A 72,089-nucleotide genomic window follows, 5' to 3' on the forward strand; every position below is an offset into this window, starting at 1 on the left:
CATAGATTTATAACTACAAGATATTTACAGAACATTTAGTTCAAACAGTGAGGGGTAGAGAAGCAAAATAAAATAACTTATAATCAGTCACACCGATTATAAGGGACAGATCTGGGATTCAAAGGTCATATGACTTCTAATCTAGAAGTCTTTCCACTCTACCTTCCTGCCTATGCATAGCACAGTAGACAGACGACATGCTTTGGAAATAGGAAGACTTGGGTACCAAATACTGCTTCTGACCTGTGTTACTTTGGGCAAGTCACTTAACCTCTTGGTGTTGTAGCCAACTCTCTATGGCTCCAAATAATAATAGCTGTATTGTCAATCTGCATTGGTAGAGGGAGTTTCCACACAGGGAGTTCTTTACAAAGATAAAATCATAGGTTTAGACCAAAACAAAATAACAATAACAATGTTAGATTCAAATCTTATTTATTCATTAAAAGAAGATATTCCAAGGACTTTAGTTCAGCAATACTTTGTTATACTACTTTATATGTCTGTAAGTAGTGAAACTGAATGTCATATTTAACATTAGTCTATAAATCATACTGGCCTTTCCCTAATTAACTGGAAATATTGAGGTTCTACTTTTTTCCTCTTAGACCTTCATATAACTAATATCATTGAGCACAGGATTATTTGGGTTATGCAAATACCAGTTTATTACCAGAAGTGAACTAAACTTGAATTATTTTGAGTCATATTTGAATTTTTATGTTCATTCACTCATTGTGTAGCTCTTCTGATATAGTTGCTTTAAAGACCACTTAGGAAGGAAGGAAACAGGCATTTATTAAGTGCCTACTATGTGACAGGTACTGCACTAAGTCAATATCTCATTTGATCCTTACAGCAATACTTGGAAGTACGTGCTATTATTATCCCCACTTTACAGATGAGGAAATTGAGGCAGACAGTGGTTAATTCAGTTGCCCAGGGACACACAACTACTAAGGGGTAGAAGTTGTCTTTGAGCTTAGCTCTTCCTGACTCTCAGTCCAGGGCTCCATCCACCACCCCACCCAGCTGCCTCTACTTAGAAGCTGTTATTCACTTTTTAAGTTGCCTATTCTTCACTTTGCCAAATGTTTTAGTGTTTCTTGTATTCCTGAGTGCACTTGATACACCTATAATTAGACAATTTACATACTTTTCAAGAACACTTTTATTACCTAAAAGTAGGTAGCTATATTTGTTCTGCTGCTGTAAACTTAAATTTGGTATCACAAGAAGGAAGATCTCATATTTTTACCTTAGTATAAAGATATCATTTTATACGATAAATGTGATATTACAAAGACTCTAAGAATAACATAAATTTGAATACATTTTAGGAGTATTAGGAATCTTGTTTAAATATTCACTGACTAGTATATAATACATTTTACATTTTTTGCTCTTATTTGTTTATTGCTTCATAAAGTTGACTCTGTGTGTGTGTGTGTGTGTGTGTGTTTATGTATGGGTGTCCCTTCACTTGTACCAAAAGCACCTGGAAGGAGAGTATTTGCATTTTATTTTTATTTTTTGGATCTCTTCTACAATATTTAGCATACCACTGTAATAAGATCAAGTGCTCAGTAGTTTTGCTGAATAACTTTAGAATCATATATTAATATTAGGTAGAATTTATATTATACTTTTAGGTTTGAAAAGAACTTGTTATTTCATATCATATTACATGATATTATACCATAATATTATCTAATTTTATCTTTCCAACAATTCTGAGAGGCAGGTGATATTAATGCCCTCATTTTACTGATGAGGAAACTGAAACAGAGGGAGTTGTGACCTGCCCAAAGTCACACAGCTACTATGGGGCTGAGCTAGGATTTAAACACAAGTCTTCCTGACTTTAAGTCCATTTCTCTACCTTCTGAACTCTATATGGATGAAAATAGTTCAATTCTAATATACTTATCAGATTCAAACATCTTATTTGTAAAAGTCAATGATTATAAAAGATCTAATTTCAAATAAATGAATGACAAAAGTTGAAATAGAAGCATCCGATCATTCATTGAACAATGCTAGGTACTAAGAAAAATATAACATAAGACAGAGCTCCTTCTCCAGTATAAGTTCTTGTCTAATTATCAGACTCTAGTCTACTAGATTCTAGTTATAGGGATTCTTAATGGGGGCTCAATGAACTTGGTTTTTAATAATATTTTGAAAGTGGTACCAGTAGTCCCAAAAGTCTTAGTGCTGTTAGATAATAGCTTAAATGACTAAATAAAAGCATTAAATAATCACTTCAAACTGTACTAAGACTTTTGGGACAACCTGTATTTTATCAAAATTTTGGTTTCCTTTTTAATACTATGTATTTTATGTATTTTAAAACATTATTCTGAGAAGGGATTCATAGGCTTCACCAGAATGTCCAAGGGGCTCATTACACAAAAAAGTTAAGAACCCCTGTGTCTCATACAATGCACTTTGGCTATTATGTATATTTTGTATTGTATTTGTTTACTTATAGTTATGTCTCTCCTATTGGACTTGAAGTTTCTTGGAGGTAGAAGCCATGATTTTTTTGGCTTTGCCTAGCACGGTGCTCCACATATTTGACATGTGTAGTGTGTTTCTTATTCATTAATGAATTTAGTAATTATCTTTCCTGATTTCTGCCATTAATCCTTATTTAACATTAGCTGTTACTTTGGATGTTTTTAGTTATCCAAAGTGTATTTTATTTCCTATCTTTGCCCTCTTTTTTTCTCTTATGCATTTCTTGCTGATTGGCCAGTTTACTCCTCATTAGCACTTCCAGAAAAATGCACACACACATTTCCTGGTATGGTAAGCTTTTCTATAGCCAATTTTGCAGAGCTCATTTAAGAAAGCTATTAAATTCAATGGGACTGTCAAGCACAGGGGCTGTTGAGAACCTTGGATAGTCTCATGTTTGGCTTAGGAATATTCTTTTGTTTTTCACTTTTTGGTCAATAAATCTATTGACTTGAACCTCAAGGGTCTAATTTACCTTCTTTCCATTACAGACCATTGCAGGAAACACAAATTTTTGTTTTGAGAATTCTCCTCTTCTGGCTCCTTGTCAGTTAGAGTCCAAGTCTTCTGAGACAACATTGTCCTTTTCACAGAATACACTACTGTGATATCTCATGGTAAGGGTCCATGTGAACAATGGCAGCTGACAACACGGAGGGACTTTTTTTTTTTATACTTTTTTTTTTTTTTTAGTGAGGCAATTGGGGTTAAGTGACTTGCCCAGGGTCACACAGCTAGTAAGTGTTAAGTGTCTGAGGCCAGATTTGAACTCAGGTACTCCTGACTCCAGGGCCAGTGCTTTATCCACTGCGCCACCTAGCTGCCCCACTGTACCACCTAGCTGCCCCAGGGAGGGACTTTTATCCAGCCAGTTTCCTAAAAGCCTGTTTTTAAAAATAGGGATAGAGGATAGGCTTGAACCAGTGATTTATTGATATGGGGAATTCATGGTTGAGGAAACTCCCTTTACTAATGCAACTTTTTACCTTTGCACGTTGTCTTAGAGAGTTGCCTCTAGTCTTGAGAAGCTCAGTGACTTACTTAGACCACACAGTTAAAATGTATCAGGTCTTCCTGGCACCCAGCTCAGTCTAGCTCTTTAACCACTGTCCTTATTTCTCTCTCTGTCTCTGTCTTTGTCTCTGTTTCTCTCTCCTTCTCCCTCCTTCCCACTTCTCTGTCTCTATCACACTCTCTGTTTCTCTCATTGTTTTTCTGTCTCTCTTTTTGTATTTAAAAACACAGTTATCCCTTCCACATCACAACCTTCCCCATTGAGGTTTTGATTTATCATGGTCGGCATAGGATATTAATAGGAATTTTTGGGGAGTTTTGCAGAAGCCAGGGATGGTACATGAAGGGAAGCAGATGACACAGAGCACATGACCAAATACTTAACCCAAATTTTACAATAAGGTACTTAGAACACCTTATAAAAGAAAAAGAAAAAAAAACAGACCTCCTCTGGTACAAAGGGAGTGCCAAAATTTTTACTTGGATTTTTCTAAATCGAGGGGGTGCTGTGCCTGTAACACTTGAGATATGGATGGGATAATTGTATACATACTTGGTTGCATATGGTTTCACATCTCAGTGCCCCCCTCCCCATTTTAAGGGCATAAATAAAGTGGAAGAACTATCAGAAAGATTTTTCTTCATGTACGTGGGGAATTGTGTCGAGCTGTCATTTTTCCTTGGACAAACAGACTAAGCTCAGAAAGGCAGCCAGTAATGAGGGAGACAGAAAATCTATGGTATCATAAGGAGAATTGGTTGAAATTCTTGTGACTATTTGGTGTCATACCTTCAGATCTTTACATCAATATTTTGTTACAAGGAAACTTGCTATATGGACTGCAGAATCAATAGATCTAGAGCTCAAAGGGGCTCTAGAAGCCATATAGTCTAACCTCCTCATTTTGCAGGTGAGAAAACTAAGGTTCACCAGAGGATAAGCCACTTGACCAGTCACAAGACAGAGGTAAGACTTGAATCCAGATGTTTCTGGCTCCCAGAGGCTCTCTCTTTCCTCTACTCCACATTGTCTCTCAGGGAACACTAAATACCCAAATTGTCTCTAATGGGAGTAACAAATATTTATTAAATGCCATCTGCTTGCAGATGGTCATTCAAAGTTTACATCTGTTCCTTGACCTCAAGGACCTTAAAATCTTTTGGGAGGATGACATATGTAAGGATGAATTGGAGTATGACGCCATTATACATGAAAGGGGGCAAAGCAAAGTAATAAGTAAGGTCCAAGGTCGTTATTCAACTAGTAGGCATCCAATACCACGAGCAGAGTACGTGGCTACCTATGTCTTTGGATTTTAAGAGAACTAGGTAGGGTCCCCTAGCAAAGAATGTTTCTTTCATTCATGGCCATACTTAGTAGAACATGGGATCAATTTATACTAGCTGGGCAAATTTATACTGTCTGCTTAGTTCCCCTTTCCCCAGTACCATTTTTAGAATCTGGGTGAAATCAGTTAAAATGAACATTGAAGATGGCTTCTGAGGGTAAGAGAAGTTACCAGATGGCTCTAATACAGCCTGAGGGTTACACTTGGGAGAGGGTGGGGTGAGAAGATGAACAACATTTACTTGTTTCTTGGTGATATAAATGGTGTATGGTAGGGGCTGGGAGTAGCTTACTGTGTAGCAAAGAGCCTGCCAACTTTTGGAGTACCACCTAAAACTTTCTTCTCCCCCCCCACCTCTTTCCCAGAGTTATTATTTTAATTGTCCAGTCCCATTGTGAGGCACCCCTAAAACAAATACTCAGAGGTAATGTTGTTTCTTTGCATCAAGTATCTTTTGCCCCACACCTCCCTATCCAGGTGTTGTAAGTTCTATGATCAGACTTTGAGTCTCAGACTTAGACTAAATTCCCCTAAAAGGTTGTAGGATATGGAAAACTATCTATCACCCAGTCAACCAGTCAAAAAGTATTTATTAAGGACCTACTGCATGCCAGGCTGCAAGATGGGCAGGTGTCAAAGTGTCAAAGTGGATAGAGTGTGGGGCCTGGAGTTAGGAAGACTCATCTTCCTGAATTCAAATCTGGCTTCAGACATTCACTAGTTTGTGACTGGGCAAAGCACTTAGCTCTGCTTCCATTTCTTCATCTGTAAAATGAGCTGGTAAAGAAAATGGTAACAGCAAACCACTCTAGTATCTTTGTCAAGAAAATCCCAAATGAGGTCACAAAAAGTTGGACATAACTGAAAACGACTGAACAACAAAAATATGCTGAGCCCTGGGGATATAAGAACAATGCATATTCCTATGCCCAAGGAACTCACATCTGAATGAGAAAGAAAAACATATGTATATATATATATACATATTATATTATTATATCATACATATAATATTCATATTATAAAGTGAAAATACAAATAAATACAAAGCAATTAAATATAAAATAGTTCGGGAGGGAGGGCACTAGCTATCGGAGGTAGCAGGAAAGGCTTCATGTCATGGGACTTCATGTGCTGTAAGTCAGGAAGTCATGAGTTCAAATTCTGTTTCAGATACCTACTAGTTGTGTGACCCTGGGCAAGTTACTTAACCCCTGTTTGCGTCAGTTTCCTTATTTACAAAACAGGCATAATAATTACACCTATCTTCCAGGGTTGTTATAAAGATCAAATGAGTTGATAATTATAAAGCACTTAGCATAGTGCCAGGTACATAGTATGGACCATATGAATGTTAGCTATTATTATTATTATTGATCTCAGGCTCAATTTCCTCATATGTAAATGGATATAATAACAGCACCTACTTCCCAGGGTTGTTGTGGGGATCAAATCAGATAGCTTAGGTACTGGTTTTGCAAACTTTAAAGTACTATGCAAATACTATTAATAGGATACAGTCTCTTTCTAGGTCCAGATCTCTCCTCCTTATCTATCACACACTCTTAGAAGAAGTGCTGCTTCTCTTAGATTCCCATCATTCCTGCTTTAACAATTACCTCTTTCAGAGGCATTTATTGTGTCTTTTCCTTTAGACTTTAAAGTTTAGCGGCTTTAATCTATTGTGTAGGCTCAAAAGGATTCCAGGAAGAAAGTCGGAGCACTAGAGCACTAGTTGAATGGGTCAGAATAAGATTTTGAAGAGTAGCATCCCTCAACATTTTCTTCATCTTTTTAAGTATGAAGTGATCATTAAGGTAGCATTCATATTCAGGGTTTGGTTAAAGTATCAGGATAATTGCTGGTAAAATTCTAATGTTGCAAGTTTCAAGGAAAACAATAGAACCAAAAATCTAAGGCATTACAGGCTGGGGAATGGAAACAAATCCTTTAATAGCATATATTCTTTTAAAAATTTAATATTTTATTTTTCCCCAATTACTTATAAAAACAATTTTAACATTTGTTTTAAAATTTTTTTGAGTTTCAAGTTCTCCCTCCCTACCCCTTTATTGAGAAGGCAAGTCGTTTGATATATATTTGATATATATATATATATTTGATATATATGTGCAGTCATGAAAAACATAATAAATGTTAGTAATGTGAAAGAAAACATAAAAAAAAATCCCAAAAAAGATAAAGTAAAGAAAAAGTGTGCTTCGCTGTGCATTCAGACTTCATCAGTTCTTTCTCTGGAGATGGACAGCATTTTTCATCATACACTTTCAGAATTGTCTTGGATCATTGTATTGCTGAGAATAGTTAAGTCATTCACAGTTGATCATCATACCATATTGCTGTTACTGTACACAATGTTCTGCTCATTTCACTTTGTATCAGTTAATGTAAATCTTTCCAGGTTTGAAAGCAAATATTCTTGCTGGATTTGGAGTCAGAGGACCTGAATTTGAATACCTACTCTGTTGGTGTAACCACCAGCAAGTCACTTCACCTAACTCTCTGAACCTCTGTTTCCTCATCTTTAAAATGAGAGATGTGGTTTACCTAGGAATTCAAAATTTATATTCATATGATTTTTAAGAATTTCCTTATATAAGTATAAATCTTCAGGAAGAGATAAAATGTTAAGACTTATTAGTTGGTCACAGAATCATAGCATTTTGAGCTAGATGGAACCTCCCAGATCATCTATAACAGTCCCTTTAATCTACTGGCTCAGAGATGCTAATGACTTATCCAAGGTCACATAGGTAGTAAGAGTTAGAGGAAGGATATGAACCCAGAAACTCTGACTCCAAAGCCAGTATTTTTTTCATTGTTCCACGCTGTCTGGAAACAGAAGGGAGAAGTCTATTTTGCTAACATTAACCTCTCCTCCTCCTACCTTCACTGCCTTGCGGCTATACCCATATATGGGAAAGGCTTTGGGAGTTAACCCTGAGGAAAAATCAGGAGTCGGAGTCCCTTAGGCAGTTGGATGTTGGACATCGCATCCCTCTGGCAACTCCTTCGGTGGCACTGGGGCCAAACTGTGTTGGCTCTGCCTCCCCTTTGGATCCACCAATGTCGCGGAGAGGGAAAACCTGCTGCATGGGCAACAGCTTGTTTTCCAATTGATCCACCCAGTCCAGCGCCCTGGAGAGGACACTCCAGCTACTCCTCATGGGGTAGATACAACACAGGATACCGCAGTTACCGGTTATAAGTCACTCAGGAGCTGCAGCTCCTGTATCGTATCAGACTGCACAGCCACACTGTGGCCTGTGGCTCTTCAAGGCGCTGATCCATGGTTGTCCGCAACTGGTGGAGGCCTACTACTACTACTAACCTCTCCTCCTGGACTTTCATACAGCAAGTCCAGCCTGTCTTAGCAGGGAGTACAAGAAAATGTGTGTGTGTGTGTGTGTGTGTGTGTAGGTTGGGGAAGAAGAGATTGTACAAAGCTAAGTCTATGACCATGAATTCACCAACTATTGTTTATTCTAGTAAACATGCCCTTCCCTTATTGCTAAAGTTACTGTTACCTCTTCCCTTTAGTCTAGATTAAGTGTTCTTAACCTGGGGTTTATGAATTTGTTATTTTAAAAAATATTTAATAGCATTTGTAGCTGGGAGGCTCAAAGGATCATGAGGAAAGTTTGAATCACTGCGTAGTGCTAGCTATTATTACCATAATAACCTGGGGCAGGAGGGCAGAATTTTGGTGAAAGAGTTTGGAGGAAGCTGAGTGACTTCAGGCCTGTTTGTTCTACTCAGTTAAGCCTTTAGCTTTTATTGTGGCCTTTCCTTATTATAATTGGAATTCTAAAACATTTCAAAGAAAAGGAAGAACAAGAAAGCAACATGGCTGTCTAATGAGACTTTACAAATAGCTGAGGAAAGGAAGAAAGAAAGCAAAAGGTAAAGAAGGGGACAGATATACCCAACTGAATGCAGAATTCCAGAGAATAGCAAGGAAAGATAAGAAGGTTTCCTTAGATGGGTTTTGCAAAGAAAAAGAAGAAAACAACAGAATGAGAAAGACAAGAGATCTCTTTAAGGGAAATTGGAGAAATCAAGGGAAAGTTTCATACAAAAATGGGCATCACAGAAGACAAAAATGGCAGGGATTTAACAGAAGCAGAAAAGATAAAGGAGAAGTGCCTAGAATACACAAAAGAACCATACAAGAAAGATCTTAACATCATAGATGGTGTGGTTATTGCTCTAGAGCCAGACATCCTGGAGAATGAAGTCAAGTGGGCCTTAGGAAGCATTGCTAACAATAAGGTCAGTGGAGGTGATGGAGTTCTAACTAAGCTATTTCAAACTCTAAAAGATGATGCTCTTAACTGTAGCACTCAATATGCCAGCAAATTTGGAAAACACAACATTGGCCACTGGATTTGAAAAGACCAGTTTATATTCAAATCCTAAAGAAGGGCAATGCCAAGGAATGTTCAAATTACTAAATAATTGTGCTCAACTCACACACAAGCAAGGTTGTTTCTGCAAGTGAGGCTTCAGCGGTATGTGAACTAAGAATTACCAGAAGAGCAGGCTGGTTTTTGAAGAGGCAGAGGAACTAGAGACCAAATTGCCAATATTTGCTGGATTATGGAGAAAGCAAGGGAGTTCTAGGAAAAAAAAAATCTACTTTTGGCCTTTGACTGTGTGGATCACAATAAAATGTGACAAGTCCTTAAAGAGTACCAGATCATCTTCTCTGTCTCCCGTGGAAACAGTATGTAGGCCAAAAAGCAACAATTAGAATAGAACATGTAACAACTGATTGGTTTAAGATTGGACAAGGCTGTATACAATTACCTTATTTATTTAACTTATATGTAGAGCATATCTTGTGAAGTGCCAGGGTGTATGGATCTAAAGCTGGAATTAAGGTAGCTAGGAGAAATATCAACAACCTCAGAAATGCCTAAGATACTTCTCTGATGGCAGAAAATGAAGAAGAATTAAGGAATTCATTAATTATGGAAACCTCTTGATGAGAGTGAAAGAGGAGAGCGTAAAAGCTGGCTTGAAGCTTTATATATATATATATATATATATATATATATATATACACACACACACACACACAAAACCTCTAAGATCCTGGCAACTAGTCTCATCACTTCCTGACAAATAGAGGGAGAAGAAATCGAAGCAGTGTCAGCTTTTTCTGCTCTTGGGCTCAAAGATCACTGTAGATGATGGTGACACTTGCTCCTTGAAAGGAAAGCCATGGCAAATCTGGACAGTACACTAAAAAGTAGAGACATCACCCTGCTGACAAAGGTCCAAAAAAGATCCAGAGCTATTTGTTTTTCCAGTAGCTATGAATGGCTATGAGAATTGAACTATAAGGAATGCTGAGCATTGCAGCATCAACATTTTGAATTGTGGTGCTAGAAAAGACTTTTGAGAGTCTCTTGGACAGCAAAGAGGTCAAATCAGTCAATATTATTCAAATTAGTTCAGGCTGTTCACTGGAAGGTCAAATACTAAAGCTGAAGCTTAAATACTTTGGTCACATAATGAGAAGACGGGATTCATTGGAAAAGACACTGATATTGGGAAAGATTCTAGGCAAAAGGAGAAGTGAATGGCAGAGGATAAGATGGATAGATAGTATCATGGAAACAATGAACATCAACTTGGACAGACTTCAAGAGATAGTGGTGGATAGAAGGGGCCTGGTGTGCTATTTATGGCTCCTGGGGTCACGAAGAGTCGGACATGACTGAACAAGTGAACGACAACAATATGGACTTTATTTATGCACTAAAAATATTTTGAGAAAAGGTCCATAGGCTTAACCCAACTACCAAAGGGGGCCATGACAAATACAAAGGTTAAGAATCCCTGGTCTAGATCAGTCTGTGGTGATTTGGTTTTTTTTCCCCTTCTAAAAACTAGGAGCTTCTGGGTTATTTCAACAAACAGATCAGAGTTCTATAGGAGGATAATAGCATTTGTAGCAGGACTGTTGTGAGGCTCAAAGGAACATGAAGAAAGTTTAAATTGCTGCATAGTGCCAGCTATTATTACCATAATAACTTGGGGCAGAAGGGCAGAATTTTGGTGAAAGAATTTGGAGGATGCTAGGTGACTTCAGGCCAGTTTGTCCCCCTCAGTTAACCCTTTATTCCTGTAGGGCTTTAAGCTATTGTACCAAAGCAAAAAAAAAAAAAAAAAGCCCAGATAATTTGCATATGTAGGCTGAAATTTATTTCAAGTATAATAGCATTTTATTAGAGAATTACCATTCTGTCTTTACATAATTTTAAGAGGCTTCTGTATTTTTATTTTTTTGCAGGGCAATGAGTGTTCAGTGACTTGCTCAGCTAATAAGTGTCAAGTGTCTGAGGCCAGATTTGAACTCAAGTCCTCCTGAATCCATGGCCAGTTCTTTTTCCACTGCACCGCCTAACTGCCCCAAGGCTTCTGTATTTTTAGTGTGATTTTAGTGTGATTTTGTATGTGGGGTGGGGTAATTCTCTGCCCCCCCCAAATAGGATCATCCATAGTTCTAGAGCTGAAAGAGACAAGAGAATATCTAATCCTCATTTTACAAATGTGGAAACTGATGTCCAGAGACGTTGTGTGTCACCCAGGGTGATAATGTTAAGTATCTGACAAAATCCGGGTTTTCTTGACTCCAGGCCAGCACTAGCCACTATATCAGGTTAATTCTTCCTCCAGAAATAGTGTTACTGTTTAATAATGCCAGTTACCAGGGGGAAAAAGAGGTTCTGAACAAAGAAATTCACCTTATTGGCAGCTTTCTGAAGGAGACACGCCTATTTCATAAAGCAAGGTGCACCTGCGTTGACAAAGCTGCTCTTGTGCCTTTTAGGGGAATTCAAGTGTTGGGGTCGAGGCACACCTCATCTAGCCCAAATCTCTTGCGTCAGCCTCAGCTTCAGCTCCCCTATCCTCCTCCTTTCCTGTGACTCTTTCTTCTGCCTCTGATGGGATTTTTTCTGTCACCACCACTTCCTCTGGAATGGTCTGGTCCCCTTGGCTCCAACTCCTGTCAAAGAGCCAGTCTTTGAATGTTGCCGAGAGAATGTCACCTTGTGTGTGTGTGTTTTTCTCCCTCCTTAAACTCCCCATGTATATTTAGCAATCCAAGGCGATTTATGGCAGTGATTCATTTCCTGCAGCCCTGGGGACCGATTGGCTCCTACATGAGAGTGAGCTGAATGGGCCAGACCCCTCGAATTCAACCACCTCTTAGCCTGAAGCGGTTTGGAATTCTGTATTCCAGTAACACGATCTTTTTCAAGCATTTTCCTCGGCGTGTGAGTGCGGGAGTGTGTGAGGATGTGTGGGTGGATGTATTGTAGGTGTCATAGGCTAGCAAATGCCATGAAATAATGTTCAGCTGCTTCTGCATGAGGCTTCTGACAATGAAGTTGATTTGTGCCTGCAGTTGTATGTCTGCACTGCTGTATTAACTGTGTGTTTATCTAATTATACAATCTCTCTGAGGCTCAGGCCCATCCTGGGCTTTTAAATTTGGTCAGCCCAAAAAATAACATCTAGCAAAATAGATTTTACTATTTTTAAACAGGAAGGCAAGACTGAGGATTGTTCAACTTTGCCAGCTGTGTAATGTATGGAGTGAAGGTCCACAGATAAGAGCAGAAGGGAGGATGTTAGGGAGACCTGGATGGTATGGGGAAGGTTAGGGCTTGATTTCCTGTCTTTTGAGGCAAATAAGTTGCTAGCAGGTAGATTTTTCTCTCTGGCCGTACACTGTTAACTAGAAATTATGCAAATGGGAGGATTTTTCCATTATTTGATCAGAGAAGTGAGGAAAGAAAATGTGTGTTGACAGGAATGGAGAAAGAAAATTTAACTAAGAAACTATCAAGAATACAGTGGTTTAGGATTATGCTGGAGGGGTGGGGTAGGGAAATCACTAGAGAAGCAGAACCCATATTCTTGTTGCTGCATCTTGCTATAGATTTATTAACCACAAAAGAGATTTGCCACAAAACCAGATCCAAAAAGGTTCTTCATGAGAGGAAGGAATCCTTTGCCAAATAAAATATCACTTTGTCCCTTAGATATTTGCAAGGATATTTCCTTTTGAGGTTGAGACATATGAGACAAAAGAGCCAAATGAAATAAATATGAAATGGTGCATTGTGCCATCACGCTCTTTGCCTGTTTATATGTCTGTTTCAAATTAAGGGTTTGGTGTCATGGAAACAGCTTGTTCATTTGGAAAGCTGCTACGGCTCTGTGGGAAGCCAAAGGACTGGTATGTATATGTGTGTCTATGTGTTTAACATCCCCATCAGCCTTCAGAAAAAAAAACAAATCCCTATTCCTGCCACCTAGTATAGAGCAATATGGAAGGACTGTACTTTCGCTCTGCTTTGGGTTTAAGACTTGAAGAGCATAGCTTTCCTATCAGCCTTGCTGTGTGCCACCTGTGAATTTAAACAGACATTTTCTGTTATCAGGAAAGACAGTGTCTCTGTTTAATTGACACCTCCCCCCCTTTTTTCTGATTGAGAATCATGATGTTTTGAGATTTTTTTTTATCCAGGGTATGTTCCTAAAGAAATCAAAATCATACTTAATATGCTCCTTAGAATTAGACTACTAAATTATAATACATTAGAGTTTAGAAGAACTGGAGGGAAAAAAAAAAACAACAAAATTCTGGGTTTGAGGGGATAGCTTACAGTTTAAGTGTCTGGTGTAGGGAGAAAGATGTGGTGATGACAGGGCATGTACACAACAATGATGGTCCAGGGGCTGGGATAAGTTGACAGTCTGAGAGCCTAGGAAATATTGAGTGGGACGGCCAAACTAGACAAAAGGGGGGGTGAAATCAAACCTGATTTCATTCTGTAGTAGAATCAAATATACTCTTTGTGAGCATAATGTTCCTTGTTGAGGAAAAGTACTTATTTCTTAGTCTATGTTCAGGCTTTTCTGAGAAAGTAGGGCTCATACTTAGTTGTATGGTTTCTCCCCTTGCACAGTAGCAATAACTTATGTATATAATGCTTAATCTTTTTTTTTTTTTTTTGCGGGGCAATGGGGGTTAAGTGACTTGCCCAGGGTCACACAGCTAGTAAGTGTCAAGTGTCCGAGGCTGGATTTGAACTCAGGTACTCCTGAATCCAGGGCTGGTGCTTTATCCACTGTGCTATCTAGCCGCCCCGATAATGCTTAATCTTTTAAAAATATTCTTTTATTTTTCTCAATTACATGTAAAAACAAATTTAAACATTTGGTTTTAAGATTTTGAGTTCCAGATTCCCTCCCTTCCTCCCCACCCCCTTCCTTGAGAAGGCAAGCACTTTGATAAAGATTATACATGTAGTATTTATTCCTTATACAATGCTTTCCTCATAGCCATCCTGTGAGGAAGGGAGTGTGCATGCTGTTATCTGTATGTTTCTGATAAGGAAACTGACTCAGAGGAGTGAGCTAACTTGCCCACATGTAACTAGCTAGTAAGTGTTGGAACTGGAACCCGTTTCCTCAGTTTCCACATTTGTAAATAACAGGACTCTTTTTGTTCTACTAGGCAGTGCTTTATGGTGGGTGTGATTTACCTTTTAAAGAGTAATGCTATTATGCCCTAACTTTATTGTCCTGTTTTCTTTGGCATTAAGGTTAGACTCAGTTAATTTACATTGCTCATGATCTCTCTCCTTTTTATTCAGTTTTTTTCTCAGTCCTTTCCCCTGTCCTCCTTCACTTTCTCCATTTCCCCTCTCATGTATTCCTGTTGAAATCTTATCCATCCTTCAAGGACCAGTTCAAATTTCACTTCATGAAGCTTTCTGTGATACTAGTTGTGACCTCTTCCTTTGCCGGACCTCCATAGATCATTGTTTAAAACTGCTTTTTGGGGGTGTGGGGATTGGATTTATGATTTCACCAGGACATATACAAAGAACTAACCAGTGAAGAAACTGCTTCTGTCAGATGGGTACCAGTTCTACTTTTCATAGAATGCTGCCTGGAGCCATTGTGAGGTTGTGACTTACTCAGAAGCACACAATTAGGATATGTGAGATTTAATTCAGGTCTTCCTAAATTCTAAGGCTAGCTGCTTACCAAAAAAGTCTCACTGCCTCTTCATGCCTAATTTATGACCCCTTAATATAGTCTTCCATGTATTATAGGGTTTTTTTTTTGTTAACATGTCTTTTTCTTTCTACTAGATTGTTAGCTCCATGGGGACAAAGGCTATATTTGATTCATTTCTGCATTCACTGTAGCTCCAAACACAGTCTCTTGCTTCGCAAATAATGTGTTTACTAAGTGACCAAAAGGGCAGCTTGGTGGCTCAGTGGACAGAGCCCGAGTCCCAGAGTCAGAAAGACTGAGCTCAAACATGACTTCAGATACTTTATTAACTCCGTGACTTTGGGCAAGTTACCTAACCCCATTTGCCTCAGTTTCTTCATCTAGAAAATGAGTTGGAGAAGGAAATGGCAAACCACTCCACTATCTCTGCCAAGAAAACCCCAAATGGGGTCATGAAGAGTCAGGCAAGACTGAAACCACTGAACAACAACAAAAATGACCAAATGAATGAATGCTGTTATTTTTTTTTTATGGCATTAACTAAGTTGGTGAGAAATGACACAAGACCAAGACCGTGAATTTTAACTCTTGTAGGACAGATAACACTATTTCTTTGCCATAGTCTGAACTCTTAACTTCTGGCCAAATGTTTTGAATATGTTTGTCAAAAGGAGAAGTAATCCATAGAATAAGGATGGAGCAGGGCAAATTCAGCCCTTCTAGTAAGAAAAAAAACTATCATTGATCATGGCCCATTGATGGTGGATTCTGTGTATACAAAGGGTAACATCATTACGACCATGATTTGGATGCCATTTAACCTCATTTTGATCCATGGACCTCAGGACCCAGCCACTCTCTACTAGATCATAGTTTGCAAAATTAAATTGTGCCATGGGCTTGATTTCAACCTTAAGATCTGAAGCTACAATTAAACTAACTTTGAAACTTATCAATTAATTAGTAAACAAGAAACTTTGATTTTTAAACATGAAATTAATTCCATGGAGTTTTTTGTTGCTTCAGATGTAGCTCTGAGAGTTAGAGACCATGATAACATCATCTATAGGCTCCATCTAATCTCTTAGAATCCTTTCCCAAAACTGACAGCTTTGTTTTGGGTCATGAGATAATCCTGGCCTGGACATCTTAATTTATGAAGTGTTTATGTCAGTGTGCATTAATGCTAGAATTTACATGCCATTAAATAGCTTTTTAAAACCAAACCAAACCAAACCAAACTCTGGGATCCATTTCCTTTAAGAGTAGGTACTGCTCCTTGAACTAGAAGGTTTTGTCATGTTTCCCATATTCTAAAAGCATACAGGCAAACTCCAGGTAGCCAATTCAGTGCTGTCCAGTTAAGAACAGTTAGGGAAAAGTCTGAGATCCCTAGGTGGCTCGGTGGATGGAGTCAGGAAGAACTGAGTTCAAATCTGGCTTCAGACACTTACTTGCTATGTGATCCTAGAAAAGTCACATAACCTTTGTTTCCCTTAGTTTCCTCAACTTTAAAATGGGGATAGTAACAGTACCTACCCCTCAGAGTTGTGAATATAAAGTGACATCATATTTATAAAGTGCTTAGGTCAGTACCCACCCATAACAATGCTCGTTCCCTTCCCATCTCTGGATGCCACTTGTGTGGCTATGAGCACAAATGGGAAGAAGTATAGAGCAAGAAGACGGAATCCAGTTTGGTTTGCCTGTTTGAGGAAGGAATGTGCCTAAGGAAGATTTTAATTTTGGAAGATAGGTGAAGAAAAAGAGATTGAATGAAATGGTTTGTTGGTATATAAGAGCATTAGGGACTTGGGAAGTGGCAAAGAATTTGCTCGTTCATAATGCAGCATTTTACAGTAGCTTAGAGGTTAAATAAAGCTGCTGCAGGTTTAGTCAGAAAGAACAGGAATTTGGCTGGATACCAACCGATTACAATAACAAGATGTCTCTTCTCTCTGGATGCCCAGCATGGTTTATTCAGTGTCACTTATTTTAGGGGAGAATGAGTACCTTGGCCATCTTTACTATTTGCATACTTCCCTTCCATTAGAAAAGCCCAGGAAGTTTAGACAGAAGCTGAGTCACTATCACTGTTGTGATGGTTTTCATGAGTCCCTTTGGAATTTTAATCAGGAGGGAGAGAGAAAAGAAGGTAGAAATTTCTTTAAAGAAAATTTCTCTGGCAGAGGGGTACATGTCAGGCTTTGCATATACATGAGGTCTTTGACCATAAAGAGCAAGAGGGGAAAATTTGGAGGTGAGACCTTGTAATTGTTGAGTGTGTAGCATACAAAAGCCATAGATTAACTCCTTGCCAAGGTCCTTTTAAAAATATTTTATTTTTTTAGATAAACAAAAATCAATTTTCTCTTCTCACCCCTCCATTAGGGGAAAAAAGGGGAAAAAACCCTATTGTGACAAATTTGTGCATAGATAAACAAAACAAAATTTGCATTGGCTATATTACAAAAGATGTGTCCTCCTTTACACCCTGGGTCCCTCACCTGTCTGTGAGGAGGTGGGTAGAATGTATCATCACTGATCCTCTGGAATTGTGTTTGGTCATTTCCATTAAGTTTAAAGGAACCAGAGAATCCTTGATGACAATCTGTCCTCTTGTAAGACTACTCATGAGGTTAAACGTCTAGTTGTTTGATTTGGGGTGGGGGGAGCCTGTCTCTGTTCTAAATTATTGGGGAATTTAGCTGGGGTTTCTAATATATTGCTACTTATAAATTAGAGGCTATTGCACTAGTTTTGGCAGCAAGCATTTGTTATTAATTCATATTAAATGTTAGTAAAGAGTTGACTGCATTTAAGCCAAGCTCCAAACCCCCAGTATCATAGAGATGGAGGACATAGCTCCAGAGTTCAGAGGTCCTACATTACCTAAAGCTAGAAAGAGAAGGGGGAGGAGGGGTGATGCATGGCTGCCTCCTTCAGTGTCCAGCCCAAGAAAGTGTCAGCCTCCTGCTGCCCAGAGGAGAGGTGGCTCTTACACACTGCTCAAAGCTAATTGGCTAGTCTCATTCAATTCTATTGGTTGATGGGACCTGAGGGTGGTCTGTATCAAAATGAGAAGTACTGGGCTGAGCTCAAGGTCTGAGCTTTGCTTTGAGGGCAAAGGCTTTCAGGTAGGTGTGGTTTCTATTGTCTACTGAGTTAACCTGATCTCTAATGTACCTTTGGGGTTGGCTCTCAGAAACCAGCCAGAGTTCCTGAGTGGGGATAGGGTCACTGGGTCTCCTCCAAAACTCATTTTATATATATGTATATATATGTATGTATTTATATATATGTATGTGTATATATATGTATATGTATGTATGTATGTGTATATATATATTTGGTGAGGCAATTGGGGTTAAGTGACTTGCCCAGGGTCACATAGCTAGTAAGTGTCAAGTGTCTGAGGCCAGATTTGAACTCATGTCCTCCTGACTCCAGGGCTGGTCCTCTATCCACTGTGCCACCTAGCTGCCCCCCCAAAACTAATTATTAATAATTATTTTGTCATATAACAAATCACATAGTAGCTGCTTTCAGAGATAAATGAAATCTATAGACTCCACAATATGGACTGTGACCCTACATCCATGCACAGAAAGGCAGTTAGTAGTAAGGATGCCCCAGGGCTGGCATTTGTTTCCATCTTGTTTTAGTCTGGCTCCAGCCTGTGTTTCTGCAGCACTGCTGACAGTGGCCTACCTGAGGAAGGTTCCAATCACACTGTAGAGATGGTTTCATTCCCACTGCAGAGCTGTCCAGGCAAAGAGCTATTGTATAATAGAGACTGCAGTAAGTTCATGGGTGGTTCTGCCTACTCAGATACCCCATGGTGATCTGGAATTTAATTTAGGTTCTCAAAGGTTATGCCAATCAGGCACAAGCTCTTATGGGACCCATCAACCTGAAAGTCCTTTTGATGCACAGTATGCCTGTTAGTCAAAGACTAGCCTAACCAAGTTTGGAGATACTTACTACCAGGCCAATAGATGATTAAAAAAATTGTTTTTGGCTGCATCAATTCACAAAGGACATTTACCAAGGTGCAGAGGACCTGAGATCTGCCTGAGAGGGAATCTTCCTCTTCCCCCCACATCCCCCATCAGGAAAGCATGGGCCATTGTGGGGTTCCTTGTGCAAATGCATAAAGCCTCCACTCACTGAAGAAAAATCATACTTTCTGCCAGGTGAGTAAAAGCAATAACGGGCACAGATATATATCAGTGTTTGTATGTAGTCTAGTATTTACATATACAATCTCCATTGAGCCTCATAATTGCCCTTTGACATAGATAGATAGCACAATTGTATTCTTTTTACAGATGAAGGAACTGAGGCACCCAGAAGTTAAGAGACATGCTGAAAGTTATATAGCTAGCAAGTAGCAGATTCAAGATTCAAACCCAGGTCCCTAGGCTGCAAAATCAGACTGGTTTTGCCTCTCAGTTAACTGTCTTGGCCTGAGAGCCCCCACATGAGTTGCTAGTGGACTAGCACAGTAAAGGGAAATTGGAAATTTTGTTGTTGTTGAGTTGTATCTGACTTTTCATGATTCTATTTGAAAATTTCTTTTCTTTTTTAATGGGGCAATGAGGATAAAGTGACTTGCCCAGGGTCATACAGCTAGTAAGTGTCAAGTGTCTGAGGCTAGATTTGAATTCAGGTCCTCTTGAATCCAGGGCTGGCACTATATTCATTGCACCACTTAGCTGCTCCCTGAAGTTTTCTTGACAAAGATATTGGAGTAGTTTGCCGTTTCCTTCGCCAGCTCATTGTACAGATGAGGAAAGTGAGGCAAGCGAGGTTAAGTGACTTACCTAGGGCTAGTAAGTGTCTGAGGCCATATTTGAACACAGGGAGATGAGCCTTCCTGACTCCAGGCTCTATCCACTGTGTCACCTAGATGCCCCATTGCAAATTTAGGTTCACTGTAAGGAAACATTTCCCAACAATTAGAGCTATCCCAAAATGCCTTGGGAGGTAGTGGGATCCCCCAATTGGAAATCTTCAAAACAAAGGCTAGATGATTCCCTTTTATGTTAGTGCCATCCTTCTCTATTTATTTCCAGTTTATCCCTTATGTATCTTGTTTGTACATAGCTATTTGAATATTGTCTACCCCAGTGGACTGTGAGCTCCTTGAAAACAAGGACTGTCTTTTGCCTTTCTTTTTATTCCCAGCACTTAGCACGGTGCCTGGCACATAGGAGTTTAATTAATGCTTATTGACTTACTGATCATTTGGCAACAGGGATATTATGGAGAGAATAATTATTCAGGAACAATATGGACCAGATGGCCTTCAAGGTCCCTTCTAATGCTGAAAATCTGGTAATTATGTTGCTTACTCATTTTTCAGTTGTGTCCAAACTCTTCGTGACCACATTTGGGGTTTTCTTGGCATAGATAGTGGAGTGATTTGCCATTTCCTTCTCCATCTGATTTTGTAGATGAGGAAACTAAGGCAAATAGGGTTAAGTGACTTGTGTAGGGTCACAAAGCTAGTAAGTATTTGAGATTTGAATTTAGGAAGGTGAGTCTCCCTGACTCCAGGCTAGGCACTCTAACCATTGCACCAACTGGATTATAAAGGTTTTATATGAATTATTTGGTACTGCAAGCTTGAAATTTATGGTATTGCTAGTTGTGCTGGTGTGTGACTGTAATCACTGCGACTGGGGAGGCTGAGGCTGAGGCTGAGGCTTGAATTTAGAAATACTGAGGTCCAGTATTTGAACTGTCTGATATCAATATGAGGAGTCCTCCAAAGTAGAGGCCGCTAGCCTGACTAAGGAGGAATGAAACACAACAACTCAAAATTTACATGCCAGTCATTAGTGGGATTGGGCCTGTGAGATGGGGAGACCTTGGCTCCAAAAAAAAAAAAAAAAGGAACAAAAGCAAATGAGAGTGAAATTGTCAGAATTCACTTTCCTCCCCTCATCTTTCCATGTATTCAATCTTCAAGGCCCAGTTAAAATACTAGACCCTCCCCATGATGCTCCATTCCCCATTTCCCCAGCTAGAAGTGGTTTCTTTTTAGCTCTGTACCTCCATTTGCATTTTCCATACCACTCCCCGACCTTCTTCCATCTTCTGACCTCCTAGAAAGTCTTTGGCTTACATATTTTTGCTCAACCACATATTTGTGAGCTTTTAATCTCCTGATTGGCCTGTAATCTCCTTGATGTCAGAAACCTCATCTTCTCTGAACATGGTAAATCAGAGGCAGCACGGCAGTGTAGTGGATCAAGTGGGAGACTTGGAGTCTTAAAGATCTGAATTTGAATCCAGGTTAGATACTTCCTAGTTGTGTGATTCTTAGCTTTTTCATCTGTAAAATAGAGATAATGGCATGTCCCTCATAGGTTGTTGAGAATCAGATGAGATTAGATATGGAAAGCACTTTGCAATCTTTAAAAGTGCTTTGTAAATGTGAGCTTTCATAGGATATCCCTTCTTGTATCCCACAGTGCTCTAAGAATAATAGGCATCTAATGGAACCTTACTGAATTTAACTCTCATGGCACTCCAATCTGTATTACATTTATTTGTGCTCATGTTTTTAGTTTGCTTATTAGATTATAAATTCAATGTGGACTGGAGCCATGACTGAGTGCGTGGCACATAGTAGGCACTTAATAAATGTTTATTGAATTGAATTGAAAATATTTGTTTCCAGGGGCAGTTAGGTGGCACAGTGAATAAAGCATTGGCCCTGGATTCAGGAGGACCTGAATTCAAAAGCATCCTCAGACACTTGACACTTACTAGCTGTGTAACCCTGGGCAAGTCACTTAACCCTCATTGCCCTGACTCCCCCCCTCAAAAAAAAAATTGTCCTCAACATTTACTAACTGTGTAGCCCTGGATAAGTCATTTAAATTCTCTATGCTTCAGTTTTTTCATCTGTAAAAGGAGCTTAATAACACTTTCACAGTCTACCTTTTGGGATTGTTGAAAGGGAAATGAAATACTTTCTAAATCTTAAAGAGCTATATGAATGTATAATCTATGTTACTACATATATTATAAGATAATTATAAAAATTATAAAAGTTACATAAAATATAAAAATTATGATGTATTCTCTACTGGTGTAGGGAGTCTGATTGCCCTTTGCATGTGGTATAGTATATAACATTTTATTAAATTTTCAGTAACTGTAAATGAATGCTTTGTTGTTCAGTTTTTTCAGTCACGTTTGACTCTTACTGACCCCATTTGGGGTTTTCTTGGCAAAGATACTAGAATGGTTTGCCGTTCCCTGCTCCAGTTCATTTAGGGTTAAGTGACTTATCCAGGGTCACACAGCTAGCAAGCAACTGGGGTGGGGTTTGAACTCAGGTCTTCCTGACTTCTGGCCCAGAGCTGTATCCACTGTCCCACCCAGAATGCTTATTTATATCCTGAAGCATCAACTCCAGCACCTCAAAGAGCCATGAAGATGATTTTGGTACTCTAAAGCTTTGCTAGCAGAGCACAAGGTCTTGGGAGGGTCTTAACAAGTTGAAAATACTAAGGAGGGAAAGAAACAGTCATTTATTAAGGACTTACTATGTGTCAGGCACTTTACCAAGCACTTGGTAAATTTATCTAAATTATCTAATTTGATTCTTACAACTCTATGAAATAGGTACTATTATAATCCCCATTTTCAGTTAAAGAAACTGAGGCAGATGGAGATTAAATGACTTGCCCAGAGTCACACTGCTAGTAAGTGTCTGAAGCCAGATTTGATCTCAGGTTTTCCTGATTCCTGGTCTATTGCTCTATCCACTGTGCCATTTTGTTGACATTCTAAAAATGGCTACCAAGTTATAGATGAGTGCTTTTAGCATAGGATCATCACCACAGAATTGGAATGGAACTTACAGGTCATTTGACAAACTTTCTCATTTTATTTATTTATTTGTTATTTTGTTTTGGGGTTTTTTGGGAGACAATTGGGGAGGCAATTGCCTAGGGTCACACAGCTAGTAAGTGTCTGAGGTTGGAATTGAACTCTTGACTCCAGTGCCAGTGCTCTATCCATTGAGTCACCTAGCTGCCCCTAAGCTCCTACATTTTAAAGAAGGCAGGAGAGGTCAAAGGATTTGAACTGAGATCCTCTGAGTCCAAGTGCTCAGTTCTTTCCATTATATCATTGGCTTCTCCTAAATTATAACAGTGAGAGGAGTATCCACACCATTGGATTCTAGAAGATTCAAAGTGTTCTCAAGCATAGGAGTATATATTTAGAGGTAGATGAGACCTAAGAGATTATCTAATCTAGCCCTCTCCATTTATAGATGAAGAAACTAAGTTTCAGTGGCTTGCCAAAGTCAGTCAGGTCTCAGATTTGAACCTGGGTCCTCTGTCTCCATTTCCAGTATTCTTTCTGTTTTATTATGCTCCTTTCCCATAAATCAGGAAACTATTTGATTTTTTCCCCCCTTAGAGTTTCTGATTTGGGAGTTAATGCATTCTTTTTACTGACTGTGACAAGAAAAAATAATCATAGCCATTGATGGTTTCACCCGGGGAACTATCTTGTCTTCCTTGGTTCTAAGAGACAAAAACAATGTAAGATGCACTGAAAATGATGGGCACATTTATTTAATCACTCATGTGTTATAGAAGAATAGAACATGATTAAGAGTTTTGTTAGCAAACAGGGGTAATTGGGCTGATAAAACCAAATGTATGTCTTCTGTTTACTTGCAATATTACCTTGTGTGTGTTAATTACTGGTCTGTATTTGAGAGTATTTTGTGTTAATCGCTATTTAATATTTGGGAGTATTAGCCAGGACATAGCTATTATTTTTCATTTGATGTGCTGGATGGAGAAAGCCAAAGGGGGCCTCCCTATTCTTGGATAACATCTTCTGAAGGAGAATCAAGCCCAGGGTAAGCCACTATGGACAGTGGGAGAAAAACTACGTTCCACTCACTGAGCATAAGTTCTGAGGAGGGTGGAGTCCCTGAGACAGGAAACAATCCAACATAGAAAAGGGGGAGGGGTGTTATGAGGTTGAGTTAGATGCATGGAAGAAAGGGTTGGTGCATCTCTTATTCTTCTAAGATACACAGTCCATTCTCTACTTTCTCACCTGGTTAAAGAGAAAGTATGGCATAGAAAAGATAATGTTAGACTGGAAGGAAGTCCAGAGACTTGAAATCAGAGTCAAAAATAGGGTGGGGTATGAGTCAATCAACAAGTGTGTATTTAGTATGTGCTTGGCACTCTATTAAATGCTAGGAATGCAAATAGAAGCAGATAGAAAAAGTCTATGCCCTCAAGGAGCTTATATTCTAATGGGAGAAGACAGCAGATTATAGTAACTCAAAAGTAGGGAGTAGGAGGGGAAGGATATGAAGACACTTGGGTTATGGTAGAGTCAGGAGAGGCATTAAGGTATGGTTAGCCAGAAAAAAAAAAAAGATATGGTTAGCTGGGGGGCAGGTAGGTGGCACAGTATATGGAGCACTGGCCCTGGATTCAGGAGGACCTGAGTTCAAATCTGACCTCAGACACTTGATATTTACTAGCTGTGTGACCCTGGGCAAGTCACTTAACCCTCATTGCCCCACAAAAAAAAAAAAAGATAGCCAAGGCTGCCTCCTTAAAGTGGAGGGTCTGGGAGAAACCAGATAATCAGAGGGAGAAGCTGCAAGGGCAGAGAGCAACCCCATTTACAGGCCACTGATGGCACTTGCCTGCATAGAAACAAATGAGTTCAGCACTTAGTTAGCAAGAATAATTAATTATCTGAAAGTAGGAAGCCCAGGTGGGCTCTTATTTAGTCCAGCCCAAATCTGCTCTATGTGTCTCCTCCACCAACTCAGTAGCAGTATTTCAGTTGTCCATGTTATGTCTCTTCCTGGAATCTTTTTCTCTTTAGGGCCTGTGTGTGTGTGTGTGCACGCACGTGTGTGCACATACATGTACACACTTAAAGTGTATGCTTTATTCTCTGCCCCACCTTTATTTTTTTTAAAAGATTGTACAAATAAAAAAAAAGTGTAGCCAAGATCAAAAGGAAAGCAGAAAATTGGGGGAAAACATTTTATAGACAATTTCTTAGATAAAGGTCTCATATCTCAAATATATAAAGAACTTTTATCTATAAGAATACCAGTCATCCCCCCATCGATAAATGATCAATATGGACAGGCATACAACGAGGAAATCAAACCAAGTTACAGTCATATGAAAGAATGGTCTGAATCATTGTTAATGAGAAAAATGCAAATCAAAACAACCTTGAGATGTTATTTTACATCTATCAGATTGGCTAAAATGATTAAAGGGGAAAGCCACAAATGTTGGGAGGGGATGTGGAAAAATTGGGACACTAATTAATTGTTGGGGGAATTATGAAAAGGACCTTTGTTTATTGGAGTATCCTGTCTTTTTTTATGAAGTGAAGACTCAAATAGCCACCAACCTGGTGCAGGCCCCTTATCACTCCATGCCTAGACTATTGCAGGAACCTTTTGTGTGGTCTCTCCCCCCACCCCCTAATCCATTCTCCACTTAGAGGCCCAAGTGGTTTTCTTAAAGGACAGATGGGATCATGTTGCTTAGTTGCTGAACAAATGGCAGTGGACCCCAATTATCTTTGAGATCAAATATAAAATGCTGTTTGGCTTTAAAAAACCCTTCACAACCTGCTCCCTTCTTACCTTTCTAATATTCTTATGTTGCCCTCCCCATACCGGACAGTGTGGCCATACTGGCAGGCTTGCTAATCTTACACAGAATACTCCATCTCTAGACTATTTGCCTTTTCTCTTGGTGTCCCCCTTATCTGCCTCCCGGCTTCCTTCAAGATTCAGCCCTCATCTTCTACAAGAGGTCTTCCATGTTGTCTCCCTTCCCTTCTCCCAGGGACTGTCTATAAGAAATGACTTTCCATTTCCACTGTATCTGTACCTTACATGGATCTCGTTATTTTCATGGTTTCTCCCCATTAAAATGTGAACTCCTTGAGGGCAAGGTATCATGTTTTTGCCTTTCTTTGTGTCCTCAATACTTAGCACAGCGCCTGGCACATAGCAAGTGCTTGATCAATCCTTGCTGACTGATTGCCCCCTTCAAATGGATCTGTCTTCAAAAGTTAATTGGGGCAGCTGGGTGGCACAGTGGATAGAGCACTGGCCCTGGCTTCAGGAGGACCTGACTTCAAATGTGGCCTCAGACACTTGACACTTACTAGCTGTGTGACCCTGGGCAAGTCACTTAACCCTCATTACCCTGCCAAAAAAAAAATTAAAAAAAAAGTTAATTGGATGCTATATTTTGTGCTGCTTGCTCAAGGCATCAGAATTCCTAATTTTAGCTCTAATTATAATCCCAAGAAGACTACTAATTAACTTTGTGACCTTGGACAAGTAATCTAACCTCTTTAAGTTTTGTTTTCCTCATCTCTGAAGTGAGGGGAAGGATTGGCCTTATATGATTTCTCAGGTTCCTTCCAGCTTTTTTTTTTTTTTTTTTTTGAGAATGTCTCCCTATATTGTCTAGACTGGAAGTGCAGGGGCCACTTATGTACCCACTGCTGATTGTCCTGGAAGCATTTCCATCATGAGCTGGTTCGCTGCTCCTGGGGGCCCACCCCATTGGTGTCAGTCTTAGCTTGATAACCAATTGGCTTTAGTTTCACTGCTGCTAAGAATTCCTGAGCACCAATAATCCGCCCAAATAGCAGTGACTCTATGGCTTTTTTCCAATTTTAAATAATTTCTAAAGGAAGCATAGGGCTTAATCCTTTTTCTTTTCCTTTTTTTTGCAGGGTAATGTGGGGGTTAAGTGCCTTGCCCAGGGTCACACAGCTAGTAAGTGTTAAGTGTCTGAGGCCGGATTTGAACTCAGGTTCTCCTGAATCCAGGGCCAGTGCTTTATCCACTGTGACACCTAGCTGCCCCCTAATCCTTTTTCATTTTAAAGGAGAGTAAATTTGTTCTCTTGGGAGATTGGCTAAGGGCACAAAATGTTGTGACCTAGAACTTAGTGATGAGGTTTTTTGAGTAGTTGTAACAGCTTTACTTCCTTGTATACATTTATCCTTGACACAATGGTTAGTCAGGAAGTCCTGGCTTCAGAGCCCAACTCTAACACTAGCTGTGACCTTAGGAAAATCACCTTTTTGAGCCTCAGTTTCATCATTTGTAAAGTGGGATAATGATAACAGTGGTTTCTGTTTCACAGGGTTGTCGCAAGGCATCAAAGAAATAATTATGCACATAATGCATAGCACATTTTGTAAACTTAAAGGATTAATGGTGCCAGTTATGATGATGTATTGGAGGGGTCCTCAGAGGCCATCTAATCCATCTGTCTTTATCTCAAAGATGAAGAAAGTATTGCTGAGAGTGGTTCAGTGACTTGCTTATGGTCATACATCTGGTACCAGAAGAAAGATTTGAACCCGGATCCTTGAATTTTGGATACAGCATGTTTTTCATTCTCCAGGCTATGTGCTTCTTATCCTTCAGCATCTTAGATGTTTGATGTTAAATAGGTATCAGTCTTGTATTATTACATGTTTGTTACTGTGGTATTATTGAAGTGATCCATGCACATAAGTGGCATACATCCATGTCCACTACTCAACAAGGTGACTGCACATGCGTAGATAGGGTCGGCTAATCTCAAAAGGTAATACAACATTGGCCTTGGACTCCATGCATTCACGTGCATTGTTTTGTCTTTGCCCAGGATGGAAGATGGGCAGCAGCATCCCATGGCCCCAAAGACTCTGCCTAGGGCCTTCATATGATGGGTATTCCACTAATTTCCTTTGTGGAGGTCATCTGACCAGTTGTACAGGATACGAATAACCAGCATTTACCCCTCACTGTGTGCCTGATGGAGCACTGCAGCAAGACATCTTGAAAACATACTGGTTGGGTGTCTCTGGGAATTGTGCACCTCATTCCCACCCTCTTCCTATCTTGTTCTTTGTGACCTTTGGGTGCAAAGGGTTGTAAGCAGGTAGCTATTTAGTGTGCATTTAGGGAAGATTGAAGGATTCCATGGTGTTTAGCCCTATATTCTGTAGCTGATCTTTGGGACCCAAACCCACTTCTGGTCCTTCCTCTTACCTCCTTCGACCATATATTTTTGTTTTATGATCATCAAGTGATCAGTGTTGTGTCATTTAAATTTTTTCCTTTTTCTTCCCTAAAAACTTCAACACAGACAGCTTTGGAATGGAAGAAGAGATGAATGTGGAAAACTACCCTGAGAGTCATTTATTATAGACCAATTCTGAAGTAACAGTTCCCCAAAGTCTCCTCTGATATGTGCAGTCAGTAAAAAAAATAGGCCTAGTTGCTTGTGGTTTTTATACACCTTTCAGCTAACTCTTCAAATTTAAATAGAAAATGCAGCTCTAGGGTGGATTATAGCACTCTGGGACTGCTGTAACTATAAAACTATGTAATAGCACTTGGGATAGCCCTTATCTCAAAGGATCTCAAAATGCTTTACAAATGTTGGAAAGTGATTCATGAGAAACTAAGACCTTATCTAATCTTATAAAGTAACTCAGTACCATCCCAACTTTTCAGGATTCTTGTAACCTGAGAGCCATTCACTCTGGTCACTTAGTCAAACAAGATATTTTCAATATTCACTGTGAAATATCTGAACAGGCTATATTTTTTCTTTTTTGAATTGGGGGAAAATTTTTTGGTTAGGTAGTGAGGTGGCACAGCATGTATAGAGCTAGACCTCCAGTGAGGGAAAACCTGAGGTCAAATCCTGTACTTATTAGATGTGTCACCCTGGACAAGACAACTCTTCTCTGCCTCAGTTTTATCCTCTGTAAACGAGGATAATAGTAGCACTTATCTCACCTGGATGTTGTGAGGATCAGATGAGATAACATGCAAGGTGCTTTGCAAACGTTAAAACACTATATAGGGGCAGCTAGATGGCACAGCCCTGGAGTCAGGAGTACCTGAGTTAAAATCCAGCCTCAGACACTTAACACTTACTAGCTGTGTGACCCTGGGTAAGTCATTTAACCCCAATTGCCTCACTAAAAAACAAAAACAAAAACAAAAAAACACTATATAAATGCTAGATATCATTATTCAGGTTTGGAGTCAAATCTTAATGTTGTCATACCATTGAAAGGATAGAGACTTAGAAGCAAAAATGTCCCAAATCCCCTTCTTGCCTTCTAGAAGTAAGAAAGGAAAGAGATGAAGAAATCCAGCTACAGTTTTACCCACATGCCTCTCTACCTCTGCCTTTACTGGGAATTTAAATCTATAGAGAGAGACAAAGGAAGCCACAGGTAGAGGATGTTTCCCTTGTTCTGACTTTAGTCTCTATTGCTTCATGCGCTACTTCCTATAGAAGGCAGCCAGATAAAGAATGAAGTTTCAGCAAGCTGATTGATGACAGAATTCATTTGTTCACTTTCATTTGTTGATGGATTAGGGATATCATGAATGTGGGCACCCTTTCTAGATCCAAGCATATCATAGCACATCTATACCTCTCCTCTTATGAAATTCTTCTTCATATCCTCCTATAAACTACCCTAGGGATGAGCTTTCATCTAGATCTCTTGACGTCATGTGGCTATAAATGGAACACACAGGCTATCTGGTGGTGATTTCTCACTCTTGCTCCATGATGAGCCCACTTAATTTTCTGATCACACACCTTTCTCTTCTTCCTTTCTTCCTTTCTTCCTTTCTTCCTTTCTTTCTTTCTTTCTTTCTTTCTTTCTTTCTTTCTTTCTTTCTTTCTTTCTTTCTTTCTTTCTTTCTTTCTTTCTTTCTTTCTTTCTTTCTTTCTTTCTTTCTTTCTTTCTTTCTTTCTTTCTTTCTTTCTTCCTTTCTTCCTTTCTTCCTTTCTTCCTTTCTTCCTTTCTTCCTTTCTTCCTTTCTTCCTTTCTTTCTTTCTTTCTTTCTTTCTTTCTTTCTTTCTTTCTTTCTTTCTTTCTTCCTTTCTTCCTTTCTTCCTTTCTTCCTTTCTTCCTTTCTTCCTTTCTTCCTTTCTTCCTTTCTTCCTTTCTTCCTTTCTTCCTTTCTTCCTTTCTTCCTTTCTTCCTTTCTTCCTTCCTTCCTTCCTTCCTTCCTTCCTTCCTTCCTTCCTTCCTTCCTTCCTTCCTTCCTTCCTTCCTTCCTTCCTTCCTTCCTCTCTTTCTCTCTCTCTCTCTCTCTCTCTCTCTCTCTCTCTCTCTCTCTCTCTCTCTTTCTTTCTTTCTGGTTATTTTTTGTTAGTTTGTGTTTTGGTGGGGCAATGAGGGTTAAGTGACTTGCCCAGGGTCACACAGCTAGTAAGTGCCAAGTGTTTGAGGCTGGATTTGAACTCAGGTCCTCCTGAATCCAGGGCTGGTGCTTTATCCACTTTGCCACCTAGCTGCCCCATCACACACCTTTCTGATGGCACCTTTTATGTTCCTCCTGGACAAGTCTTTGTTGGTCATATGATTCAACCTATGCCTCTTCAATCTTGACCTTTCCTTCTTCCACAAAATCTCTCATATCTAACTCTTGTCTTCTAGTCACACATTCACCATCTTAGTTCAAGCCCTCATCACTTCTCTCCTAAAATATTGCAACAGACTTCTAATGGGACTCTCTGCCTCAATGATTTTCCTGAGTTTCGATCTGACACCACTCCATAAGGCAATAAACCTCCAGTGGCTCCCTATTTTCTTTAGAATAAACCACAAAATTTGATATTTAGTTTTGAAATCCCTTTACAATCTTTTTTTTTCTTTCTTTTTTGGTGGGGCAATGAGGGTTAAGTGACTTGTCCAGGGTCATACAGCTAGTTAAGTGTCGAGTGTCTAAGTCTGGATTTGAACTCAGGCTAGACTGAACTGAATCCAAGGCTAGTGCTTTATCCACTGCGCCACCTAGCTGCCCAATCCCTTTACAATCTTGACCCATTATATATTTCCATCTTCATTATATATTACTAGCCGCCCCATACTCTAAGATCCAGTCAAAATGGATTTCTCTAGTACTTCATCTTCTTTATCTTTGCCTTTTCACTGGCTCAGCTCGAATTTCTTTCTACCCCCAAATTGTGAATATTTTTTCCCCTTAACTATATTTTATTTAACTACATTTTGTATAGTCTCTCTCTTACTTTTGCTCTCTTGCTCCCTTCCCTCTTTGTTCATCTACCAACCTTTCTCCCCTCCCCCTGACTCCATGTTCTATCCCATGATGAACTATAATGTAATCTCTTTGGTTGAAGGATTATTTCATTTTTTTTTAATCACCAGTGCCAAATACAATACCTGGAACATAGTAGTTGCCTAATAAATGCTTGTTGATTTAGGTTTAGGTGACCTACAACTTTAATTCTTCAGAGACCGTGGAATTTCATCACTCATAGCCTTATAACACAACTTGAAAAGCATTGATTATTATTGATATTATGATTATTAATAGAATAGGCCTTTGTTTTGGGGGAGAAGCTTTGGAGGCAGTTAAATTCCAAGGGGCAATCCCACCTTCTGTCCTCTAGCTTATGATATCACTCTTTATTCATCTTCAGCCCAGTTCATTGTCTATCCTTGGTATCTGTTGAGTTTTTTTTTTTTTAATATAACTGAGATTTCTTTTGCCCTTTGCTAGGTTGTCTAAAAAAGTATTTAAAAAATTTTTAAACATTAAAAAATGTTGAATTCCAGATTGTCTCCTTCCCTTTAGCTCCTCTCTCAGCCACTGAGAAAGCAAATAATATGATACCCCTTATACATGTGAAGCCATAGAAAATATTTCCATATTAGTTGTTTTGCAAAAAATCAATAAAAATAAAGTAAATGAAAAAATTATGTTTAATCTTCACTCAGAGCTCATCAGTTTTCTCTCTGCATATAGATAGCATTTTTTTTCTTGAGTCCTTTGGAATTGTCTTAGATCATTGTATTGATTAGAGTAGAAAAGTCTTTCACAGTTGCTCATCCTTACACTATTGCTATTACTGTGTACAATGTTCTTCCTGGTTCTGCTCACTTCAATTTGCATGAGTTCATGTAAGTCTTCCAAGATTATTCTGAAATCATTCCCTTCATCATTTCTTATAGAACAATATATTACATCACAATTATATAACACAACCATTTAGCCATTCCCTGATTGAGGGGCATCCTCTCAATTTCTAATTCTTTGTCACCAAAAAAGAGCTAGTGTACAAACAGGTTCTTTTCTTTTTCTTTTGATCTCTTTGGGATATAGACTTAATAGAAGTATTTCCAGGTCAAAGGGTATTCATAATTTCATAACCTTTTGGGCATAGTTCCAAATTGTTCTCTAGAATGGTTGGACCAGTTCACAACCCCACCAACAGTACATTAGTGTGCTTATTTTCCCCCAACCCTTCTGACATTGGTCATTTTCATTTTCTATCATGTTAGCCAATCTGATATGTGTGAGTTGGTACCTCAGAGTTGTTTTAATTTGCATTTCTCTAATTATTAGTAATTTAGAACATTTTTTCATTTAACTTTTGGTAGTTTTGATTTCTTTTTCTTCTGAAAACTGCCTGTTCATATTTTTGACCATTTATTAATTGGGGAATAGCTTTAATTTTTATAAATTTGACTCACTTCCCTATATATTTGAGAAACAAGAATTTTATCAGAGAAAATTGTTGTAAAATTCTTTCCCCAGCTTCTTGCTTTCCAATTTTGTCTATGTTGGGTTTGTTTGAGCAAAATCTCTTAAATTTCATGTTATCATAATATTATTTCTCGTGTTCCTTTCTCTCTCACATTTAATCATAAAGACTTCCCATATCTATAGATCTCACAGGTTTTCATATTCCCCTAACTTGCTTATGATATCACTTTTTATGTCTAAATCATATGCCCATTTGACCTTATCTTGGTGTATGGTATGAGATGTTGTTGGTCTATACCTCATTTCTGTCACACTTCTTTTCAGTTTTCCCAGCAGTTTTTGTCAAATGTTGAGTTCTTGTCAAAGCTTGTAATTGTGGGTTTATTAAAAACTAGATTACTATGGTCATTTACTACTGTGTGCTGTGTACCTAATCTATTCCACTGATCTATCACTCTTTAGTCAGTACCAGATTGTTTTGATAATTGCCACTTTGTAATATAGTTTCAAATCTGGTATTGCTAGACTGTCTTCCTTCACATTCCCTCCTCAGCCCCCTCTCCCCAATTGATTCCTTTGATATTCTTGCCTTTTTGTCTTTCCAGATGAATTTTGTTTGTATTTTTTCTAGCTCCCATAACATAGTTTCTTGGTAGCTTGATTGGTACGGCACAGAATAAGTAAATTAGTCAAAGTAGAATTGTCCTTTTTATTATATTGGCTTGGCCTACCAATGAGTAATTAATATTTCTCCAGTTGTTTCAGTCTGTCTTTTTGTGTGTGTGTGTGATAATTTTTGTAATTCTGTTCATATAATTCCTGGATTTGCTCTGTTTGGTAGACTCCCAAGTGCTTTATGTTGTCTGCAGTTATTTTAAATGAAAGTTCTCTTTTTATTTTTTCCTGTCAGGTTTGTTGGTAATATGTAGAAACACTGATGATTTATATAAGTATATCCTGCAACTTTGCTAAAGTTGTTGATTGTTTCAACTAATTGATTCTCTGGAGTTCTCTAAATCTACCTTCATATTATCTGCAAAGACTGTCTTATTTCCTCATGGCCTGTGTTTATCCTTTCAATTTATTTTTTAAAAATCTTATTGCTACAGCTAGCATTTCTAGTACAATATTGAGTAATAGTTGTGATAGTGGACATCCTTGCTTCACCTCTGCTTTTATTGGGAAGGCTTCTAGATTATTTGTGTCATAGAAGGAATTTGGGTAGGACTTCTTCATACCTATATATTCTTTTCAAATAGTTTACATGGTATTGAGATTAATTGTTCCTTAAATGTTTGGTAGAATTCACTTGTAAATCATTCTGGTCATGAGGATTTTTCCTTAGGGATCTTATTTATAGCTTGTTAAATTTATTCTTCTAAGATGTGTTCTATTTCCTCTTCTATTAACCTGGGCAATTTATATTTTTGTAAATATTTCTCCATTTCACTTAGATTGTCAGTTTTACTGGCGTATGAAATTGGGCAAAATAGCTTCACTAATTACTTTGATTTAATTTTCATTGGTGGTGCATTTGCCCTTTTCATTTTTCACACTGGTAATTTGTTTTTCTTCTTTCTTTTTAAAAAATTAAATTAACCAATGGTTTATCTATTTTCTTTTCTTTTAATAAATCCAGCTCCTATTTATTGGTTTTTTCTTTTTATTTTACTAATTTGTCCTTTGATTTTCAAGATTTCTATTTTTGTGTTTAATTGGAGGTGTTTGATTTTTTTTAGTTACATGCAACATTATTTGATCTGCTGTTTTTCTCTTTTATTGATCTAGTCATTTAGAGATAAAATTTTCTCCTCTAAGTACTGCTTTCACTGTATCCCACAAATTTTGGTATGTTGTTTCGTTGTTTTCATTATCTTTAATGAAATTATTGATTGTTTCTATATCTTGTTCTTTGACCCATTCTTTCTTTAGGATAAGACTGTTTAGTTTCTAATGATTTTTTTTTTTTTTAGTGAGGCAATTGGGGTTAAGTGACTTGCCCAGGGTCACACAGCTAGTAAGTATTTAAGTGTCTAAGGCTGGATTTGAACTCAGGTACTCCTGACTCCAGGGCCGGTGCTCTATCCCCTGCGCCACCTAGCTGCCCCGTTTCTAATGAATTTTTAATCTATACTTCCAAGGCCCTTTATTGAATGTGACCTTTATGTTCTCAATAGCATGCATGTAATATTTTTATTTACTTTTAATTTTTTGTTAGTTTTTGTTGTTTTAGTTTATGTCCCAATACATGGTCAGTTTTTGTGAAGTTGCCATAGACTATGAGAAAAAGGCATGCTCCTTTCTATTGCTATTCACTTCTCCCTGGAGTTCTATCATATTTAACCAAAATTAAATTAATTTCAACTTCTTTCTTATTTTATGGTTAGATTTAACTAGTTCTGGGAGGGAAAAATTGAGGTCCCTCACTAGTATTGTTTTATTGTCTATTTCCTTTTGTAACAATTAACTTTTGAGAATTTGGATCCTTTATTTTATACACACACACACACACACACACATATATATACATATATCACATTATATATTGTATATGTTTAATATTAATGTTACTTCATTGTTTTTATTCACATGTTTCATGACTCCAATTGGGGTTTTCTTGGCAAAGATACTGAAACAGTCTGCCATTTCTTTCTCTGGCTCATTTTACAGATGAGGAAACTGAGGCAAACAAAATTAAGTGACTTGCCCAGGGTCTCACAGCTAATAAGTATCTGAGGCCAGATTTGAAATAAGGAAAATGAGCATTTCTGACTCCAGGTCTGGCACTAGAGATATAGCACCACCTACCTTCCCATTACTTCATTGTACCTTTAATCAAAATTTAGTTGCTCTGATTATCTCTTTTACTTAGGTCTGTTTTTGCTTTTACTTTGTCTGAGATCATGATTTCTGCTTTTGCCTTTTTTCCTTGTAGCTGAAGCAGAAAATATTCCTTTTTAACCCCTTATTCTAATTGTTTTTCTATTTTAAGTATCTTTACTTTAAACAATATATTGTTTGATTCTTGTTTTTATTCTGCTATCTGCTTCTATTTTATGGGTGAATTGTACCAGTTCACATTCACAGTTATAATCACTAACTGTATATTACCCTTCCTCCCTCCCTCCCTCTCTCCCTCTCTCCCTCTCTCTCCCTCTCTCCCTCTCTCTCTCTCTCTCTCTCTCTCCCTCTCTCCCTCTCTCTCTCTCTCTCTCTCTCTCTCTCTCTCTCTCTCTCCCTCTCTCTCCCTCTCTCTCCCTCTCTCCCTCTCTCTCTCCCTCTCTCTCCCTCTCTCCCTCTCTCTCTCTTCCTTCCCTTCTCTCTTTTACCCTGTCCCTCTTCAGGATCTTGACCTTGCCTTGCTTAATCTGCCTTTCCTTTAATCATCTCTCCTTTTCTCTTAACCCATTGCCCTTTTACATCTTTATTTGGTAAAATGAATTTCTATACCCAGCTGAATGTGTATATATATTCTTCCATCTTTGAACCAGTTCAGATGAGAGAGTTCAAGTTTTGCACCCCCACACCCCATTTCCCTTTCCATTGTAAAAACTCTTTCTTGTGTACCTCTACTGAGTGAGATTCAAAATGATTGTGCACTCATTGCAGCCTCTGAGGCTGAGATGCAGCAAAGTATGGATTGATTCTCTGCTGCTTGTGCTAATTTTGGCCTAAAAATTAACACCAAATTAACTCCATCAGCCACCACCATGTGGAACCATTTATTACAGCAAATGGAGAAATTTTGAATGCTACCTTGGCAGTGTACTTTCTAGGGATATACATATAGATGATAAGGTTGATGCACACATTGCCAGAGCTAGCTCAATGTTTGGGAGGCTCTGAAGGAAAGCGTTGGAGAGAAGAGGTATTGGATTGCTTACCGAACTGAAAGTTTGACCTCCTTGTTGTATGCCTGTGAAACCTGGACAGTATACTTGCTCCATGCCAGGAAACTGAATGGCTTCCATTTGAATTGTCTTAGGAATATTCTAAAGATCACCTGGCAAGAAAAGTTTCCAGACACTGAGTCCTTTCTCTAGTTGAACTGCCAAGCATTCTAATTCTACTGCAGAGAGCATAACTCTGAAGAGCTGGCCATGTTGTTTGAGTGCCAAAAATACATTTGCCTAAAAGACTATTTTATGGATAATTCACACAAGGAAAACATTAACACAGAAGTCAGAAGAAATGTTATAAGGGCACTCTCAAGGTCTCTCTGAAGGACTTATTTGGTTATGTGACATGGGAGACACTGGCACAGGACTGTCCATCAAAGAAGGTGCTGTACACTTCGAGCAAAGCAGAATTGAAGTAGCTCAAAAGACACATGAGATGAACAAATTTAGAGAATCTACCCCAAATGTTCATATGGACTATTTGTGCCTGATCTATGGTGGGGTATTCCAAATTCATATTGATTAACCACACTTGGACACACTGTAACTTGACTTTAACATAGTGATGTCATCTTGGTCCTCTTTGAGAATGAAGGACAACAAGCAATCAACTGAGATAATTTTGCTATTCTTTCTCTTACTTCTCCCTTTTCCCACCATACCCCTCTTTTCCATCTTTCCATTTTTTAAAAGATCATCCCACCAAAATAGACTCACACCCATGTCCTCTATCTAAGTAGACTATTTCTTTCTTTCTTTTTTTTTTTTGGCGGGGCAATTGGGCTTTAGTGACTTGCCCAGGGTTACACAGCTAGTAAGTGTTAAGTGTCTGAGGCTGGATTTGAACTCAGATCCTCCTGAATCCAGGGCCAGTGCTCTATCTGCTGTGCCACCTAGCTGCCCCTAAGTAGACTCTTTCTTACTGTCCCAATGATAATAAAATTCTGGGGGTTATAAGTATCACCTTCCCATTTGGGAATACAAAAATTTTTGACTTATTTAGTTTTTCATGATTTCTCATTCATGTTTACCTTTTCATGCCTCTTTTGAATCTTGTGTTTGAATGTTAAATTTTCTATTCAGCTCTGATTTTCATCAGGAATGCCTGGAATTCCTCTATTTCATTTAATATCCATTTTTCCCTTTGTAGATTATACTTAGTTTTCCTGGGTAGGTTATTCTTGGTTGTAATTCTAGCTCCTTAGGCTTATAGAATATCATATTCCATATTCTTCACTCATTTATCATGATAGTTGCTGGATTTTTTGTGATCCTGACAGTGGCTTCATGGTATTTGAATAATTTCTTTCTTGGTGCTTGAAGTATTCTCATTGACCTGGGAATTCTGGATTTTGACTATAATTTTCCTGGGAGTTTTCATTTTGGTATTTCTTTCAGGAGGTAGCCAGTGGATATTTTCACTGTCTACTTTGTCCCCTGGTTGTAAGATATCTTAGCATTTTTCCTTTATAATTTCTTGAAATATGATGTCTAAGCTCTTTTTCTGATCATTGCTTTCAGTAGTCCAATTATTCTTTAATTATCTCTTCAAATATTTTCAAAACCAGTGGTTTTTGCAATGATATATTTCATATTTTTTTTTCTTTTTCTCCAGAGTTTTGACTTTGGTTTATTGCTTTTTAATGTATCATGAAGTCATTAGGTTCTACTTGGTCAATTCTAATTTTTTAAGGCATTATTTTCTTCAGTGAGGTTTTATGACTTTTTTGCTTTTGGTCAATTTTGCTTTTTAAGGAGTTATTTTATCTAGTGAGGTTTTGTACCACTTTTTACCATTTGGCCAATGCTGTTTTTTTAAAAGAGGTATTTGTGTGTGCGTGTGTGTGTGTGTATACCTTTTTTTATCAAACAGTTATTTTAACACAATTTTCTTGTATTTCTTTTCCTAATTTTTCCTTTACTGCTCCTATTTTATTTAATTTTTTTTTTACTTTGTGAGAATTGGTTTGGCACCCCCTACTGGAGAGATACTGTAGGAAAGCTCTGCCATGAGGAAAAAGCATATGATTTAGAGACCATGTGACTTTAGCATCCGGAAGTTACACCTATAGAACCACCTGTGGGACTTGTCATTCAGAGTTACCAGCCAATTAGCTTGGAGCTGTGTGTGTGTGTATGGCCCTGTTTCCATTTTTGAGGGAGGCTTCTGGGAGGAGGAAGGGGTGAGGCTCTCTTTTTTGCCCTGTACCTCGGTTCGAGTGGAGCTGAGATGCTGTCTCCCTGAGATAGATAGATGAAGGAATCTTGGCCTCTTTCTCCTCACCAAATTCTTATGCTCCTTAATAAATACTTAAAAGTCTAAACTCCTGCTAAAGCTTATAATTTATGGTGACCACTCATTAGATTTTTAGACAATCTAACTAGAATTTTAGCCCCTCACAGATAACAACTTTACAACTTTAAAAATAATCTTATTAGCTCTTCTATGAATTCTTATTGGGCTTGTGCTCAATATGAGTTTTTCTTTTAGGCTTTGCCTGTGGATGTTTTAATATTATTTTCTTCTTTTGAATTTGTGTTTTATGATTCCCTTTTACCATAATAACTTTTTATGGCCCAGTTCTTCTTTTTGAAAAAAAAATGATTATTTTTGCTTATTTTACCAATCTATTTCTTGATTTTGAATTTTATGTTAGAATTGGGCTCCACTTATGTCTGGTGAATGGAATGGGGTCACTATCTCAAACTTCATGTTTTTTGTCTTGCTCTTTTCACAGCTAGTTCTGGAGGTCTGCCAATTTTTGGTGTTTCTAAGGTGGTTTGATGCAGGGAGAAGTGTGGTCACTGCATTCTGGTCCTTATCTGAGCAAGGTCCATGTTTCCTTGTGACCACAAACACTAGCTCTTCTCTCTACCCTAGAACTGGGACCAGGAATTGGGGCCCCTGCTTCTTTTCCACCCTGGAACTTTAATCTAGAACTAAGAACTAGGGACCCTGCTCCCTTGTGATTGTAAGTACTTCTCTCTGCCTTAGAACTATGACTCATAACTGGGTAATGGAGTTGCTAAATGGTGCCTGATCCTTCACACAGTGTCCATACAGGGGTCCCCTGTCTCTTTCTAACTAGGTGTCTAATTGCCTTACTATTTCTGGGGTATGAGAGTTCTTGCTGCTGTTGTTGCTGTCATCTTTTTTTTTTTTTTTTAGTGAGGCAATTGGGGTTAAGTGACTTGCCCAGGGTCACACAGCTAGTAAGTGTTAAGTGTCTGAGGCCGGATTTGAACTCAGGTACTCCTGAATCCAGGGCCGGTGCTTTATCCACTGTGCCACCTAGCTGCCCCTGTTGCTGTCATCTTAACTGCCCCTGAGACCTAAAACTGGTGTAACTATTATACTTTGTTCTAGGCCAGCACACGCCCCAGTATTGCAGAGCTTTCCTTTTGACCTCCAAAGTCATTGTGGGCTGGAGAAATGTCTTATCCTAATGTTTTGTTTGATCTGATATGCTATTTTAATGTTGTTTAGAGGTGATGGGAGGATTTTGCTAGAATCTTCCTTCTACTCTATTCCTTCTACTTCTATCTAGGCTCCTTCAGTATACGCTCAATTCAACCCAACAAGTATCAATTAACCAATTACTATGTACAAGGCAGTGTGCTAGGGGATCGGTTTACAAAAATAAAACAAATGACAGTCTCTGCCCTCAAGGAACTTATATTCTATTGAGAAGAAGAGATATACCATGTAAACATAGAAATGGCATTGGAATTTGAGGAGACCATGATAACCAAGGAGATCAGGAAAAGCTTTCCATAGGGAAATGACACATGGCAGAAACCTTGAAGAAAGCTAGGAATTTTAGGCAAGAGGAAACAGCTTGTGAAAAGTCATGAAGGCAAAAGATGTCATGCCAAGTTTGGGGAATAGAAAATAAGATAGTTTGGCTGGAACATAGAGTACATGAAAGGGAGTAATGTGTAATTAGTCTGAAATGGTATTCAGGAGCCAGACTATGAAGGGCTTTAAATGTCAAAGCTGAAGACTTTGTATTGCCTGGAAGCAATAGGGAGTCACTGGAGCTTTATGGGCAGGGGGATGATGTATTCAGACCTGTGCTTTAGAATATCAATTGGCAACAGGGAATGGATTGGAGAGAAGAGAAATTAGATGCAGGGAGACTAATTAGGAGGTGATTACAATAGTTTAGGTGAGAGGTGATTAGAGTCTGAACCAGTGTGGTTGTAATGTGAATGGAAAAAAGGGGACAGATGTGAGAGATATTGAGGAAGTTGAATCAGACTTGGCAACTGATTAGATATTAGGGGTGAGTAAGAGGGAGGTTTCAGGGATGATTCCTAAACCGTGAACTTATTTGTGTAAAAGAATGGTGTGGCACTCTGTGCAAAGACAAGGAAACAGGAGATGGAATGTTGTATCTGAGGAACAGTGAGAAAGTCAGCTTGACTGGGTTATAGAGAATATGAAGGATTTATGTATAATAAGGCTGGATGGTTAGTTTAAACCCAATTCTAAAGAGTGTTAAATGCAAAATGGAGTTGTTTGTACTTGATCCTAAAGGTTAAAGGGATTCAATGAAGTTTATTCAGCAAGATAATGACATGGTCAGACCTGTGCTTTAGGAATATCATTTTGGGACTTGTGTGGTAGACAGGTTGAAGATGAAATAGGCTTGAGGAATGGAGATTGTTTAGGAGATTATTTCAATACTGTAGGTTAGAGGTAAATGGTCATGTGAGTGGAAAGAAAGGAATTTGAGATTTGAGATTTTTTTTTTTTAGTGAGGCAATTGGGATTAAGTGACTTGCCCAGGGTCACACAGCTAGTAAGTGTTAAGTGTCTGAGGCTGGTTTTGAACTCAGGTCCTCCTGACTCCAGGGCCGGTGTTCTATCTACTGCACCACCTAGCTGCCCCGAGATTTGAGATTTGAGAGGTATTGTGGATGTAGAATACCAAGACTTATGAAATGATTGAAGATGTAGGGTGAGGGAAAGTGAGAAATCAAAGAATAAATTCAAGGCTGAAAACATGAGTGACTGACTGGATGGTAGTATTCTCATTGCAAATAGGGAAACTCTGAAGAGGGGTTTGAGTTGAAAGTTAATGAGTTCTGATTTAGATAGGTTGAGTTTCAGATAGCTTTGGAAATTTCTAATAGGCAGTCGGTGATGTGGGATTGGAGCTAAGGAGAGAGACTAGCATGATATATGATTTTGAGAGTCATTTGTGTAGAGATGAGAATTGAACCCATTGGAGCCAAGAAGAGTCACCAAGGAAAAGAGGGTGGAGAGAGAAGAGAAGAGGGTACAAGACACAACTCTGGGCCAGTTAGAAGGCAGAATATGGATGATGAGACTCAAAGGTGGCTGAGAAGAAGCAGTTAGACAGGCAGGAGGACAACTTACAGAGTAACTATGTCATGAAAATTCAGAACGGAGAAAGACCAGAAGGGTTTATTCACAGGCTCATGCTCTTTGGTTATGTGGGAGACAAATTCAAAGAGGAAAACAAATGAGCTCAGAAGTCACTTACAATTTGTCTATTTTTATTTCGAGCTGAATGAGCCTCCTTCCTTCCCTCCCTTCCTTCGTTCCTTCCTTCCCTCCCTCTTCCCCTTCCTTCCTACCTCCCCAAGTCATTTCACTTCTATAGCCTTCAATTTCCTCATCTGTAAAATGACAGGGTTGGACTCTCTAAGGTCCCTCTGAGGTAAAAGAGACCTTATGGCTCTAAAGAGATTTAAATGCATGAACTCACTTGATTCTTATAAACACTCCACAAGTTCTATAGGACAGATCAGACAGACATTATTTTTCACATTTTACAACTCCAGGAACTGGGGCAGAGCAGTGAGAGGACTGGTTCAAAGTCAATTGGCCAGTAAATAGCCAAGCCAAGATAAGACACCATGTTCCTTGACCTCTCCCACTCATTATTCTTTCTTTTGGGCCACACTGTCTCTTTTAGAAGAAAGTATTTTACAAGAATATATCTAGCTGAGGTTAAATAATAGCAAATTAGGTATGTTAGAAATGAATGCACAAACTAACATGCTAGAGTGATTTAGGCTTCCCCTTCTCCTTCTAACTCCATTTAAAGTATTCAACCTTCTGAGAAGGATTGACCTTGAAAAAGAAAATGAGCCATGGTGGAACTGCAGGACCAGGTCAGAGTCAGAGGAGCATTAATAAAACTCCCTTTGCTTCCCCCTTCCCTCTCACCACCTGTGTGGAACCACATGGTTCTGAGACTCTCCTCTCCCTTCCCCTCCTCCATTACTTCTTCTTTTGGCTCCTCGACAATAGTGGTACCACACCTGGACCCCCTCTGATTTGCTTATATCGCTCTTTACATTTACAATTAGAGGAAAATGTAATGATAGATGTCTCTGCTGAAATGAATTCACAGGGAAGTGGTTCAAACTTCCCACTAGTGACTGGGTTCAGTCATCCTTGAAAATAGATCATTGTTCTTTATCTTTTCCATTTTTACATATAAATGTGTGTCTGTCTTATTAGAAAAATCTATATCTATAGATCTCCTATTGGACATTTCTACCCTTTGTGATAGAGTAGAAAGAAACTGGATTGAAAGTCACAGGACCTGAGCTGAAATCCCCATCTTGCTATTACCTGTGTGTACCTGGGCAGGTAACTTACCTGATCTAGGCCTGTCAAGCATGGGTGTTGCACAAGTTGACCCCTAAGGTTCCTTCCAGCTTTAAATCTATGAACTTCTCAGCATTATCTATCTTAAACTTCCCCATACATCATGGCCCCCTTTATAGAAAGGGTCTGAATCAAAATTATAGAATAGTGCAAATTATATTTCTTTTAAAGGGAGTCACAGAAAGAAAAATATGAAGGGAGATTAATGGTTTTTAAACAACAGAGTAGCCAAGATAGAAGTTTTAAAAGTCAGTCAAATCAGATAATCATCCTGTGTCTGCTTTTATGAGCAGAGGATAGGAATGTGCTAAAAGCACCTATAAAAGTCTAAGTGTGAGTAATTAAACTGTCTACAAAGAGACCTCTATGTGGCTATTATAAGAAGCCTTTTAAAAAAGCGGAGATGCCAGGACAAGATTGCCTGCTGTACACACAGATTAAAAAAATAGACCATTTATAGGTGACATTTAAAAGCATTAGAAAATTATTGATACATTTTGGCTCAGCAGATGCTTCTGAACAAATACTCCCCAAAATCTCCCACAAGGTTTATTCCCCCTCAAAAACATTTATACAAAAAAAGAATGGGCTTTAAATAATTTATTAATAATCAATAATATAATAATTTGGTACCTAGGATCTGATTTGCATTCAATGGATTTATATTCAAGAAGACACTGGTTTGAATTCATTCTTTTTTTTTTTTCAGCAACAAACATTTATTTTATTTTCCATTTACATGTAAGGGTACTTTTCAACATTCATTTTCATAAAATTTAGAGTTCCAAATTTTTCTGCCTCCCTCCCTCCCTTTCCTCCCCCCTCCACATGATTTCAACCAGGTTATATATGTACAGTCCACAAGTGTTCTTTTTATCAGTTCTTTCTATAGGGGTGCATAGTAAGCTTCCTCATTAATTCCTTGGGATTATCTTGGATCATTGCATTGCTGAGAGTAGTTAAGTCATTCACAATTGCTCATTGAACAATACTGCTGTCACTATGCACAATGTCCTCCCAGCTCTGCTCACTTCACTATACATCGATGTTCATTAGTCTTTCCAGGTTTTGGGGGGATCATCCTGTAGCACAAGACCATTCCACTACAATCATATAGCACAGCTTTTTCCATCATTCCTCAATTGATGAACATTTCCTTGATTCTCAATTCTTAGCCCCCACCAAGAGTTGCTATAAATATTTTTTGTACAATTTCCCCCCCTTTTCTCTTTTTCATGATTACTATTGTTAACTGTTTCCCTTCCATCCTATTCCCTTCCCCATGATATTTATTCTATTATCCATCTTCTTTCATCCTATCACTCTTTGAAAGGGATTTGCTTCTGTCTGTCCCCTCCCCCACTCTGCCCTTCCTTCTTTTGCCCCTCTCTCTTTATCCCCTTCCCCTCCTATTTTCCTGCAGGGTTAGAGAGATTACTCCACCCAATTGAGTGTGTACATTATTCCCTCCTTGAGCCAATTCTAATGAGATTGAGGTCTTTGAGCCAATTCTGATGAGTGTTAGGCTCATTTACTGCCCAGATTAAATAGATTACTCCACCCAGTTGGGTGTGTCTGTTAGTCCCGCCTTGAGGCAGCTCTGATGAGTTTAAGGTCTTTGAGCCTTTTCTGATGAGTGTAAAATTCATTTACTGCCCTGATCCTCTCCCATCTCTTTCCCCACTCCATAAGCCTTTTCCTGTTTCTTTCATGTAGGATTTCACCTCTGCCCTTCCCCCTCCCCCAGTGAATTCCCTTCACCCCTCAATTTAACCCTAAAGATGTCATCACCTAGCTAAGTTACACAGTGGACAAAGCATCACCCCAGGTCCCAGGGGAATCCCAGCCAAAACCCGGCCTCAGGAACAAGACAGTCACCCACTGTATGACCCCAGGTATGTCCCCCAGCTCCAATTTTTTATGGTTCTCTAGGGTCTGGTGTTTGAAAGTCAAATTTACCATTCAGTTCAGGTCTTTTCATCACAAATATATGAAAGTCTTTTCCATTAAAGTCCCATTTTTTCTGCTGAAAGATTATGCTGAGTTTTGCTGGGTAGGTGATTCTTGGTTGTAATCCCATTTCCTTTGCCCTTTGGAATATCATATTCCATGCCCTCCAGTCCTTTAATGTAGAAGCTGCTAGATCTTGTGCTATCCTGGCTGGGGCTCCACAGTACTTGAATTCTTTCTTTTTGGCAGCTTGCAATATTTTCTCCTTGACCTGAGAGCTCTGGAATTTGGGTATAATATTCCTAGGAGTTTTCCTTTTTGGATCTCTTTCTGTAGGTGATTGGTGGATTCTTTCAACTTCCCTTTTAGCTCCTTCTTCTAGAATTTCAGGGCAATTTTCTCTGAGAATATCTTGGAAGATGATGTCTAAGCTCTTTCCTTGATCATGGTTTTCAGGTAGACCAATAATGTTCAAATTATCTCTCCTGGACCTATTTTCCAGGTCAGCAGTTTTTCCCAGAAGATATTTCACATTGCCCTCTATTTTTTTATTCATTTGGATTTGCTTTATTGTGTCTTGATTTCTCATAAAGTCACTGGCTTTCATTTGTTCAATCCTTGTTCTTAGGCAATTATTTTCATCAGAGAGCTTTTGTACCTCCTTTTCCATTTGGCCAATTTGACTTTTCAAGCTGTTGAGTTTTTTTCTCATGTCTTTCCTGCATCACCCTCATTTCTCTTTCCATTTTTTCCTCTACCTCTCTAACTTTATTTTCAAAGTCCTTTTTGAGCACCTCTGTGGCCTGAGACCAATTCATATTTTTCTTGGAAGCTTTAGATATAGGGGCCCTGATGTTGACATCTTCCTCTGAGGGTGCCCCTTGGTTTTCCTTGTTAATGAAGAAACTTTCTATGGTCCTCACCTTTCTCTGTCTGCTCATTTTGCCTTTCTTTTACTTGACTTTTAGCTCCTTAAAGTGGGGCACTGTTTCCAGGCTGCAGTATCCCAAGGTTCAGAAGTCCCAGGTGGTATGATTTAAGGAGAATCAGGTTCTTCATTTGCTGGGCCTGTTCTCTGGTTCTTAGATGACCCTAGTTCAACTTGCTAATGAACCAGCTTTGTGTGTTCTGGTTGTTAGCTCCTACAAACCTGTTCCTCTCCCCAACCTGGGCCGCTGCTACTTGAGCCTACCTTCTGGTTCTCAGCAGGGGTGTAAAATCCAAGTTCTGCCTCAGCACCAGCATAGACCCCTGTAGTCTCCCCCATGCCCAGGGCTCAGCCCTCTCATCAGACTGTGAGCTTAGTTCCAGATGATACTGGCACTTCAGCTGATTCAGAGCCTCTGGGGGTCTCCTTCTCTGCTGAGACCTTCCTGAGACTGGATCTGTGTCAGGGTGACTGTGGGGATGGGCTCAACTCCGGTATTAGCACAGCAGCTCCCTCCTTCTGACCTTCCAAGCTGTTCTTGGTTAGAAGATGATTTCAGCACATTCTTCTGCAACTTTTGCTGCTCCGGGCATTTTCCTATGGCATTATTTGGATGTTTTTTGGAGAAATTGTGTCATGAGTTCGGGAGCTCACTGCCTTTCCTCCGCCATCTTGGCTCCACCCCAGAAATCTGAATTCATTCTTAAAAATCTGTTAGCTTTATGAGGCCAAGAAAAGTCATTTGACTGCCCTGAGTCTTGCCTGCCTCATTTGCAGAATGAGGACAATAATATAACCCAACTTGCAGGGTTGTTGTAAGGATCAAATTATACATGTGCATACACATATGCACATATATGTGCATAACATATAGCCTATAAGTATACATATATGTTTATTATGTAGGGTGTTTTTCAGACCATAAAGTGCTATAGAAAAGTGAATGATTTTGTTGTTGCTGTTTTGTCTTTATTTACATTATTGGAGACACTGTATGTATTGTTTTTTGGTTTTACTTTCCCGATTCTTTATGCCTTCATATGTCTTCTCATATTTTTTTTCAGAATTATTCATGTTAATATTACTTACAACATAATAATATTCCTAGGAGACATTTTGATCAGTAGAATCAGTTCAAAAGGACATATTGGAAAGTAGAACATGGAGAACTTTACTTACAAAAAGGACTTTTTTGGTCCCCTGGCATGTATTTCAGATAACAAGTTTGAATTAAGCTAACAACATTGTTTTATCTTTTTTTAATTACCTGAAAAAATGTATAAGGAACAGAACATGAGAGTAAGCTCCTTAAATTCAAGAACTATGCCTTATATAAGACTGTAAGCTCCCTGAGAGAAGGCAGAATCTCTTAACTAAACCTTGTATTTCCCTTAGCAACTAACCTTGTTCTTTGTACACAGTATTTGATTAATAAATATTTATTGAATGACTGCTTATTACTGTTATAATTATTAATATTATCATTATACTTCAATATTATCTTTCAATATTCACTTCTCTCTTTTGTAATAATGATCGACACATGTAGTATGTTAAGATTTGCAAATTGATTTTCATATATTTGAACCCCCTTATAACCTCATGAGTTAAATGCTATTGGTTTTATTATCCCCATTTTATAGATGAGAAAACTGAGGCTAAGAGAGGTTAAAAAGACTTGTCTATGGTAACATAGTTAGTAAGTGTCTGAGGTAATATTTAGACCAAGGTCTTCCTGATTTCTAGTCTAGTATGGCATCTGTTGAACTATTTGCCTTACATGTACATTGTCCTTTCAAAATATGAGCTTATTGTTGAATTCACTGAATAGCTTCATTGGCCTCTTTTGCTCTTATTGCAATTATAATTGTAGCAATTATTTCATTTATCTAATCTTTTTTGCTTGAAGAAATTCAGATAGAAAGGGCACAAGGATAAGTAGCTGTCCTGCTATTGTTTTTATGTGCTTAATACTTGATAAACTGTTGACCAAGTGGAAAAATAATTGGCTTTTGTAATTGAATGAAAGTATTGGAATGTAGCTCATCTTCTGCAGACTCACTGAAAGCATCTTTAGGACAAGATCAGTAGTCGACAGGATAATGGGGTTGATGTGGTTTTAATTTCTTTCACTAGCTCTCTAGATTTTGAGATTTTTTCATTTCATGTAATTTGGCACTTATAAGTATTTAGTATGACAACATCAGGGCAGCTAGCTGGTGCCGTGGGTAATGGACTGGGCCTGGAGTCAGGAGGACCTGAGTTCAAATATGGCCTCAAACACTTGCTAGTTGTGTTACCCTGGGCAAATTGTTTAACAATGCCTCAGTTTTCTTTTTCTTTTCTTTTCTTTTTTCTTCTTTGCAGGGCAGTGAGGGTTAAATGACTTGCCCAGGGTCACACAGCTAGTAAATGTCAAGTGTCTGAGGCCAGATTTGAACTCAGGTCCTCCTGAATCCAGGGCCAGTGCTCTATCCACTTTGCCACCTAGCTGCCCCATGCCTCAGTTTTCTTATCTGTAACATGAGCTGGAGAAGGAAATGACAAACCACTCCAGTATCTTTGCCAAGAAAACCCCAAATGGGGACATGAAGACATCACTAAAATGAATCAACAACAACATGATGACATCTATTAAAATCTTTTTCTTAAATTTTTGCAGATCATATCTCTAGGCAATGGTGACAGTTTTTGTCTACAACAACACTAATTCCAGTTTACTTTGTTGGATTTTCAAGGATTTTTGGAGGTTTGCATATGTTACATGGTGGTGGGCAAGTGGGGAATGTTGTCTTTTAGCAATTTAAGAATAGCAATCCTCTTGTTTATAATTTTGGCTACTCATGTATAAGAAAATATAAGTAGAAACCATAAGGAAAACCTATCATGAGCTTTAAACACTATGTAAATGTGACACTATCAATGTGTCTCAAAAAATACTCTTCATGACAGAAATAATACATTTTGAGAAAGAGGATAATGGCAATGATAATGATTTCACTTCCCAGAGGGATTTCATGCTGAAAAGATGCTGATTCCTTCCCTTTTCTTTGTTGAAGCTATCAGTAATGTCATCTTCAAACACGAAGGACAATGATATAACATGAATTACATTTCCCAGGTTCGTCCTTGCTGACGGGGAATGTTCCTTATCACATTGCAAAGATAACAGGTGTACTAACAAATAGCTCATTTTGAGATTCTTGGCTTGACTTAAACCAAGAAGTCTAGTCCTATGTGTGAGGTAGGAAGATTCAAAGCAAGGGGACATTACACATTTTCCTTTGGTAAAACAGAAGAAACTCTACTGCAGGATTCCTTGACCATTTTGTGTATCATGGGCCCTTTTGGCAGGCTTGTGACATCACTCTGAACAGTGTTTTAAGTATATATATATATGCACACATATATGTAATATATGTATACAGTATAATATATAGTATTACAAAGGAAACATTTATATTGAAATATAATTATCAAACTCTTAAAGAAAATGTCTATGGATCCCAGGTTAAGAACCTCTGCTCTGTAGCCTCCCTCAGATGGCCAAACAGTAAAGAAACTCCTTATTCTTTGAGGAAAAAAAGAAGCAAAAAGAGACTTATTGTTACTACCTTTCCCTTGTCCCCATGAAGTAGTCCCATAATTGTCAGTCATTGACTGTTTGAAAGGGTTCTTAGTAGGAAATAGATTTGTATCATTGTCCTCTTGGTTTTTAGAGAAAATAGTGCTAACACAGATTTAGGTCATCGCATAATCATTTGGATAAAGAAGGTCTATAGCTCAGATTATATTTTGCAGTTGGATGAACAATCTATAGAGCTTGTCTGTCACTCTATATGTCATAGACAGAACATGCAAATGGAAAATGAGTTGGATATAGAGTTGAAGGAGAGATGGAATGAATTGGGTTACCTTTGGGAAATCACAAATTTCCTTTAATGATCCCAAACTTCTTCCTGAAACAAAGTCCCATCTTTTTTTTTTAAACTACCGATACTCTTCCAGTGATGCAGTATGGCTGTGAGTCTTGTTACAGTGTAGTCACTTAGGAATTAAAGCTGGGGATCATCCTAAGAGCAATGACGAGATGCAACATGCATATTGGCAGGCTGCAACATTGGGAGCAAGGAGACACAGTGTTGATAGGTCATAGAAGGGCTATACACATGAAAAAGAAAATGAGCCAGTCATATGATGAGAGCAAGAGATAAACAATCGATAGCTTTCAACTTCCACTGCAAACTTGGTGTGTCGGGAGAACTTGAGGAAGGCCTCAGCACTCTGGATGGAGGAAAACTCATGAAAGGGCATGGACAAGAGTTGCACAGCATAGGAAGAAATGGATTGGTTGCACCATTGGAGGAAATGACAATATTGATAAATCACAGATCCATTTGAGCATTTGATACTGGCCTACAGTTCTTTTCACTTTTATTTGTCCATTCAGCAAACATTCATTTATTCTTTATTAAGTTCAAGCTTTATGAGGATACCATATAGTTCATTTCCTTTGGTTCTCTCCACTGCTGCAGTTTACAGAGCTTTTGCATCTTCCCAGTACCTTTGCTATTCCAAAGGAGCTGTTCTATTTCTAATTCTGAATCATGCTGGACCACAGACAATGATGGATCAGGGAGAGAAACCTCTAAGCTGGGAAGAAATAGGACAATAGTTGAGAACCAAGGGTGGGAATGAGCTAAGGGGATGATTTCAAAGGAGAGCTTGGACTTTGGAAGTCAAAATTGATCAGGGTCCTGTTAATTCTGTGGTAAACAGATTGGGTAGCAGATCCCAATCCAGTGCTCTAGTGGACAGAAACAAAGTCTAACCCAGACAGGAAGGTTTATGTATATCTTCTGGTATAGTAAAAACCAATAACTGGTATGAAAAGCCATAGGCAGAGGGCTGCCATGCAACTACATTGGAACCTCTATTCAATTTTAAAACTAATTTCATTTTGTTTGTTTCCTTGCTTGTTTCTTTATTCCTCTTAGTTTATGAGGGACTTCTTCCCCTCAAAATCCTTTCATTCCTTTGCAATCCATGAAAATGGACACCCCCACCCCGGAAGACAATGGCTTTTTTGGAAAAGATAGAAAAAGTTGCACTTTTGACAAAACTTAAAGTTACAAGTGGCACTGCTTTAAGGAAAAACATTAACTCAACAGGAAGCAAAAATGGTGACCATAAATTGTACTTAGTATAAAGGTTTCTTCAACTTAGGAAATGTCTCCCCAAAGAGGAGTTGAACTTATAGGCACTGCACACAGTAAATAATAACAGCGAGTACAAGAAAGCAGCCACAATAACAGAGATAATTATATATGTGCTCAATCCGTCAATTAGCTTTACTCCCACAAATAGGAAGCATACATCAGTAGCACCTAAGTGGGTCACAGTGGTCCAAAGAAGGGGCCAGCTGATGGAAAGAAAGGCCATACAGGGCAGCTGTCTAGGTTCTTAGAATATTAAAAGATTTGGGGGCTGATGAATGGCCTTGTCTCATAAGGACATTAACTGCATCCTTGATAATACCTTTGGAGCCTTTCCCTATTCTTTCATATGATAAACACACTCTATGTTCCAGTTACTATGGCCTACTTGCTATTCCTCATACATAACACCACATTTCCTGACTCCAAGCCTTTGCATAGTCTGTCCCCAGGCCTAGAATGCTCCTCCTTCTTGCCTCCAAATGCCCAGCTTCTTTGGCTTTCTTCTAGGCTCGTTGACAATCCCACATTCTACAGAAGATCTTTTCCAGTCCTCCACTGGGCTAGTCCTTCCCCTCTAAGACTCCCTTCCATTTATGAAAGGCATTTCCTTCTTTTGTACCTATCTTGTATTTATATAGTTATCTGTATGGAGTCTCATGAGAGTGTAGGCTCTTTAAGAGTTGATACTGTGTTTTTGCCTTTCTTTGTATCCCCAGAGCTTAGCACAGTGCCAACCACATAGTATTGTTGTTGTTGTTCTGTTCCATTGAACTCTGCAGGACCCCATGGACTTTTGTTCATGGGGTTTTCTTGGCAAAGAGACTGGAGTGGTTTGCCATTTCCTTTTCCAATGCGCTCCCTCCCATTTTACAGATGAGGAACTGAGGCAAACAGACGTTAAGTGACTTGCCCAGGGTCACACAGCTAGTATCTGGGGCTGGATTTGAACTCAGATCTTCCTGACTCTAAGTTTCATGTGCTATCTACCACATCATCAAACTGCCTACTAAGCTATGTGCTTAATAAATATTGATTTACCAACTGGCTGAGCAATGTGACAATAGAGTGTAAAGGAGCTACATAAATAAAGAACTGGGGCAGCTGGGTGGCGCAGTGGATAGAGCACCGGCCCTGGAGTCAGGAGGACCTGAGTTCAAATCTGGCCTCAGACACTTAACACACACTTACTAGCTGTGTGACCCTGGGCAAGTCACTTAACCCCAATTGACTCACTAAAAAAAATTAAAAAAAAATAAAGAACCAACAAAAATATGAGTGTATTCCTCAAATATATCATCCATTGGATGAGGGCAACTGATGGGACAGAAGTAACTTCTGGCGAATGACTAGCTAAAAAATCAGCCATATCCTTGGTAGCATTTAAAAAGCTAGAGTCACTTCAGAGGAGAGAGTTGCCTTTTTACCTTTTCTTGTGCACCTTTTAGAAAGTGCAAAAAGGGTTAATGAAAGCAAAGACTACCTAGGACAACTGTCTTGAGTTCTTGGAAAGAATACTAATAGATTTCTACATTTTCCCAATAACATCTTTCATTCAAATTCACGGAGGCATCTATTGGAATAAGAATCCAGTTGCAGAGTTGAGTTATTAGGAAGAATTGGAAATCTGGTGCCTGAAGCGAGAGCCTGCCTTGGAAATAACAGGGCCTATAGCTGCTGATTCTAGGTTGTAGGCTGTGTTGGTTTTTTCCCTTTCTTTTGTGGGGCAATGAGGGTTAAGTGACTTGCCCAGGGTCATACAGCCAGCCAGTAAGTGTCAAGTGTCTGAGGCAGGATTTGGACTCAGGTTCTCCTGAATCAAAAGCCAGTGCTTTATCCATTGTGTCACCTAGCTACCCCTGCTGTGGTTCTTTCAAAAGATAATCTAGGCTAGGTTGTCAACTGATCTTAAGACTTGAGGTGGCAGTAACTAGAGCCAAGCAGTGAAGCAGCATCCTTCAGAATAGAATACAATCTCATCCAAATGGAGTAGCATCTGGCAATATTTTGCAGTTGCAACATTAGCCAGTGGAATATCAAATGGGAGATTCTATAAGACTAAGGGTGGTGGGAGCAGTGCATAGAAATCAAAGGCCCTGAAGCATTGGACATATGAGTTGTTTCTTGTTCCCTATGTGAGACCCTCTCTACTGGTGAGTGCTTATTTGTATCCATTCTTCACACTGACACTATGGATATATTTGTGGGAGAATATTTATGTTTAATCTCTCATTTGAGGGAAATGTTTTATTGTTACTTTAAAAAATTTAATTTTATTTTGAGATCTGAATTCTTTTCCTCCCACATCCACATCCCCCATTGAGAAAGCAAGAAAACAAGCCCATTGCAAAAATATATATGTATATGTATATATGTAGATAGATAGATAGATACACACACATACACACATACATAAATAGATATGTGTATATATACACACAATGAAAAATTCCCACATTAACCATGTCCAAAAAATGTATTTTAATATGTACTCTGATGTCATCACTTATCTGGAGGTAGATGTGTTATTACTATTCTTACCACATCATTTCAGTAAATATCTTTGTTTTGAGCTAATTGTGTGTTCTGGCTGACTAGAGACAAGGTAAACACACTGGTGGGGGCTCATGAGCTTTAAGTTAAGGAGTACAAACTCACCGAGTGCCTTTAATACTTATTAAGTATTAATAATAATTAATATTTAATACTTAATAGTGTCAGGTTCTCCTGATGAATAGTCAAAACAAGTGAAGGTCCCATTAGTCAGATATTTGATAGTCATTGTCTTGAAGAGGAAAACACTCTTTAGGAGAAATGGTACCAGTCCTATTATGGTCTGTGATCAAGATGTCTATTCTGATACAGAATAATTGTGACAAAATCAAGGCAGCTTAGGATAAAGGAAGTTCTCCTTGAGTATGACCATTGTTCTCTTGGTCTGGCAACAGCCTTATATTCCTTTATATGGAGTTTCTCTTTTAACTGCTGCAAATGGGAAAAACCACTAACTGTGGAGAGTGGAGCCAGTCAGTTTTGGTAAGAGTTAGGCAGAGAAGTCATACCCTGACCAACATTTTTACTCTGTGTTTTAATAACACTAAGCCTAGAGGAGAAAAAGAATTCTTACTCAAGCTGATCCAAATCCTATAATCAATGGACATACTATACTTAGTTGTGGAGGACAGCCAGACCTCCATTCCCCTTTGCCATTTTTCTTTTCTTTTTTCTTTTTGCTTTCAGGATTGAAATTTGAGTGTTTTGAAAGCTCACAATGTCCCCTGAAGCTCTTTTCTCTAGAAACAGCCCAATAGTGGCAGTTTACCATTGTTTTCACTCACTTATGCTCTCTCTTAAGCTGAGTCAAGTGTCCAGCATGGATGGCGGGTCTCTGTTCCCTGCGGGGCTATATTGTTTAGCCTCACTTCTTTTAAAGGCTTCTAAGCTTTCAAGAGCAATAGATCTGTTTAGACTTTTTTTTTTGGTCTACATTTTGTTTTGGGTTTACATTTGCCCTAAGCCCCAGTTTTGGCCTCATTGCTCTTCTTTTATGAGACACAATAAATCATTCTTTAATTTATTCAGGGTTAGCTGCTTGCTTTGCTTCGTTGAGGATCTTTTGATTCCTGCCTCTAAGACCAATGTAGTTAGGTTTGATTGGAAAGGCAAGGGTTAACAGATACTTTATATTTTGTATTCCCTTTGGAGCAAAGCAAAAATTATCTAGCCCTCTATTTACCCTCTACCTCTTCTCCTCTCTCTCATCATCCTCACTTATCCTCATCATTCCATGTGTGTCTGTCTGTCTGTCTGTCTCCATCTCCATCATGGCACAGTGGATAGACAACCAGCTTCATGTTAGAAAGGACCGTGTCCAAGTCCTATCCCAGACAATGGCTGTGTGACTCCAGACAAATTATTTAACCTCTCAGTGCATCTGGGCAACTTTCTCAAAATTAAATTGTAGAGCAGATGGAAATATGCATCAGTAGAGATAGTTTCCTCATGTGTGAGATCCATATACCAAAGAAATCACAAGTCCAGTTCCTTTTCTTTTCTTTCTTTCTTTCTTTCTTTCTTTCTTTCTTTCTTTCTTTCTTTCTTTCTTTCTTTCTTTCTTTCTTTCTTTCTTTCTTTCTTTCTTTCTTTCTTTCTTTCTTTCTTTCTTTCTTTCTTTCTTTCTTTCTTTCTTTTGCAGGGCAGTGAGGGTTAAGTGATTTGCCCAGGGTTACACAGCTAATAAGTGTCAAGTGTCTGAGGCCAGATTTGAACTCAGGTCCTCCTGAATCCAGGGCCAGTTCTTTATCCACTGTGCCACCTAGCTGCCCCCAAGTCCAGTTTCTATTTAGCTATCTCTGTTTGGGAGAGGGAGAAGGAACAGAACTGTGACTTCACTGATATCAGGAATTCCTAGGTAAGGAAACTCAACCAATGCAGACTGGTATCTACTTTACAACTTAGTCTTGTGAGAGTCACCTGGGACAGAGGTCACTTATGACTAGCCCAGGGCCACACAGTCAGCCTTTTTATGCCTCCTGTCAGAAGAAGGACTTGAATTCAGGTCTTCCTGAATAGAGACTGCATCTTTATCCCTTATGCCACACAGCCTCTCAATAAAATAACAACAACAGTACCTTGACATAACAATGCATATTGATTTAAGGTACACAATGTGTTTTTCTCACAACCACCTTAGGAATAAGTAATGCAAATGTTCTGATCTCCATTTTATAGATGAGGAAACTGTAATTCAGAAAGATGAAATGACTTACTCAAAGTCATCTGGCTACTAAGTCAGATTTAAGCCCAGATCTTCTGACTCTTAAGTCTAGTGCTCTTTCTAGTATGCCATGTTGCCTTGAAAGGGTGGCAAAAAAGATAGACTATTTTTAGGACCCATTGGTAACTTGTAAGCAGAATGTATTTTTTTTGTCAAGTCCCTTTATGTTCCCTTTTGCGACTCTAGTATATCTCTATAATTTGCAAAAAATATGAAATCTTTGGAGCCCAGTTGACATGACCATTAGTCATTTGAAACCAGTAAAAATAGCATCATGCAAAGATTTTTCATGTGGACATTGTCAGTTGAATACATATCAATGAATATATATCATTGTCCTTCATGTTCAGAGATGACACTGGTGATGCTTTGCTATCTTACTTCTGGAGGTAGCTGAAAACATTTGTGTGACCAATGAACCTGGAAGTACTGAATAATTTCTGTTCCCTCAACCAGGTACCTGGGTATGATTTGAGAGGTAACAAGAGGCCCATACATTCCCACTGGCCTGATATATGAGCTGGAAATCCTACCATTAGATTCACTGATGGGTGAGAAAATAAAAGGGAGTGGGAGAACTGAACACGACACAGTTAAAATGTATATTTGTTACCCCAGATCTCTACTAGAATCTTTTTTTTTTTTTTGCGGGGCAATGGGGGTTAAGTGACTTGCCCAGGGTCACACAGCTAGTAAGTGTCAAGTTTCTGAGGCCGGATTTGAACTCAGGTACTCCTGAATCCAGGGCTGGTGCTTTATCCACTACGCCACCTGGATTCTGCAACTTTCTTTATGATCTAACTCTCACAGCCATACAATGCTACTAGGAAAAAAACTATAGCTTTTGCTATATGGACCCTTGTCAGCAAAGTGATATCTCTGCTTTTAGTATGTTCAGATTTGCCATAGTTTTCCTTTCAAGGAGCAAGCGTCTTTTAATTTCATGGCTGCAGTTGCCATCTGCAGTGATCTTTGAGCCCCAAAATATAAAATCTGACACTGCTTCTATTTATTCTCCCTCTATTTGCCAGGAAGTGATGGGACCAGTTGCCAAGATCTTAGTTTTTTATGTTAAGCTTCAAGCTAGCTTTTATATTTTCCTCTTTCACCCTCATCAAGAGGCTTCTAAATTCCTCTTCACTTTCTGCTATCAGAGTGATATCATCTGCATATCCAAGATTGTTGATATTTCTCCCAGCTACCTTGATTCTGGCTTTTGATTCATCCAGTATGGCATTTTGCAAGATGAATTCTGCATATAATTTAAATAAGGTGACAATATAGAGCCTTATTGTACTCCTTTTCCAATCTTAAACCAATCAGTTGCTCTGCATTTGGTTCTAACTTTTGCTTCTTGGCCTATATACATGTTCTTCAGGAGACAAGTAAAATGGTACTCCCACCTACTTATGCACTTGCCACACTGTGTTGTGATCCACACAGTCAAAGGCTTTGGTGTAGTCAATGAAGCAGAAGTAGGTCTTTCCCCTTATTTTCTCCATAAACCAGCAAATGTTGGCAATTTGGTCTCTAGTTTCTCTGCCTCTTCAAAAAGCCAGCTTGCTCTTCTGGTAATATTTGGTTCACATATTGCTGAAGCCTAAAGTGCAGAATCTTAAGCATAACATTGCTTTTGAAATGAACACAATTGTCCAGTATTTTGTTCATTTCTGCACAAAATTCTCTCTTGATATCTTTAATTTTCTTGAAGAGATCTTTATCTTTACCATTCTATTTTCTTCTATTTCTTTGCATTTCTCATATAAAAAACTTTCTTGTTTCTCTGCTATTCTCTAGAATTCCCTTCTCACCCTACACTCCATTATTGGAAAAAATAACAAAAGAAAAACAAAAATATCATAACAAATGAACAGAGTTAGGTAAAACAAATTCCCATGTTGCCTGTGTCTAAGAAACAAATGTCATATTTTGCAACCTGAGTGTCTCATCTCTCTGTCAGGAGGTGGCTAATGTGGTTCATCATCAGGCCTTTGGAATCTTGGTTAGTCATCATCTTGATTAGAGTCCTAATGGTTTTCAAAGTTGTTTTCATAGTGTTGTTATTGCATAACTTGTTCTGATTTTCCTCATTGCATTCTGCATTGATCTTCCCAGGTTTCTATGAAACAGTCCCTTTCATTATATCTTATGACATAATTAGGACTCCATTACAATTATGTATCATCACTTATTTGACCATTCTCTTAACTGATGGACACTCTCTTCGTTTCTGGCTCTTCATTGTTCACTTACAGTTTTGAATATTCTAAGGTTATGGTGTTCCATATTTCATTGTCAAATAGCATCAATAGAAAAATACTGTGGTTAAAAAAAGAGGTATGTGTGTATGTGAGTATGAGTATCTGTGTGTGTGTGTGTGTGTGTGTGCATGCACTATTTCCTGGTTATAATACAGTCTGATTTCTTTTTCTAATTCACACATGACCCTAGTTTACTATCCATCTATAGTGACTTTTCCAGGTATACACACCTCATTGTTCCCCCTTTTGCATGTTATGGTCAAAAGTCTTAGTCAAAGTTATAATTTGGACGATGAAATTTAATTAGGATGATATAAAATACTGTATTTATAGTAATACAAGTGAAGGAGAGATACAAGACAAGTTAAGTAAGAACCAACAGTGTGATGTGGCTATTAAAAAAGACACAACTGATTCAGTAATAAGAACCATTCCTTCATTGACAAATAGTCTAATGACTTGAACAGGTAGTTCTCAATGGGAAAACCCCCAAACAAACAGGCTTTGTCTAGTGTGAGAGCCAAATTGGATATATGGAGCATTAATCTCCCCCTTTAAACTTTCATATATATATATATATATATATATATATATATATATATATATATATATATATCACAGACCAATATATGAACAAATGATCCAAATCACTACTAACTAGAGAAATGCAAATTAAAGCAATTCTGAGGTTACATTTCAGACCCATCAGACTGGCAAAGTTGACAAAAAGGAAATTTATAAATATTGAAGGAACTGTGGGAAAACAGGCACAGCAGTACTGTTTGTAGACCTTAGAATGGGAACAACCATTCTGGAAAGCAATTTGGAATGATTCACAAACATTTACCAAGAAGTGTGTGCTCTTTTACTAGCTATACCACTTCTAGGGCTCTACTCAAAGAAAGAAGAAAAGAACCTCTATGTATAAAAATAGTCCATTTGAACAGCTTTTTTTTTTTTTTGTGGTGCCACAGGACTGGCAGTTAAAGGATGCTCAGTAATTGAGGAATGCTTGAACAAATTGTGGCATATGAATATCACAAATGAGACACTCAAAAAAGGCGAGGAGCAGGATAGAGAAGAGCCTGGAAACTATATTCCATGAGAAATAAGATCTATGTAGCAGTTCTTCCAAACCTGCTCATGGCTCAACTCTTTCCCCACCCCAATCTGTATTCTACTCAGCTACTAAAATGATTATATCACCCCCTTCCCCTGAAGAGAGCTCAAACTCCAGCAGCTTCCTATTGCCTCCAATATTAAATAAATAATTCTCTGTTTGCCATACAAAGCCTTTCATAACTTAATGCTCTCCTACCTCTCCAATTTTCTTATGCCTTACTTCCTGCCATGTACACTTTGATCCAGTGACACTGACTTCCTGGTGTTCCATCTTCATCTCTTAACTGCAAGCATTTTCTCTGGCTTTTTCCTCATGCCCAGTATATCCCCTCTCCTCATCTTTGTCTGTTGGTTTCTCTGGCTTCTTTTAAGTTCCAACTAAGATCTCATCTAGAGGAAGCCTTTCTGAACCCTTCTTAATTCTGATAATTCCCTCTGTTAACTATTTCCTATTTATCCTGTATATAGGTTGATTCTATATATTTGTTTGTTTTCTCTTTCATTAGATTGTGAGCTCATAGAGGACAAGGACTGTTGTTTACCTCTTTTTATATCCTCAGGACTCAGCACAGTGTCTGGAACATACTAGGTGCTTTATAAATGTTTATTAATTGGGTGATTGATATTTAACCTGGAAAAAAGATGAGGAGCAGATATGATAGTTGTCTTCAAATATTCTAAGTGTTCTCATGTGGAATAAAGATTAATATGTTTCAATGTTATTTCTTTTTAAAAAAATTCAATTTTACTTTATTTTTGGTTCCTAATTCTCTCCCTTTCTTATTTGTTCTCCATGCATCAAGAAGGAAAGAAATACAAAACTCATTACAAACATGAAGTCATGCAAAACAAATTTCTGCATTAGAGGAAAAAAAGCAAGAAAAAGACAGAAAGAGAAAAAGTGCTTCAATATCCACTCTGAGTCCATTACTTCTTTTTCTGGAAGTGGGAAGAATATTTCATGATAGATGAATCTTTTGTAATTATAATGGGTTGTTTATTGATCAGAGTTACTAAGTCTTTCACAATCATTTTACAAAATTATTATGACTGGGTAGATTATTCTCCTGGTCCTGCTTATTTTACTTTGCATGAGTTTATATGAATCTTCCCAGGTTTTTCTGAAACTATCTCCTCCATAATTTCTTACAGCACAATAGTATTCTATCACATTCATGTACCATAACTTGTTCAGCCATTCCCCAATTGATAACCACCCCCTCAGTTTCCAATTCCTTGACAATACAAAAAGAGGTATTATAAATGTTTTTGTGCATATAGGTCCTTTCCCTCTTTATCTGTTTTCTTTGGCATAGAGACCTAGTTTTTTTTAGTTGAATGAACAACTTGTTGATCTACTCTTTCTTTTATTGATATAAACATTTAGAAATATAAATTTTCTCTAAGTACTGTTTAACTGCATCCTAAAAATTTTGGCATGTTGTCTTATGATTGTCAGTATCTTCGATGAAATTATTGTTCCTATGATTTGTTTTTGTTTTTTTGTTTTTTTTTTTAGTGAGGCAATTGGGGTTAAGTGACTTGCCCAGGGTCACACAGCTAGTAAGTGTTAAGTGTCTGAGGCCAAATTTGAATTCAGGTACTCCTGATTCCAGGGCCGGTGCTCTATCCACTGCGCCACCTAGCTGCCCTGCTATGATTTGTTTTTTGACTCACTTATTCTTTGGAATTGGATTATTTAGTTTCCAATCAATTTTTAATCTATGCTATATTTTTTATATCTCTCTTACCAAGCTGTGAATTGTTTTCATAATTTTCTTGCTTAACTCATTTCTTTCACGCTTTTCCTCTATCATTCTTATTCAATTTGAAAAAAAAAATTTTGGCTGTTTTCCAGAGTTTTTTGGTCTCCTGTTCAATCTGCATTTTTCTTTGTGGCTTAGTTTGTAGATGTTTTCAAGTCATTATCTTTGTTTATATCTTGAGCTTCCCTGTCACCATGCTAGCTTTTTATGATGTTTTTTTGTTTGTTTGTTTTTTAAGCAGGGGGATTATTGCTCATGTTTCTAGACTAATTCTTGATTTTGGGCTTTATGTTAGTATTGGGCTCTACTCACTTCTGGGAGTGTGGTTGCTGTGTGATGTCTGGCCTGAACCTTTATCCTTTTATGTCCTTCTACTGCTTTCACAATCCATTTGGGGGTGGGGGAGTTCTGTAAGTTTTTGGTGTGTCCAAACTACTGTGATCTGGTAAGAGGTCTGTTCATTCCCCTTCTGGTTCAACACTCTGCATATTCCTGACTCAGATTTGGGTCTGCTGGCTTGGTTGTGATAAAGTTTTAGTAGCTTTCTGCTAGATTCAGTTGCTGTTAGCCCCCTGCAAAATTTTGCAGGTTCTGAATGGCTTAGCTGCTGAATCCCCTTTTGCACTGCTTACCTGCCCTGGTTTAGTCTACAGCAGGCTTATATGCAGGGCTAAAGGTTAAAATGTAGTTAAAATAAAATAAAAGTTAGAATGTAGTTCCCACTCTGTTCTTGGTCTCAGTCACACAGCTATGATGATAGAACTTGTACCTTGCTCCTTACATAGGTACAACCCCTATTCCCTTGCTAGCATTCCTCTCTGCCCTTGAATTATGACTTGGAACTGGGTAATAGGCAGCAGCTTCCCAGTGGTACCTGTTTCTGCCCAGGTGCTTCCTGCCTTAGTGTACAGACCCTTTGTTGTCCCTGGGTACTGTAATGCTTTGCTGCTACTATTTCCATGCCCACTACTGCCACCCCTGTACAATGGCTTCCTGGCCAGCTCCCAACCTAGTGTCCACAGACCTCTCTATCTTCCCAAGTTGTCCTGGGCTGGAAAAAATGATTCATTGTGCCTTTTTCTTGGCTTTTCTGATCAGAATCCAGTTTGGTACATTGTCTAGGTTGTTATAAAAGAGATTGTGAAGGGGCTAATATAAAAAAATACTGTGACTGACATTTTGACTCTCCCCTTCCATGTTTTTTCTGAGGGTATACTAAAGAGCCATGGAAGGATGTCAACAGGGAGACATATGAAATAAAATGGCCTTCATAGCCTTGGGAAATAGTTTACTTTCTTTTATTGCTGTTCCTTTTCAGTATTTTTTAGTTATATCCAATTTTTTTGTGTGTGGGGCAGTGGGGGTTAAGTGACTTGCCCAAGGTCACACAGCTAGTAAGTGTCAAGTGTCTGAGGCTGGATTCGAACTCAGGAACTCCTGAATCCAGGGTTGGTGCTTTATCCACTGCGCCACCTAGCTGCCCCAGTATATCCAACTCTTTATGACCCCATTTGGGGTTTTCTTGGCAAACATATTGGAGTGGTTTTTCATTTCCTTCTCTAATTCATTTTACAGATGAGGAAAATTGAGGCAAACAGGATGAAGTGACTTGTCCAGGGTCATAGAACTAGTAAGTGTCTGAGGCCAGATTTGAACTCGGGAAAATGAGTCTTCCTGACTCCTGGCCAGGTATTCTATTCCCTGTATCACTTTGTTGCCCTCTTTCTTTTACTAAAGATGCTTAAACAGGGGCTAGCTGGTCATGTCAAAGATAATAGATGACATATTCTACCACTTTAGAGCTGAAAAGGATGTTAAATGTTAATTCAAATATCTAGTCTAATATAGCCTGAGTTTTTTATTTTACAAATTAGAAAACATACTTAGAAGTAATCCTTGCATGAGATGGCAAATTGGTATTAGATGATCCCTATGGTCCCATCTAATTATAAACTTCACTAATGTTCAAAACACAATTCAATTATATGCTCTATTGTTGGTACCTAGGGTGGTCAGTCAAAAATGGATCCAAATTGCTTACTAAATATCTATCCCCCAAATAGTGTTATAGAAATATTAAGGAAATATAGAAAAAAGCTTCTTGCCTACCAAGAGCTTAGTTGCAGAACTTATAGTTAACTCATCTTTTGACATGGATATACAGAACAGTAACTTGACTATTCCTTGAGATTTGACTGCCACCTAAAGACTTAATGGTACCTATTTCCTGCTCTCTTTTAAATTATGAAGGATTTTTTTTTGAGGGACTCAAGAAAACCTTTTTGTCATTAGATGTTCATATGAAACACAAGAAGTTTAAAGGGATAGCAATTGTGTATAATCTGAGAGACTGGGCATGGAAGTGGCCCCCCTCACCTTTACATCCAAGTATTAGTTCTCCCTGAGGTCTGGGAAAAAGGGGTTCAGTGTCAGGAGAGCAACTAGTGACTCTGTTTTTGTTGTTGTTGTTGATACTGTTGATGAGAGCCTCTGAAGCTGGGATTGCATTCAAATGTACTTCCCCCTTACAACCTGCCACTCTTAGAATTCAAAGTTCTAAGACATGGGTTCTTAGGCTAATGTCATGGACCTCTTTACGTATAATTTCAGGGGATCGATGAACTTTGCTGGGAAAAAGTGATATTTTTATTTTAATATAATCAGTTTCCATGGTATTCTTGTATATTTTATGTATTTAAAAACATTACTCTGATAAAGGATCTTAAGCTTTACCGGACTACCAAAGGGGTCTTTGATACAAAAAAGGTTAAGGACTCCTGGTTTCTAAGAAAAAAAAATTATGTAATGTAATTCTTACATCAGAGGTCAGTATGTGATTAACTCCATGAACCAGCAGTGATGCAGAGCACCAACATCGTGTCTTCTTGGTTAATGCCATAAATTGCTATAGAAGAAATAGAAAATAATTTTATTATATTTGACAGATTCTGGGTTTAAAAAAGACTTTAAAAATTACAGTAATTTTTTCATGACTTTTTTTCAAGGACCTACTTTACCTGGCATTCTTGAGTATATTAAAGTTACTTGTAAATTCCCCAAACATCACTTGCTCTTTGACATTTTCTTTGGTCAAATCTTGCCACAGAACATGCTGACTCGTTTTGCATATTGTCTTGTGAAATGCCACATCTTGGTATGGAAAGCATTCAGTAAGGAAGCAAGCAAAGGCCAGTGTTAGTACTGGTCTTTTAAAGATAGAAAGTCTGATTTTAAGCAGGTTGAACACTGCAGTTGTTTCCAGCATCAATGTAATTTCTTTTTCATTATACTGTATTATATTTGTGGTGTATTTTCAGAGCAGTAAGAAAAGCAATTGAGTGGACTATGTAAGTTTTCTTTTTACTGAGCATTACCTGGTACAAATGGATTATATAATATGACCATCTACTGCTGCAGAATTCAATGGGGGATGGATTGAGGCCTTTACCTTATTATTGTTGGTGCCCCCTTCCCTGCCCCCCCTTCCCACTCTCCCTGCCCCTTACTTACTTTGGCTGAGGGAGCAGTGTGGACTATATGTTTAAGAGAAAGAGGTAAAAAACATTTCTAATACCAAATGTTTGAGTTACCTAAAGGTGGCTTTCAATGATAAAGAGACTATTTTTAAATACAGGGAAGATATTTTCTGTGAAACTCCAGCTCTTTTTTTTTTATTCCTTTGGGGTCTATTTGTCTCTTATTGGCATTCCCTTAATTCATGTACATGATTCAGGTGGACAAGAAATCACCCAGCCAGGCCTGAACAGTTTTCTCAGCAAGAGGGAAGAGGGAGGCGGGAGAACCAAACTTGTCTGAATTTGGCAGTCGTGAAAGGGAAAGACTAATAGCATTGTTCAAAACAAATGGTGGTGCTGTGCATACGCCCTCTAACAGTTATGCTTTGTGCTGTTCAATTCTTCCTACTTGCCACTCTGTTATTCCAATTTTCCCTTTCTACCATGTAAGGTGGTTGTATTATAATGTTGAACAGAAACTTAGAGGCTTTCCCCTAGGGATTTCAAAACAAAACCTGGTGATTTTATAATTCAGGGGACAAACCCCCCCCCAAAAAAAAACAACAACCCTACAAATCCAAATGAAAACTTCAAATTTACATGCTTGGCATCTTCCCAAGTCTCATTTAAAAAGCATGTGGGTAGCCACTTCACATGCCTGCTTCTAGGCTAGGGGAACCTTGTGAATGGCCTTGATTACATGCCATTAGAGAGAAGTCAAGAAAAGGTGACTATTTAGTGAGAAATTCATCTGGTTGCCCTTTATTTATATCTGGGTCTGTAGCTATACAGAGCATAACTATGTAAGCAGGTACTGTAATGCTTGGGGAGCAAATGGGGCCCAGAAGGCCACTCTGCAACACCTAATATATTAATATTGTATTTTTTCTACAGGATTTCAGGAGGGTTTTAGACCTTGAAGGTACTTTGAGATGCTCTTATCTAACAAACTCTTTTAAAAGTTTATTTTTTTATTTTAACATTTATTTTTAAAAATTATTGAGTTCTAAATTCTCTCTTTTCCTCCAGCATTTTCCAACCCATTGAGAAGGCAAGCAATATGATATCAGTTATACACATGATATCATGCAAAACATATTTCCATATTAACCATGTTGTAAAAAAATCAAGGCAAAAAAGGAAAAAAAATTATGCTTCAATTTATACTCAGACTTCAACAGCTCTCTCTCTGGATGTGTGCTATTTATTATGAGTCCTTTAGAATTATCTAGGATCACTTTATTGAGAAGGGTAGTTAGGTTTTTCACAGTTAATCATCATTATAATATTTCTGTTACTATGGACAATGTTCTCTTGGTTCTGCCCACTTTACTCTGCATTGATTCATTTAAGTCTTCTCAGGTTTTTCTGCAACCATCATCCATCTTTGCTTATAGCACAATAGTATTCCACCACAATCAAATACCACAGCTTGTTTATCCATTCCCCAATTGATGCAACTACCTCATTTTAACAGAATAACAATTAAAGGAATTGTCCAAGATAAAGAAGGTAAAGTAGTAAGTAGGTGAATTAGGACTTGGACCACAGGTATATGAGAGCCAGCTCAAATTGGCTTCTGAGAATCACTTGTTAAATTTTCAGGGTGAGCATTTTTTTTATACTTTGGAAATCAGCACATTCTACAAACAAGGTCTTGTTTTGTTTTGTTGCTTTTCTGGACTTAAGAAAGTGATGGGGGCAGCTAGGTGGCACAGTGGATAAAGCACCAGCCCTGGATTCAGGAGTACCTGAGTTCAAATCTGGCCTCAGACACTTAACACTTACTAGCTGTGTGACCCTGGGCAAGTCACTTAACCCCAATTGCCTTACCGAAAAAACAAAACAAAAACAAAAACAACAACAACAAAAAAGAAAGTGATGGAAAAATGTTAATAATTCAGATTAAATTTAAAAGTACATCCTGCAAGGTTTTTTTGGGGAGGAGAAAGAGCTGATTGTTAAACATTTACTAGCATGTCACTGACTGACCCATGTCTTTTGACAACAAATCTAGCACTATTTCTACTGCATAGGATTTGGAACTAGAAGGAACCATAGCTATCATTCATCCATCCATTCATTTTACAGGTAAGGAAAGTGAGGGAAGTAACATTGTTCAAGGTAAAACAGAGGGTAAGGCATTGCCTTATACTATTAGCTAGTTTTTTATGGGGGCATATAAGGCATGTACTATGATATACTATGCTAGGCTACAGTGACATTCTGTTGTACTTAATACAACTAATGATCATTCACTTGCCAGTTGTCACCTCCATGTTTTCATTGTTCTTTGATTGATCATGGATTTGCTTTAGAACTGAATGGGACCTTTGTGGTAATCTAATTTAATTCCTTCATTTTTGCAGATAGGGTAATAGGGGCTAAAGTGTTCAACTGATCTGCCCAAGGATACTGGCCAACCAAAGTCAGATCCAGAACACAGATGCTCTGACTCCTAGATTCCTCCCTCCCCCTTTCATGCTGCCTTCCCAAATGTTTTGTATCTCCAACTAGGTTATACATTCCACAAGGATTAGAAGAACTCTATTGTTGTACCATCTCTATATCAGTCAGTAAGCATTTATTAAGTGCCTACTATGTGCTTGGGATACAAAGAAAGGCAAAAGGCAGTTCTGGACCATGAGGACAACATGCAAGCAAACATGTGAAAACAAAATATATGCAGAATTAATTGGAGATAATCAAGAGAGGAAAGGAGCTAACATTAAGGGTGCTCAGGAAAAGCTTTCTGTAGAAGGTGGGACTTCCCTGATAATGCCTAGTACTCTGTTTTGCACATAGGAGATACTCAGTAAATCTTCATTGATAGATTATTTGTCTCTCAGAGCTGAGGAATTATTGATTTGGAGTATGGTAGAAGAGAGAATGGGGAAAAGGCATATGGAATAAGAATTGTAGGATTCAGTCTTTAAAGTTTTTCTGTAAAGTCAATCCTGGTAAATAGCCACCAGACCCCTTGGATTCTTAACTTGGGGTCTATGAACTTTAAAATTTGTTTTGATAACTTTAGGTCAATATAACCACATTCAATAGTTCAATGGTAGTTCAACATAACAGTTTATTGTGTCATCCTTTGTATTTTATTTTACTCACTTTGAAGCTTTTTGATAAATGGTCCATGACCTTCACCAGACTGCCAAAGAACTCCATGGCAGCAAAAGAAATCCTAAAAATTTAAGAACTTTCTGTCATAGACAATTACTGGATCACTGGAACATCCTTATTGACCTTATAGGCTCCCTCCCGGCCATTTGTTATATTGTTGCTAAAGACCTGATTGATACGTTAAGCCAAAAAATGATTAATAGTACATAAAAAAAGCCTTCAAGAGGTTACATAAGCTCTAACCTCAAACAGGTTTGAAAGGACTCAGATGAATGTTGATGAATGATAGTTATAAGCTAGTTATTAAAGGCAACTTAAAGATATTCAGGGTTATCATTAACTTTGGAGGATAATAGCATGAAAGACCATTGTTGTATTATCTCAGAAATTGTTCCTGTCTCTTACTGCCAGAAACAGAGAATCTTGGCCAGTATTAGTTTAATCCACCTGGCATTTAAACATTTTTGTTATTATTGCTTGCAAAAGAGAAGCTGGATGGAGTAATTGAAAGAACATTGGCCTTAGAGACAGATGTGGGTTCAAGTCCTGGTTCAGATACTTCATAATTGTGTAGCCTTAGGGGTACCTATCCAGTGCAACTCTTATTCATGTCCTCCTATAAATTCAGTATGGAGGGGTCACTTAACATAGTGAAGGCCTTCTTCACTTTCCATTAATGTCATGAGGATGCCAATTGATGACATGGGCTGTGCAATGGAAACTCTTTGTTCTCATCACATGACCAACTCATACGTTGCTTGTACATTTATTTGATGATATCCTTGCACTATTTTTTCTTTCCTTAGTCATTGCTCTTTATTTTATACAGCCTGTTCATGTCCACTTCATTGACTTTATAATATTTTCCATTTCAATTCTTCAGAAAACATAAGATATCTCACAGCAAAGACAACTGACCTAGAAAAGAGATCAAGGTGAGAAAATTTAGGAATCATTGCACTACCTAAAAGACATGACTGAAAAAAGAGCCTATGCATTATATTTAAAGAAATCATAAAAGAAAGCTGCCAAAGTCTTTTAGAATCAAAGGGTAGAGTAGAAATAGAAAGAATATGCCTCCTGAAAGAAACCTCAAAATGAAAACTCCCAAGAACATTATAACAAAAAACCAGAGCTTCCAGGTCAAAAAAAAAAATACTGCACACAGCTAGAAAGAGTTCAAGTAACTACAAAGGGAGCTTCACATTCTAATTCAGGATATACAAAAATATTTATAGCAGTTCTTTTTTTGCAGTGGCAAAGAATGGGAATATGAGGGGGTGCCCATCAATCGGGGAATGATTGAACAAGTTATAGTATATAAATGTGAAAAAATACAATTGTGCTATAAGAAATGATGAAAAGAATGATTTCAGAGAAACCTGAGAAGATTATATGAATTGATCCAGAGTGAAGTGAAGAGAATTAGAACAATTGATACATTGACAATATTGTAAAGATGAATAACTTTGAAAGACTTAGGGAATGACTTTAATCAGCATAAAGTCAAATCATATTTCCAGACCTCTAATGAGTAAGCCTGCTTTCTTGGTGAAAGAAGCAAAAGAGACTCATACTGCAAAATGAGGCATATTCTATATAATGTCTCTCTCTCTCTGTAAATATGTCTATACATATACATATATACATATGTTTCTATATCATCTATCTATCTAATAAAGCAAAACAAATTTTAGCACTGACAACATTTCAATGTAGGAATTTCTCATAGAAAGGCAAAGTCAATACAGAAATTTGTTTTACTATATATTGTTATAGACATATATAAATTGTTTTGATATATATGTACATATATGTGTAAAAATAGCACATATACTTATATTGTTTGTATATACATGTTTATATAACACCTAATCACTTTGTTCCTTAGCCAAATCACGTATGAAGACCTAATCCTCCACCCTACCTTAACTACACATATAAATGGTAATACCCTTGATCTTGTCATCACCAACAAATGTACAAAGAATTCTGAATAAAGAATTATGAAATTCCCTTATCAGATCATAATCTATTGGCTTTTCATTACTCCCTCTTCCTTCCCTTACAAAACTTTACTCTTCATCTACACCATGACTTCCAATCCCTTGATCCTTCAATTAACTCTCAGGTCATCTCCACTGTACTAGCCACTCTCTCTTTGTTTCTACATCTTGATCCCTTAGTGGACCGATTCAACTCTATACTGTCCTCTTGAGAGTCAATGTAGAAATATGAAATAAGAATAAAAAAGGAAAAAAGAGAAATTTATGTGATAATAATGATCTATTTGGAAGTAATAGCAAATTGTACATAATAGATTGCAGATTTCATATACAACCATCTTTTTATACTGTTATGGAAATGCTTGTTTTATTCCATAAATTAAAAATAAAGAAACCTAAAAAAGAAATATGAGATATATAGAAAGACATCATCCATGCAGAAATTTTTGTTTGTCTTATACATATTTATAACAGGATTTTTTCTTTCTCATTTGGGGAGGGTGACAAGGCTATATTTTTCTGAAAGAAAAAAAATAAATTTAAATTAAAAAGAAAAAGAAAATATACTATTCCATAACTTGTGGCCATGTAAGAATACTGGAAGCATATAGGCAGTAAAAAAAAGTTGGGCCTTTGTTTCAGGAAGAAGTTATGCATTATTATTATTTTTTTTTTTGGAGAGGCTATGGGGGGTTAAGTGACTTGCCCAGGGTCACACAGTTAGTAAGTGTCAAGTGTCTGAGGTTGGATTTGAACTCAGGTACTCCTGAATCCAGGGCTGGTGCTTTATCCACTGCACCACCTAGCTGCCCCGAAGTTATGCATTATTAAAAAGATTTTTCCATTTGTACAAAGACAACCTAGCCCATTCTCCTCCTTCTATTCAAATGTGGCCCAAATTCATTATACATTTACAATATTTATCTAAGATTTGTGTACCATTTGATATTCTCTAAAGGTTATACATCCAACTACTTATCATAGTGTGGATAAAAGGTATCCTTAATTCACTTGGTTTTTCCTAAGTGGATAATTAAGTAAAATTCTTTTGAGTGGTTATGGATCTCATTTTGCAAACTCTAAAATGTTTGGGACTTGATACAATCAGCACAATGTCACTAGCAAATGGGAGCATTAAGAAGATCTCATGATTTATGGGGAATCTCAATTTCATTGCAATTTCAAACTCTGCTAGATCTCCATGACATTGGAAAATATTTCTTAAAAATTAAAAAAAATCTGAACTTAACAAATACCAAATAAAAATGAGCATTTTCCCTATACAAATTAAAACATAAAAAGAGTGTACATAAAACTACATCTCTACTATGCATAGCTTGCTATTTCTTTTAAACATATAATTGATTCAATGTATAACTTTCAAAGATATTCAGTATGTCTCTGTTTCCTTCTGGTATTCCTTCTTTTTTCTTTTATGCATTTTTGTTTTAAATGATTTAATAACCCTCTTTTCTTTCTTTTCTTTTTTTGGCAACACTATTACTACCTCTCTTTTTCTTCTGAATCCACCAAAAAAAACCTGAAAAACAACAACATATCCCATCCTTTCAGCAAGTATTCATAGTCACATAAAAAACATATTGTCAGGTTTGTTGTATACAAAAAAAGTATGCCCATTCTTCATTGAGCCCATCAATTTTATGTTAGGACTTTGATAAAATGCTTTCTCATTGGTCCTCTGGAATCATAGTTGTTATTGAACTGAGCAGAGTTCTTAAATCTTTCAAAGTTGTTTTTCTTTACAATGTTGTTATTGTACAAATTGTTCTTTAGGTTCTTCTCACTTCATTTTGTATCAGTTTATACAAGTATTCTTCAGTTTCTCTGAAACTGACTCTTGTTATTTATTACAGTGCATAGAATAATATTCTATTATAGTCATATATCATAACTTACTTAGCCATTCCCCAACTGATGGATAACCCCTTCATTTCCAATTTTTTGCCACCACAAAAAGAGCTGCTATAAACATCTTTGTATATATATAATTTCCCTCTCTTTCCTTGATTGTTTTTGGGATATTGGTCTAGTTGTACTATCTCTGGGTTAAAGGGTATTCACAATTTAGTGACTTTTGTGGCATAGTTTCAAGTCATCCAACAGAGTTATAAAACTAATTCATAGTTACTGGAGAAGATTTTTGATTGGTATAAATTTCTTTTGTTTTATGCCTTGCCTATATCTATTGTTACATTTTCAGTGAATCCTTTATCTTTTTAATTAAAGATCTGGAAAGCACTTGGACATGGTGAAAGTAGAATAATATTAAAAAATGTTTTTTTAGACAAAAAATGGCC

The sequence above is a fragment of the Dromiciops gliroides genome, chromosome 3 (genome assembly GCF_019393635.1).
Source record: "Dromiciops gliroides isolate mDroGli1 chromosome 3, mDroGli1.pri, whole genome shotgun sequence".
Lineage (NCBI taxonomy): Eukaryota > Metazoa > Chordata > Mammalia > Microbiotheria > Microbiotheriidae > Dromiciops > Dromiciops gliroides.